Source organism: Haliotis asinina, chromosome 4 (assembly GCF_037392515.1).
Source record: "Haliotis asinina isolate JCU_RB_2024 chromosome 4, JCU_Hal_asi_v2, whole genome shotgun sequence".
Taxonomy (NCBI): domain Eukaryota; kingdom Metazoa; phylum Mollusca; class Gastropoda; order Lepetellida; family Haliotidae; genus Haliotis; species Haliotis asinina.
In genome coordinates, this window is record NC_090283.1 from 17920833 (window position 1) to 17985474 (window position 64642).

The 64642-nt window shown below is 40.7% G+C and overlaps 2 protein-coding genes across 4 annotated transcripts; one reads left to right on the top strand and one right to left on the bottom strand.

Annotated features, from left to right (window-relative positions):
* The first annotated feature begins 449 nt into the window (after window positions 1-449).
* On the top strand, window positions 450-22007 carry LOC137282304 (cell division cycle protein 20 homolog). Its single transcript, XM_067814045.1, has 11 exons — window positions 450-563; window positions 4061-4199; window positions 5806-5998; window positions 8275-8462; window positions 9470-9598; window positions 11282-11478; window positions 12123-12217; window positions 16563-16788; window positions 17890-18015; window positions 19570-19687; window positions 20147-22007. The coding sequence occupies exons 2-11, from the start codon at window positions 4067-4069 to the stop codon at window positions 20332-20334; spliced, it is 1593 nt and encodes a 530-aa protein (XP_067670146.1). The 5' UTR covers window positions 450-563; window positions 4061-4066; the 3' UTR covers window positions 20335-22007.
* A 13444-nt stretch (window positions 22008-35451) lies between these two features.
* LOC137281336 (metalloreductase STEAP4-like) lies at window positions 35452-64248 on the bottom strand. 3 transcript variants are annotated; one of them, XM_067812510.1, is made up of 2 exons: window positions 64207-64248; window positions 35452-37619 (listed from the first exon to the last, which is right to left on the bottom strand). In XM_067812510.1, exons 1-2 carry the CDS (start codon window positions 64231-64233, stop codon window positions 36081-36083), a joined length of 1566 nt encoding a protein of 521 aa, XP_067668611.1. In that variant the 5' UTR covers window positions 64234-64248; the 3' UTR covers window positions 35452-36080. The 3 variants fall into 3 exon arrangements, with proteins under 3 accessions (XP_067668611.1, XP_067668612.1, XP_067668613.1); XM_067812511.1 differs by lacking the exon at window positions 64207-64248 and adding an exon at window positions 63859-63932; XM_067812512.1 differs by lacking the exon at window positions 64207-64248 and adding an exon at window positions 41792-41928.
* Window positions 64249-64642: the final 394 nt, after the last annotated feature.

Genomic DNA, 64642 nt, shown 5'->3' on the forward strand with positions numbered 1-64642 from the left:
TTCCCTACAGTGTGATCACTCGCAGCTTTCCGCGAGTCAAATTGCGACATCTGCATAAGCATTGTGACGTCACAACTTTGAACCATTTTGACGTCATAGGTCAAGCGGTATTACACTAGTGCAATATTGCCGTAAAGATATATACACTGCAGTATCTTCAACGGGCGTGTAATTCTTGATTTTCTGTTAGATTTTGGAGGGTGAAAGAATATGTAAGAAGTAAAAATGTTATAACAACCTATAAAGAATATAACGAGACATTGTGCTCGTCATTTGGAGTCAAAACGTCTGAGGCGGTGGCTTTTTAAACATTTTGGCCTGGAGTATTCATAAATGGTCTGTTCGTTGCATCCATGTAGCGAGTGCTACGTTTTAATAAGTGCAAATGGAATAGTTAACGTTGTTTAGTGGTCCCCTATTAAAAAAACAAAACAATTGTGATAGTTACCGCCCTTGGCGGAAATGTTAATTGGCAATCACGTGAAGTTCACATAGAGTGGCAAATTTGAACAGAGGCTGTTGTTATTTTGTCTTCAAGTGGGAAAACGGAGTGATTGTCACTTGTAAGAACTGTTAGTTATGATACATTTTGCACATTGTTGCATTTGAAGAGTGCCTTTCGGAGACAATTATCAGACTTTTTGGAACGGAACACCAAAATGCATGGACACCTGTTTGTTTTCATGCATACAGTGGTTTGTATTGCACAAACCTCACGTCCTTGGTAGAGCACTCGTTCACTGATGAACATCTACATACATATGCATGTTAATATGTAGATTGTTGTAAACGAGTGTTGTACGTAGGACGAATTATTTTTAGCACGACAAGCCCCTGCGTTTTCATGCTGAAACTTGGCATACGTTAACAGACAGGGTGGGGAAACCTATCTATCTGCCTTTAATTGGCCGTACTGCTTATTTTGCTGGATGGAGTTTCGCCCGTATCCCACTCATTTTACATAATAAATTGCTCCTTCACATGTGTAATATTCCAACTCTGACCTAAGTTCATTGATTGTTCTTTATACCTGTTCTAGTTTATTGAATGTATACAATGTGAGAGTAAGATACTGTTGTCAGTTTGTGATTTTGGTTTTTGATTGGGGGTGTGGGATGCAGGCAGAGCTCTTAGAATTTTGCTCTTACCATTTTGCTATAGGCCAACTGGACTATAGTTGGACTTATCTGTAATTATGTCACTGTCAATTTCCGCAGAAAATGGTTTTATTGAATCACAGAGATAAAAAGTTAATGGACCTCCTCAGCTTGAAAAAACAATGTTTTTCAACAAAATTGAAATTTATATGATATTCAGGAAAAGAAATTTCAGTAAGATCTAAATTTTTCATAGATTTTCCTTCTGTCAACTAAAACTGAATACTTATTACTTGTTAATGAAAATTGTCACAAATATTATAGACTTATATGTAATTAGCAATTTCCGAACTCCTTTGTTATGTCTTTAAAATTCTCAAAAAGGGTTTCCATGAAATTTAGGACATCTAAATTTGAAGCATATTAATGTCCTCATGTGGAATATCATAATTAGAGGCTGATATGCCTGTAGCAAAATTGGCAGAACAGCCTATCATATCCCATTTGGCTTATTATAGGCCGGTTGGTAGGTTTCCTCAACCTGACAGTGTTCTGTGGTGCTTCCAACACGTATAGGGTGCAACTATTCAATAGTTTCCATGTTACAGAAATATAATTCTGAGAGTTCATCTCATTACCCCATCCCAAATAATACTTATGAATTCATATATACTTGAATTATTAACAAGACCTAAGACAACAACTGCTAGAGGACTCACAAATATAACGAAAAAAATCTCCAAATTAAGTAGTGAGTGAGTGAGTTTTCGCCGCACTCAGCAGTATTCCAGCTATATGGCATTGGTCTGTGAATAATCAAGTCTGGACCAGACAGTCCAGTGATCAACAACATGAGCATCGATCTGCGCAATTGGGGACCGATGACATGTGTTGACCAAGTCAACCAGCCTGACCACCCGATCCCGTTAGTCGCCTCTTACGACAAGCACAGTCGCCTTTTATGGCAAGCATGAGTTGCTGAAGGCCTATTCTACCCCGGGACCTTCACGGGTCTCCAAATTAAGTACAGTATATAGGGTTGAACCACTTGTTGTTACCTCTAATACTTTGCGGAAGAAAGAATATGGGGGAACAAAAGGAACTCTTCATATAATCAAAAACATAATGATGGGTTCATCTTTACTTTTATTTTCCCATGATTTCCCACTGTATATCAGTTTTTCAAGTTGTAGCCACTTGACTCATACATATTTATAACTATAAGTATGCTGTATACCGATCTATATAAGATATAAAAATGTATCATACTTACAAAATATGAGTTAAAATACTGATGTACATATGAAAGATCACACACGAAACAGATGTATATTGGGGTCTGCAGCCTGTTCACTCTTTGATCTCAACATGTAAATTGTTTGTATGTTGTTAATCAGAATGTATGACTGACGACTTTTTAAAGAAATTTCACAGATGTTTCAAATGTACAGGCATTTCAAGGTTTTGCACAATATCTGTTTTGCATCATGTCCATCCCTCTGACGCTTCATGTCAATACCATCAATACACCTGTCTCTTCCTATCTAGGTATTTATCTCTTATATTGATAGGTATATGATCATTCTTATAAAAATGTAAGAGTCAGGTGCCTGTGGTGTTTTCTGACACAAAATATACAATTTGTCAGATACATGTTAGTGTCGGGATACTGCCAAGTGATGAATGGATTATAATTTTATTGTACTGATTGATGCCCTGACCACCAAACACCAGCCTCCCACAGGGCAGAGGACGGTGGGGTAGCCTGGTGGTTAAAGCATTTGCTCACAACACTGAAGACCCAGGTTTCATTAGTACAATGTGTGAAGCCAACTTGCGGTGTCCTCCATTGTAATGTTGCTGGAATATTGTTAAAAGCAGTGTAAAACTAACCTCGCTCACTTACTCACTGTATAAAAGGCGACTGTGCTTGTCGTAAGAGGCGACTAACGGGATCGGGTGGTCAGGCTGGTTGACTTGGTCAACACACGTCATCGATCCCCAATTGCACAGGTCGATGCTCATGTTTTTGATCACTGGATTGTCTGGTCCAGACTCAATTATTTACAGACTGCCGTCATATGGCTGGAATATTGCTGAGTGCAGCATAAAACTAAATTCTACCATGACTTCAGTAAATACTGGATTGTGATTGGTTAATCAAAGCCATACAGAGGTATATAATCAGGTTATATACCTCTGATTTTCCAACACGTTAAGTATTTGTTTAAAATCTGAATAACACGGTAATGGTAGAATGGAGATAAACGTATTGTGTTGGAAAATCTACGGTGTATAACAAAATTATAATAGCTCTAAATTTTGTATTTAAAACCTCACGCTACGCGTTCGGTTTTAAATCAAATTTAGAGCTATTATAATTTCATTGTATACCTCTGATTTCCCAACACAGTACGTTTATCTTCTAACTCACTCACTCACTCACTTACTCACTCCATAGGGGTGGCTGAAGTGTTCGCTTGTCATCTCGATGACCATAATATGTGGTTAGGGTGTCCACCCAGAGACAGAAAGGCTGATGAATTGTTCCCTGTTAGTGTCATAACAAACCAATTCATGTCAAAATACATATCAGATGATCAGATATTTGTGGTCACTTCAGTGATGTTGCTTGAATGTTGTTGGAGGCTGTGTTAAACCATACATACTCCCCCAACCTTAGACACTTTACCAAATGGTTGGTACATGCTCATGATTTGGAAGGAGTTCCTTTTGTTCCCCAAAACTCTAAACCCAACTCTGTGCCTAACTGTAAACCTAACCATAGCTTAAATTTAGGACTTTTTCTCATTATTTGGAATTCTCAAGTGATGACTTTTTGTTCAGAATTTTAGTATATACTAATTTATAAATATTATTTATATATATATACACTCTCTTGCTCCTTCAAGCCTTATTCACAACTGTCAAAGTGACTTGTGAAATGTGTTATCCTCCTCCAGTTCCTGATGTCCCATTTCAACTTTGAGAGCGTGCTGTCTGAGGTGACCAAGATGGACGGCCCAATGCCCAATGCTCCCATGATGAGGTGGCAGCGGAAGGCCCTTGAGAGTGGGCTTCGTGTTAATGTTCCTGATCAAGGTATGTAAGGTAGATTTGCATGGATCAGAGCTGTGTTTAATGTCTTGTTGCTAGCTAAAACTGTTGATAATAGGGCGCACTGTCCTATGGGTTAATGATTATTGATAGGAAAATCACATAACAGGGCTCAATTTACTGATTTGTTACATACACTGGTGCAGCCCAGAATTACAAAGTGCAACCTGTTCTTTAGTCTAACAGGGTTTGTGAAAGAGAACAATGACAATGGGATTATAAACCATTTTCTGAATTTAGAATGGGCCACAGCCCTTGTATCAATAGTAAACTTCAAAATTTTAACCCCCCTGCCTTTCATAATCCCTGGTCTAACTTAAGTTAGCATCTGGTGCTTGCCAATTTATGAGACATACATCAACAATAAATCTAACATTATAAGCTTAAATATGTCCGCTCATGTTTCGTCTAATTTACCTCTACGCAAGCTAGAGCGTATGGCACCAAAACATTGCTATTCACAGACACATCTCCTCTATGACAGCTGTTGCTAACAGGGATCAGATGCATCCGTGTGTTGCCATATTTTCATGGGTGCAACACCACTGAAAATATCTCCATGTGCACAACGCCACTGAAATATCTTAATGTGCACTGAAACCTCTGACGTTTTAGCACACTACTTCGAAACAGGAATTTGGCTTGTGCAATTAGGTTTCTATCTTAGGTTTTCCCTGGCGCTAATTACTGCAAATCTTAACATCTCATAAATCGAGCCCTGCATAATAATATCATACTTCATAACCTGTTGTGATGAAATACAATGTTTTACTGTAACATAATCAAGAAGATCCGGGTTAGAATTGGTCTTCAGTAACCCATGCTTACATAAGAGGCAACTAATGTGATCGTGTGGCTGGGCTTGAGGTCTTGGCGGACACACATCGTCATATCCCACTTGCGTAGATTGATGCTCACGCTGTTGATCATTAGATTGTGTGGTCCAGATTCAATTATTTACTGACAGCAGCCAGCTAGCTGGAATATTAATGAGTGCAGCTTAAAACCAAACTCACTCTAAGGATTCTGTGTGACAAAGTGTCAAGACATGGTGAAATGTGCTGACATGACTTAAAATTCTTTAAACTTGCTCATTCGCTCACTAAAGTAGTAAACTCCCGAGACATTCTAGTGGAAATCAATCTTAAGGTCATCAAGACCTGTGATGATCCTGGTTAGAATAGGCCTTCAGCAAACCATGCTTGCCATAAAAGGCGACTATGCTTGTCATAAGAGGCAACTAACAGGATTTGGAGGTTAGCCTCACTGACTTGGTTGGCATTTGTTGTTGGTTCCCAATTGCGCAGATCGATGCTCATGATGTTGATCACTGGATTGTCTGGTCCAGACTTGATTATATACAAACGACCACCATATAGCTGGAGTATTGCTGATTGCAGCATAAAACTAAACTCCCTAAGGTCAATAATTCGAAAAAAGTATTGATGTATTTATCGTCTGACTAGGTCTCAAGATTATGAATACTGCAATATATCATCATAGCTTTAACTGAAATACTGTTTGTAGCAGTGTTCAGCCCATCTTCCTCAAAATCCTGCAATTTTAACCAATCAGAATCTCCATATTGTAGCTCTACTGTCACCATGGAAACAGAGACTGTCTAGAACTCCAGGGAAGACGCCCAAGACCCCAAGCAGTGGGAAAATGACCCCTTTCACAACCCTCACCCCTGGGAAGACACCTGGCAAATCCAGCACCACCCTCACATCAAAGACACCAAACAAGAAGACACCAAAGACGCCAAAACATGGAGTGCAAGACAGGTGAAGACAATACTGCCTTAGAATACAGTGATCAGAAAATGACAAGGCCTTTAGCTGGGGGTGAAACAGTATACCAAGGTATTAGTAGAACCGTGGTATTTTGCCTTCAGTTCTGCATACCATAAAGCAATCCAAAAACATGGTATTTTAGGTTTTCATGCCATCTTTTTATTAACATTTTATAACCTTTCCAAAAATGTCTAGAAGTCAAATCATTTTGTCAAAATTTATGCCTTTCTTTGCAAAAAAATTTTGGACAATCCAGTGATCAGCATCATGAGGATCAATATGCTGTCAAGATAAGATGACGTGTATCAGTCAAGTCTGCAAGTCTCACAACCCGATCCGGTCAATCGCCTCTTGCAACAAGCTTTAGGGGTAGGGTAGCACAGTGAATGAAGTATTCGCCTGTCATGCCATGGTAAGAGCGTAACAGGTTCCAAGCTCACAGGATTGTTTCTATGTTTGTCATCAGCATCTGAATTTCACGTCAGTCCTTAGATTCGAAGCCGACTGAAAACCACTCAGACTCAATGCTTTGGTTTTCTGCAGAGCCTTACGTCTGACAACTTATTCTTACCCAGTGACGATGTAATTTTCAGAAATTATCATTCAGTCATTTCTGGTTTTTAACCCCCCCGTCATGTAGTCTCAAAATGGAGGGGTGGGCTTCGTTCCCAGAGTACAACTCGAAAACCATTTCATATCTTTCAACAAATCGTGGCAGATATATCAGACACATCTTGAAATTGTGACTTTGCTGGTTACAGATATATGGCATTTATAATTTTCATGAATTCCATGGAAACAATTCAAACTTAGTCTAAATAAGCAATGAGTAACTCTCAGATTATTTGTCCTTTCAAACATGTGGGGGCCAGGGGGATATGTCATCTTCTGATGACTCTTGTTATCTCAGTCAGAAGCTGTTGTTTGTTTGCTGGTAAGTGCTAATATTGTAGCTAAAATATAGGGTTTACATTTGGACTGGGTCTTTTGGGTGTGTAGCTTTTCGGGATTAAGGGCACTTCCTCCAAGGGGTGGACAAGGCATTATCAGAACATTGTTCTAAGGGGTGATATGAACAGCAAACTTATCTTTACACTCAACTTTGAAAGATAAGCAGAGAAAGATATACAGTATGATCAGGATTACAGAATCTGATATTCCTATTGGCCTGACAATAAGGGATAACTGTTGAGCAATCTATAGGATAACTTCATTATCTCAGACATAGGATAACACCATTATCAAACAAGGATCACATCACTAGCCCAGCAACAGAGGTGTGACGATACAGAAAATTTACGATATGATACACATCACAATATTTGTGAATGATTCAATTCAATGCACTTCACCATATGTTGTTTTTAGTTATTTTCTTTAAAAACGTTTATTTTTATATCAAGTAACAGTGTAAATTTCCGCATAAACATCAATTTCTAGTGAAAATTAACAATTTCAAGGTCACCAATACAAAAAATGTATCACTATATTTATCATCTGATAAAGTATCACGATTATCAGTACTTTGATATGTCATCACAGCTCTACCCAGCAATTGGAGAATGTCTTTCACCTAGTATTAGGATAACGCCACACCACATACTTTTGCTGTGACTTATGAAAATGGGGGCCCCCATCTATAGATGGTATGGTTCCGTGATGGTAATATGAGGATAATGTAAAGTATTGACATGGTATAGTGTGCTGTACGTTTAGATAATTACTTCACACACTTCACAGCCTGGAATGAATCAGTGGTCGTGTGGACAGTGGTCATGACTGATGGGTGAAATTACAGACGTATATTACTTCTCTTTATGCACGATAGGTGTTTTTGTGCATCACTTTTGGCGCAGTAACTTGTGGTTTCTGCTTCTTTTTTGTGAGAGGCATAAAACTGTGACACCATTAGCCCAGTATTAGGATACCATTAGCCCAGTAATAGGATAACACCATTAGCCCAGCAGTTGGAAAGAACAGCTAGCCAAGTAATGGGATAACACCATTAGCCCAGCAATTGTGGAATGCCGTCAGCAGTCACATTGCACCATCATATGATGTGTCACATATGACTTCGTTACCATGTGCTCTTCAGGATGCTGGGGTACTCTAGAGGTTAAAGCATTCATTAATCACGCCGAAGACCTGGGTTCAATTCCCCACATGGGTACAATGTGTCAAGCCCATTTGTGGTGTCCCCCACAGTGATATTGCTGGAATATTGGAAGATGTGGCATAAAACTAAACTCACTCACTGTGCTCATCAGATTCATCCCCAACCGCTCCACCACCGACATGGACATGGGCCACTACGCTGTGATGAACAGCGAGAATGACGGCGACCCGACAGAGAACACCTACAAACAACAACTCAATGACACCCTGGCTGGAGGACGCAGACCAAAGGAGTGCAACATTCTCTCTTACACCAACAAGGCTCCTCAGGCCAAGGAAGGTAGGAAAACACAGAGTGCAACATGCTACTGCCTTTCATGTGATTCACACACTATGAGTTGTTCACAAAAACCCATGGGCCCTTAGGGACCAGTGAACAACGTATTTATCATACCGAACGCCTCAATGTTAATTATGAAGTGTAGCGGATCATAAATTTCAGCCAACCTGTGTGAATCAAACAATTGTAATGTTGCATCTTGCTGTTTATCCCGCACGTATTGCCTAAGTAAAGAGGCTGCAGTAATATTTACAAGGATCACATTTAAACGTTTTGTCAAAATTTATATATTGCAATGTGAGGTAAGATTTTGCTATCGCTAGATTTTGCAGATGACACAAGAAATCAGAGTTATCTCCCTTTGATTTGCATTCACAAAGCGTCAGTGATTTCTGTGCATCATGCATGCGTCAATGCTTTTCAAGATAAGAAGTACTGCCATGTGTCAACCAAGTCTGTAAGCCTCACCACCCAATTCGGTTGGTCGCCTCTTAGAAGCTATTGGGGGGTAGGGTAGCATAGTGGTTTAAGTATTCACCTGTCATGCCGAAGACCCGATACCTTACATGGCTAGAATGTGTGATGTCAATTTCTGGTTTCCCATACCGTGATATTGCTTGAACAAGTAAAAGCGAAACTTAATCATGTTTACTTGTATACTCACTCTTTCACACAAGAAAGTCCCTTGTTCTGTCCTTCTCCAAGTCGCCCAGACAAGGACAGCCTAGTGGTTAAAGTGTTTGCTTGTCACACAGAAAACTTGGGTTTGATTCCTCACGTGGGTACAATGCGTGAAGCCCATTTCTGGTGTCCACAGCTGTGATATTGCTGAAATATAGCTAAGAGCAGCAACATGCATGCACATCATAGTGTAAGGCCAAAAATATTTCAGTGTGTCATAGAATTGTTAAATAATTGTATAATAGTAATAATGAAACCCATCTTGCCTATCTTGACCATGCTCATCTTTGTGTGCTGTACTATACCACTGTCTCCTCTATTGCCAGGTCATATGAACAGTCTTTCTGTCCTGTACAGCACCAACAAGCGTCTACAAGCTCGATCCATGGCTACCAGATATATTGCTAAAGAACCCGAGCGAATCCTCGACGCTCCAGACATGATGGATGATTATTGTGAGTAGTCAGTGTGGTCAGTGATAATAATCATAATAAAAAACTATGACCCATGAGGGTCCGGGTTAGAATTGATGTTCAGCAACCCATGCTTGCCATGAAAGGCGACTATGCTTGTCATAAGAGGCAACAAACGGGATCGGGTGGTCTGGTCCGAACTCGATTACTTACAGACCGCCGCGATATAGCTGGAATATTGCTGAGTGTGTCGTAAAACTAAACTCGCTCATAAACTACTGGTCATCATATCTTGGACAGACCTGTGACCACATTTGACTGATTATTGTGATCATGCAGTGCATTTGATATAAGGGTGACAGAAATTTACAAAAAATATCAATCTGTATGATAAGGTGAATGAGTTGCACTAACCCATCCCAGATTCTCAGTTTCACCATGACACGTGAAGGTCTCGGGGTAGAATAGGCCTTCAGCAACACATGCTTGCCATAAAAGGCGACAATGCATGTCGTAAAAGGCAACTAACGGGATCAGGTGGTCAGACTTACTGACTTGGTTGACATATGTCATCGGTTCCCAAATGCGCAGATTGATGCTCATGTTGTTGATCACTGGATTGTCTGGTCCAGACTCGATTACTTACAGACCACTGCCATATAGCTGGAATATTGCTGAGTGTGGGGTAAAACTAAACTCACTCACTCTAGTGTTGGGACTCGCAAACCAGATCTATCTATTTTTCGGAGGACTTGTGGTGAATGGTTATCGATGGTATTCAAATTGATACAATTTTTAATGTAATCACCAATTTTACCAATTTCCCCAGTTTTTCTAAACAATGAAATTGGTTACAATTTAAATGTTTGACAGTATATCTATTAATCAACAGATATATTCAAAGTAGTTGTGTTTAAAAACAGGTTGAAGTAATATCTACCATAGTGATGAATACAAAACCATGGATACAATGTGCAGAGCTTTCCACTGTTGAACATGTGTTTGTTCACGAATATTCATCAAATTTAATCGTTAGTTTACTTCATACTAAAGCAGCAAAATTCCAGTTGGTCAGTAATGTTCTTAACCTTCAATAATTATTAATCCTCCTTTCCCAAGTACATAGCTCAAGATGTCAATCATTGGATTGTCTGACTCTGTTACTTACACTCTGCCACATTGCATGAATTTTGCTGAGTGCAGCATTAAACAACAAGGAGCTGACAATGAGAAATACTCTTCTCAGGAAAATATCCCGGGATTTTTGTCCAGAGATTTTAACGTCAAACTACGCCAATACGATTCCACTAGCAATCTGACGAACTTTTAATAAAATGTATTAAAATTTGGATATATAGACAAAAACACATATTTTCAATGATGAAATACATTTTCAGACTTCATGTATCTTCCATTCATCATATTTAATGGCATATTTGAACTGGAATGATTGCAAGGAACAAATGCAATTGTAGTGAAGCTGATTTCAGTACATTTGCAATTTGACACATTTAGTTCTGGCAGAAATAATTTAACCACGTGACCATAATATCATTCATTTTTTTTTCTCAGAATCCATCATGATTTTGTTTATTTAGTTGACTACTAATTTTGTGGTCAAACTACTAATTTTGAATGTTGGAACTACCATTTGCAACACTTTGGTGTTGGCATCTCTGTATTTTTAAACATCATCCCCCCCAAATTAATCGTTTTTGCTTTCAGACTTGAACTTACTGGACTGGTCTAACACCAACCTCCTGGCCGTGTGTCTTGGCAGCGCCCTCTACCTGTGGAATGCTACCAACAGTTCCATTGCTCACCTGTTCCGACTGTCCACGCCTGACCTGTACATCTCTAGCGTTGGCTGGATAAAGGAAGGCAATGTGCTGGCTGTCGGCATCAACAACGGCGCAGTGCAGGTACGTGGATGAAAAGGCAGTGATGGAAATGGTGCTTGATTTGCATGACGTGTTGTATCACCGCTCAAAATATACTTGTTTTGGCTGATATTTTTTTAGTTTTATATTCCATTTATATGTTGAAAGAGCATGGGTAAAATATTTCACAATGTCCATAGCAGTATATCTAAAGTAATTCAAACACACAAGTAGAGGAACAGTTTATGGATAGACACAGTTATAAATCATATGATTATCTACACCAAAGCATCATATCCAATAAAGAAGTTGTCTATAACCATAGCAGCTTCTAAATACTTCTTAAGGGAGAAATACACAAGAAGTGCTCACTATGGTTCTTGTCATGGAAAATGTGATATATTTGATCATATGAAATGATTCCAAATCTATTTTTTGCAAAGTTAAAAAAATAATATCCAACATGATTCGATATGACGTGCCAAACAAGTTGTGTTAGTCCCAACTGCATAGATCATTACTCATGTCAATCACTGGATTGGTTGGTGACTGACGCATGTAGCTGTAATATTGCTGGGTGTGGTGTTAAGCAAAGTAACGAAACACAAAATGTGGCCATCATATGTTGCTGCAGACAAATTCTAACCTGAACTGCCAGATCTGTGAAGTAAAGCTACCTGTTTCAGCTGTGGGACACCACCAAGGAGAAGCTGATAAGGACAATGGGTGGCCATGCAGCCAGAGTTGGTGCCCTCAGCTGGAACTCCTACATCCTCTCCAGGTCAGTGCCAAAACAGACATGTGTACAGTTAGCGGTGTCTGCTTGTTACTATTAAAAATTTGCTGTGACAAGAGGTATAAGAAATCCCATCAGAACCATTAAAATGTAACACAGAGAAGTCTAAAATATTTAGTAATGAGTATTGAGCAAAGACCAAGATACAATGATTCCCAATAGAGGTTTCTAGAACAATGCAGCCGAGTCAGTTCTAAAGTAATGGGTCTCAAATATGATACCAACTCATCAAAGTCTTGGTTTGAGAGTGAGAAACAGTTATGCTGAATCAGCGACCTTTCTTGAATGTAGGTTCAGCGTTGGCGAAGAGGCAGACAGATGTACGTAGGCCGAATGATGACACAACTCCAGTAAATCTTTGTGTGTGTATCGTCAACACAATAACCAGCCTTATATATACACAGTCACTGGTTTTTGAGCTTTCCAGCGAAGTATGGGACCTTCGCAATCGGCTTGTGTTTTCACACCAAAGGGAGGCAACTCTAAAGGTGTTGCTGAAACACGAAATACGAAATGTGACCCATAATAACTATCACTCAAACTGTAAACATTGTAACAATTTCTCACTTAAAGATCACATGCAACCAAAAAATCAAACATAATTAAAACACATTTATCACTTATTCATGACGTATAATATACACTGCTTCTTTTAAAAAAACAAATAAACAAAATTATAAGCGTACAATCGCGATTCAAAAGTGCAATATTTTGTACTTGGGCTTACTTTCCCCGAAACGAAGCCCACGGGAGACCGAACCCAGTCATAGCTTGTGGATGTGCACTCAAGTGTAACGACGGCCTCTGATTGGCTGTTTCATTTGCTGATATGCTGAGGGTTCATTGTGTGTACAGAAAGGTGATCTGTTTGATGGGCATTTTAGAAGTATGGTCAGTCACATGAAAGTAAGATTCTTTATGGATAACAACTTCTTTTCGTGTACTTGATGCGTCGTTTCAGTATGGATTCATATACTGTTGTCAAACAAAATCATACACACTATAAGAAGTTGTTATCCATGAAGAATGTATATAGAGATGCTGGATTTTGAAAATACATGTTCTCTGAATTTCCGCTCGATCCAATAAAAAATCATGTCAGTAAAGATGGTAAACTACTGCGTGGCTGGAATCTGTCATTCGTCCAAGTACAAAGGAGGACTTGAAACTGACAAGAGTTTGCACCAGTTTCCGTCAGATCCAGTTACATAATGTGGCAGAGACGGGGCTCGGGTGCACGAGTCGTAAATGAACTCATTTTCTTTATGTCGTATAGTCTGATAGGTGTTAAGCTCAAATTGCACGTGGTCAATGATTGAAGCTGTGTACTGCATGTTGTCATTAGCAGACAGGCAGGCAGACATATAGGTGTGAATAAACTAGACAATGAGCTTTCTCTGTGACAGAGACTGCTTACCACAATCAACAAGTTTTTTTTACGTAACGAGTAGATTATTTACTTGTTTGTGTACACAACCGAGATTAGACTACTGCTCACGACCTCAGATGCTGGGCATGCATACTGTTTCAAGCTCCGTGAACCTATTCACTGCGCATGCGTTATGGACGCAGCGCAGCACATCTGTTGAAACCAGTTTTCCCCCCAGCGCTGGGGGGAATTTAGTGAAACGTTTGAACTCCGATTTCGCGGGCTTTTTTTTCATCGCGTTTTTTTCAACTTTATAGGTTGAATTGGCATTTTATATTATTTGTTTCGGTAAGTGCATACCTAAAGGTACCAGAATCTGCAAAGTTGTATTTTACGTTGCATGTGACCTTTAAAGATCACATGTACTATAGTAGGGTACAAATACAAAATCACTTGCTGACATCGCTATAAATGAAACCCCGCCATTAAAACTACTTCTTTCGACCTTTAATTAACTTAACGTTTTTGTCAACAGTGCTCAATTCTCAGCCGCAAATGAAATTTCAACCAATCAGAGCGGCGTGTCTCCATGTTGTAATTGAAGGTATAGAAATGAGGGTCTGTGCAGTATTCATATTCATTTCAGGGGTTAAACTATTTTGTTTGCAGGTTTGTACAAACATGAAATCGCAAAAGCTGTTGAGAAAAATTAAAGCTATATGTTCTCACAATCTACTATCATTTAGTTTTGTCTCCTGCTTTGCCTAGTTTTTGAGTTACAACCCTTGTTTTCACAGACGATTCTGTCAAAATCACTTGGTGTCGCTAGGTTGTAATCTGTGTTAGGTGGTATAAATCTACACATTATTTGTCATCATTCACTTGATGCTCAGTTAATGAATTTATAACAGGTATAATTAGTGGTAACGCCACTTAGATTACCCGACAAAGACCCCCATTTGGCATTTCCTTTGGTGGAGGTCAATATAATATTGCTTGCAATATAAATGTCACTTCAACCCCCACCTTGCTTCCTTGGAAGAAGTTCCTATGTTAAAAGTTGTGTCATGCAAAATCCTTTTGCCCATGATTCAAATGCATATTTAACTACAAGTAAAAAGTAGTTTTGATTTCTAACTTAATGAGAACAAATCATAATCTCAAGACTTTAACCCGTGACTTCACGATTTTCCAAAATGGTGGCGCCCTGTCTGAAGATGAATGCTATTTAAGTTTGTTTTCACCGACTTACAAAATCAAAATTACTTTTCACTGGTAGTAAAATATGTATTTTATTGATGGACATTAGGATTTTACATGACATTGCTTATAACATAACAATTTCACTCTTGGAAGTGGTCAACATAAGGGGTCAATATAATATTACTTACGATAATATTGTCACTTCGACCACAACCTCATTTCCAAGGAAGAAAGCATTATATCCATGCAAAATCCTTTTGGTCAGCAATGTGTAGTAAGCAGTCTTGATTTTATAAACTTGATGAAACTTGAACTCCATTGTTTATCCTGGAAGCATGGTAGGGGGCGAACCATCCGATTTGGTATAGAACAGGCTTCCACAACGCTCACTTTGCACACACTAACAACCAATTTAAGCACAAACTACAGGGTCTGGTGGAAATCTGTGCATAGTGACACCATCACCCGATCCCAAGGAACAATTGACGGCAACACAACAATTCGGCATGTCTTTGGTGACGTCGATAAATCAGCAAAATAACGAGCTTCCTACACATTTTCTATACATTTAACTGAAAATCTTTCCTTCTATGACGTCACTGTAGGGCTCTGGCGACAAAGTTGTGTATCCTGTCTGTGGTTTCGTTTGCGGGCGAGAGAGAAGCAGACGGCTTTTTAGCAACTTTTGGGTGCTTGGCATTAATTGACCACAATTTTTTTTAAAAAAACAATGGTGTTCCGTTTATGACTAACCATAAGTCTTTCATATGCAGTGATAAAAAGAGTACCAAAAATTGAGTTTAGTTGTTCTTTAATCAATAACAATACAAATTACAGAAAATGCACCCTTGTAACATGCTAGACAATTTTTCTTGGACAGTTTCCACTTTTGCTGTCATATACTCCCATCAGTTGGATCAGTTTAAGAATCAATTGGGCCCAGGTTTTCTTCATCCATCTTGGGGGTCATCCTGGCTTGCAACCTGGCCAACATTTAAACTGATTTACATTTAGATGTGTTTTGTCACTACATGAACCAATTTTGGGCCATTTATTACATACAAAATTTATTACATGTTTTAGCCATTTTCTGCACTTGCTTACCACTAAGTGGATTCTGGGCCAGTATTAGTGCCATTCAGACAATACTTAATGTGCTAGGTTGAGTATCCTCTTCCTCATCCAGTCAGACAGTCGATCATCTGTGGGTAGGTCACTACTCATTCTGTGAATGAACTGTGATGGTCCAACTTAGAATTGTTCCAGTGTTTGTGTTAACACAGAAACCTGTGTTTTTCACACACAAAAAAGTAATAAAAATGTGTCCTGGACACAGATTCTATTTAATTTTAAAAAGTACCTTAAAACAGCAACATATAAAAAAATAATAAATTTTGAAGCAATTCAGGATTGTAATGAAAACTTCATGCACAAAAAAATTGGACTGCATATTTATGATTCAGTTACCGCATGCACTCATGCAAAACCTACTGCGAACACTGATTGGTATTTGACCATCCATGCATGTTGTGAGAGGTGAGTAGCATGGACTGACGTAGTGCATGTCAGTGGATCCCCAAAATCTATAGATGCTTATGATACTAATCAGTGGATTGTCTCTTTCAGACTCAATTATTTACGCACCATCATAAACCTAGACTATTGCTCAGTGTTGCATTAAACAGAAAGCAATCTTTCCACAATCATTCTATAAGCCTTCATGTATGTGCCAAAAATATTTGTATGCGCTGGTTGCAGCGGGAGCCGAACAGGTGCCATTCATCATCATGACGTCCGTGCGGCCGAACATATGGTGGGATCCCTAAACAACCATAGCCAGGAGGTGTGCGGACTCAAGTGGTCAAATGATGGTCGATATTTGGCCAGTGGCGGCAATGACAACCTCCTTAACATCTGGGACACAACCCTAGGCACTGATGTCAGTCCCCTTCATGTCCTTACAGACCACCAAGCTGCTGTCAAGGTGAGTCTTTATCTACCATCAAGCTGCTGTCAAAGTGAGTCTTTACAACCACCAAGCTGCTGTCAAGGTGAGTCTTTGCCCATCACCAAGCTGCTGTCAAGGTGAGTCTTTCCACACCAGCAAGCTGCTGTCAAGGTGGTTTTCTTCCTCAGTACCAAGCTGCTGTCAAGGTGAGTGTTTACCTACCACCAAACATTGTTTGCATATCAAGACGTTTGACTTTGACTGAAATTGGCGTTGCCGTTCTTCTCCTGGAGCAAAATTATAAATTTAAACTAGCTAACATATTCCTAAAGAGTATTTTGCTTTCTTGTTGATCACGACATCACACTCAAATTGCTTCAGGCCCGGCCCAGATTGCACATGTCATTATCTCAGATGCTCAAATATTTCTTTCAGATTGTGTGTTGTATGTTGAGGAGGTTGGATACAAGGTTTCAAAATGTCAAGAAATTGCTAAATTTGGTATCATTTTGTACATAAATGTGTTCTGGATCTAGTTATGTTAAAAAAATACCAAGTCATCACAGCATTTGTTGCACCACCTGTAAAAAGTAATGTGTCAATAAAAGTTCTCTTAAAAGTAAATTGTTATCATTCAATGTGTTTGGGGTTTTTTTTGTAAAGATATTTCAGTCTTGATATGAAATAAAGCAGGAAAATCAATTTTCAAGGCAATATGTAGGATTTGAGACAGTACTAAACTTGTAAAAAGCAGGAATTTGAAGAAAATATGGATTCATCAATGAAAAAGAATTACATAATAAACTACACAACAAGATTTTTTAAATAAAAGAATATTTATATAGTAAATTCACTCTAGATTCACATTCAAATATACCTGAGGGTATCAACATTATCGCCAATCAAACAGCATACCCAAATTAAAATTGATAGGGGGGGATAACTCTTGGTTGGGTTTACCTCGGTATAAATACTTGTGTGGCCAAAATATGAAGTAAGGTTAGAAGCAATATGAAGGGAAATAATTGTGTAACATAAAAACTAACAGATACACGCTTCTACTGTCACATCCCATGGCATACGGTATGCACACAAAGGTATCCAGCCTTTTTAACAGATCCCTTTTTCTATCCGCAGGCTCTGGCATGGTGTCCATGGCAACCTCATCTCCTGGCCAGTGGTGGAGGGACGGCTGACCGCCATATCAGATTCTGGAATGTGACAACAGGTGCTTGTCTGGCATCCACAGACACAAACTCTCAGGTCAGTCTACTCTGGCAAGTCTACTGCTGCGTCAAGGTGGTATACCAAGATTATCTGCAAAATTTTTAGTATCCAATCTCCCGCTTTCCTACCATTGCACTCTTGTGATAATAGGGGTCAGTGTGGCGTTTCCTCATCTGTATATTTCAACTGCAGTAGACAGACAGAAAGACATTTTATTCAGTATATCAGGCCATGCCCACTTTACAAAACAATCTTACATTTTGTCTGATGCTGGTAAACCAGCAGCAGTCATACATTACACTACAGTGGACCCATCAAGGTCCAGGGTTGAATAGGCCTTCAGCATCCCATGCTTGCCGTAAAAGATGATTATGCTTTTCGTAAGAAGCGACTAATGGGATCGGGTTGTCAGGCTGGCTGACTTAGTTGCCACATGTCATCGTTTCCCAATTGCACAGATGGGTGCTTGTTGGTCACTTGATTGTCTGGTCCAGACTTGATTATCTACAGACTGCTGCCATATAGCTGGAATATTGCTGAGTAAAACTAAACTCACTCACTCACTAACTTTATACTTCTTATCCAAACTGGAAGTTCTTATTCCCCTGCTTTTTTAAAAAGTATATTTGCTTAGAAAGCAAAAACTGCGCAGCTGCTCTAAACTATTCAATAAAATAAGTTGCACAGTTATTGGTGGTATTAAACATGCTGGACAGCATTGGTTCCGTGTGCAGTGCTGTTCCTGAGACCAGATAGAAATGTTGATTTAGCGCAAGCTAGGTAGAGATGCCAACCCATGTTATTTTCTCTAAAAGCATACAATTTTTTTTTTAAAATACATTAAATGAAATTATCAAATGGCATACATACCATACACAATAATTTCAACCACGTTTTGTTCAATATGAAGCTATATATGGATATATAAGACTGTTTTAGGGGAGTACTGTCTTAATAACAAGTCCTCATATATAATTTTTCCTTATCCTGACTCATGCTTTATTGCTTATCTCTCCTTCCTTCCGAACAGTCAGTGAAAACTTGAGTCCCTTCCAGTTCCCTAGATGCGAACATACAATCACTCTCCTTGCGCCACCATTTTCCTGCCCAAAGTGCCGACATGGCCATACACATGCTATACCTCACTCTTGGTAAGAGGCGACTAACAGGATCGGGTGATCAGGCTCGCTGGCTTGGTTGAAACATGTCATCAGTTCCCATTTTTGCAGATCGATGCTCATACTGTTGATCCCTGGATCGTCTGATCCAGGTTCGATTATTTCCCGACCGCCGCCATATAACTGGAATATTGCTGAATGCGACGTAAAAGTAAACTCACTCACTGTTGTCAGGGCAGTGAGGTAGCAGTATGGTTAAATGTCGTCACATTGCAGACCCGGATTCGATTCCCTGCATGGGTACAATGCATGAATCCCTTTTCTGGTGTGACCCACCTCGATATTGCTGGAATATTGCTAAAAGCAGCTTAGAATCATGCTTGCTCGCTTGCTCACTCACTCACTCATTCACTCACTCAATCCCTCGCTCACTGGCTCACTCATTCACTCGCTGACTCTCTTCTGTCATCAGGTGTGCTCCATGCTGTGGTCCAAGGAATACAAGGAACTGATCTCTGGTCACGGGTACTCACAGAACCAACTGTCCATTTGGAAGTATCCTAACATGGACAAACTGGTGGATCTCACAGGTACATTGACTTTACATGGAATGTTGCTGAAATATGAAGTAGGAAGAAAGAACGAATAAATATTTGAAAAAGGTGACAGATGATACAGATAAGACAGACCAATTTTATTTCTCGTATTAAGGATCTGCCAGTCATATTTTTCCAAGAATAAGAAAAAAAAATCAAAATTATTTCCCCATTCAAAAATTAAATCCAGGTATTGTATTGGCCAAAACTGTAAGCTATCACGAAATATTTAAAAAATTATATGTTTGCCCCTATACTCTTCCTAAATTGCCAAAAGTAAAATATTTAGTATTTAGAATGAATATTACTTTAGTTATATTCTTTTTCAAATAAATTCCCTACTGCCTTTAAGTTTTCTGAGGACAAAAGTCCAAACAAGAAATACAACTTATCTGGCCTAACAGAATATATAAATAGATGCAACGATCACCAACTTGAAGTTGTCGGTTTCAGGTCATTCTGCTCGTGTGTTGTGTTTGACGATGTCCCCAGACAGTCAAGTGGTGGCTAGTGCTGCTGCCGATGAAACAATCCGTATATGGAAGTGCTTCGCGTCTGACAAACAACGGAAAAGTTCTGTGTCAAAAGTTCCAACCAAAGACAGCTCGAGTCTGAGCATTTTGCGGTCAGGGATAAGGTGAATCGCTTCACGTGCCCAGTTGGATTCTTTTCATATGGTACTAGTAGAATCAACAAAAGGAAATTTGCTTTAAATCATCGATTCATGATTTTTATTTTTCAAAGATTCATAACAGGATGGTCGTCCATTGTCATGCTTTGGGATTACTTATTATTTGGTATAGCCTTGTAAAGGTGTTCGCTCTTCATGAAGACCCAATTTTATTCCTTTCTTCTGCTGACCTACCCCATGGCATGGCTGGATTTATGCTACCTGTGGCATCAAAACTCACTCACCAACTCATCTGCACAAATGAGGCCAAATTATAGAACTGGTTGTAAATATAGGAGCACAGATATTATACAAATAGTGCTCCACTAGTCTTCACCATTAAAATGACCTGTAATTTTGCATTTCAAACTTTAAAAGGCTTTACACTGGAATCAACCTTGAAATTCTTTATGTTTGATACAATGTCTTAAAATGACTTAAGTTTTCACAAGATGTCTTTATAGGCCTTATATTCGAACAGGCTTCTATAATTTAGGAAATTCAAACCTGCTTTAAAAAAACTTAATGTTGAATCAACCCCAAAAAGCCTTTGGTTTGATACCATGTCTTAAAATGACTTAAATTTGACAAGATGTCTTTTAGGGCCTTAAAGGTGAATGAGTTTCCATAATTTAGGAATAGTGTAATAGGTTTGAAAAGGACTTATATTTTAATCTACCTCAAAAAGACCAGTCCTGTATTTTGCAACCATAATGTACTTGCGTCTTGCATATATATTGCTCAAATGATGTTAAAGATCATCTTCTTTCATATCACTCGAGTCATGACACTACAAACAGTGATATTAAATGATTAGTTGGTCCTTAACGTCTTTTGAGTATTATTTCACAGTCAGTTTTGCTTTCTTTGTGTATTGATGTCGAGCTTGCTCGAAGCGCCCAGACAATCTGATTATAATTAACCTGGATAACCCAACCTGTCTGGAAAGCACTAGAAATGAATGGTTACGTATCCCATTGGGTACCCTTTTTTTGCTGGTTGAGCCGTATTGAAATAAAGATCAACTTTTGTGTTTGTGTAACTGCATATGCTAGCAAAATTTGCAAAGCTTGTCTTTTACAAGATATGTTTGATCTGTTTTGGGTCACAGGTTTTGAATTTCGAAAAAGTGCAATTTTCAAGTCTCATTTTATGGATCTGATTTTTACAGTTTGCCTCAACTAATGAAATGTTTAAACAGCTGTGATTCTGATGAAAATTCAAGTGGAGTGTGTATAGTCTTTACACTGAGCATATATTTCACTTGGAGTGACTGAAAATTCTACAAGTGCACCAGTCTAGTATACCAAAGATCGTCAAGTCATGTCCAAGTCATTTTATTCCCATTGATTTCATTAAATTTCATTTTCCTGTGATCTCATCTTCATGTCCAGTCCTTCCATTCATCATTTATACAAGTATCTTTTGTCCATGTTATATATTTATAGTTTCAATTTCAGCATGTGCTTCACATTTTTGCTCAATATTCATTATATTCATCTTGTCACATTTCAGGGGTTGTTCATTGCTGTGAGTGATTGTGATAAACAAGCTTTTATTTAACTTATGGTTTACAAATAACTGAATTATGTAACAAACAAATGACATATTTCAAACATACAATAAAAATGATACTTTTTAAAAGAGTTCCTGTCGTGCTCATTCATTACGCTGTCCACCATGTTTCTGAAGAAATTTGTAGGGTTGCAACGATTCACTCAGACCTCAATTCGATTTTCGATATTGTTGCAGCCTTAGAAATCTGTATTGCTGTTTGACAATTGTGTGCAGTTTTCAGGGTGAACAAGTTTCTTACTGACAATGGCACTACTCTGATCATATATTTTCCAAGTAAATTTTAGTTTATGGTTTGTCGGTCATTGGCGATTTACCAATAATTTTGCCTGGGATAGGATTTTGTAGTTAGTTATTAAAGTGACCATGATTCAGATTTGTGATATAGAAAGGAAGTGGTAGTTTTTGCACTTTGATATTATTTTAAATGAATGCCTGATGGTGTAAATAGAACAGTCAATGTTCCAATTCATGTAACTAAACTAATGAATTAGTGTAATCGTCTCAGCACTTTGCACATGTTCTACACAATTGTTGCTTTGCTAAAAAAAAAACATCTATTAAATATGCATCGGGATGACAAGCTATTTTAGGGGAGGGTGTTTGGTGGACACAGACAGCCTCCTTAGGTGGAGGAAATCACTGTTCAGGAGCATATCTCTTGAGCCAGGTTCCAGTTTTCTTCTGGTCTAATCTTGCTTTGCCATTGTCAAGTTTCTATGGGTCAGTTAGGTCACAGGCAAACTGTAGCGCAATTGGGGTTGCGCAATGTAGAGAATATGACCAGTCTTCTTATATAACTCGCTTCGCTCGCATATAAGACTGGTCATATTCTCTACTTTACACAACCCCAATTGCGTTACAGATTGCCTGTGGTTATGTAGCCTAGTGGTTTCAGTTTATCCAGGCACCAGAGCCATGGGATAGCCTAGTGGTTAAAGCGTTTGCTCATCACGCCAAAGGCTCAGGATCGATTTTCCCACATAGGTACAATATGTGAAGCCCATTTCTGGTGTCCCCTAATGTGATATTGCTGGAATATCGGTAATAGCGGCTTAAAACTGTATTCATTTATCCTCTCAGATTTCTGGGTGTGTCAGCACCATGATGGGTTTTACCCTGGTGGTAATCATCAGAGACCAGCATCACTTTGGTGTTTCCTTCAAAATTTATATGAGTCTTGTAACTTCAAGTAGCATTAAACACATTTATTTTCCATATAAGGGTTTATACAACAGTTCTCTGACATTAAAACGGAAGAATGATAAGGTCAGACCAATTTTGTTAATTGTTTTACTGATTTGTTTTCTGAGAAAAACTAAAGAAAAGGAGAGAATTTTGGGGGTAAAAATCACAAGGCAAAGCAATAATCCGTTTTAAATACTAAAAGTATTTTACTTATTGCAAACTTATTTATGTAGTGTATGTTGGGCAAAAAACAATCTAAAACATTTCATTTGCTGCCAATACAAAACATTGGGATTGTAATTTCTGAGCAGGGAAAATTCATTTTAATCTTTTTTCTTATGCTTGAAAAAATATGACCGGCGATCCATAAGACAAGAAATGATATTTGTCTGGCACAACGAAAATGATAGGATTTTACTGTTTTAGCGGAGGCAATTCATTATTATTACTTACAGGTTGAGATAGAAATGCAGCAGAGAGGGTTCGGGTGATCCTGGCACAGTCAGGCTGGTCAAGCTCATCATCAGCTCAGGGCCCTCGCCCCCTCTACACGCAGCCCAGACAGCGAATGGGACTTCTCCCAGGAAACACTGCCTAGTCGAACCCACCAAGAACTTTTCGGAGAATATGGAGGCTCCCCAACACTGCAGCCTTCTGCATTACCCAGATTGTCAGAAGGGCTGTGCTCCCGGTAGAGAACCCGGGCACTCTCCTCATCTGCGCCAAGAGATCAGGAGGTACCAAACCAAGGGCACCGAGAACAATGGGGAGCCTGACGACAGTGTACTTGGGATGCAAGCGAGACATTTCAAAGGCGAGGTCCGCATATTTATCATGCTTTTCCTGAATCTTGCCAATCACATTGCTGTCAAAAGGGACAGAAAATTCAATGATATAAATAATTTCATTGGTTTTATCAAAAAGGACAAGATCAGGTTTGTTGGCTGGAATTCGTCTCAGGCTGTATATTGGCCTATTCCAGAGAAGTTTAAAAGCATCATTTTCCAGGACGCCCTGGACATGTTCAGGGTCATACCATGGATGGACCTCGGAGTCAAAGCCACAGGCATGGCGGAGACGATAATAAAAGCAGCGAGCCATGCCATCATGTCTTTTAAGATATGCTGTTTGTGCCAAGGAAGGGCATCCACTGACAAGGTGTTGGACTGTCTCTGTAAATTGATTGCAAAGACGACATTTCATATTGATGTTTTCTTTAAGAATCACATTCTGGCGATTGCGAGTGGGAAGTGACTGGTCCTGAGCAGCAAAAAGGAAGCCCTCAGTTTCACATTTGAGACCAGCCGACTTCATCCAGGCGAAGGAGTCGGTTGGATTGCTGTTCTGTTCCACACACTGCATATACACACGATTGAGACTTCAGAATCCATTCGTGAGGGACAGAGTCGTATGCCTTTTTGTAGTCTATCCAGCACATGGAGAGGTTGCGGTGGTATGTCTTAGCCTCTTCCAAAATCATTTCCTGTACAAGAAGTTGATCCTTGCACTCCCAACATCCCTTTCTCGCCCCCTTCTGCTCTCTGTAAATTATCTCATTGGACGAGCAGTAAGATGACACGAGGTTTGTTAAACACCCTGTGAATAGTTTGCATTGAGTATTTAGACATGTGATAGGGCGGAAGTTTTTGGGATCAGTCAAGTCTCCTTTTTTGGGAAGGAGTATTGTGCGACCTTTGCAGAACCATGGAGGAACATCACCTGTGTCCACAAGAGAGTTAAAACAGTGAAGTAATGGTGTTTGGACACAAGGGAACAGTTTCCAGTACCGGTTTCGAATGCCATCAGGCCCTGGAGCTGTATTAGATTTGGACTTTGTAATGACACATTTCAGGCAATCTGGTGAGATGTAACAGACAAACGACCTAGTTACTTTCTCATGCATTGCATGGTCATAATCACTTACCCATGGTGCCTCCAGGTTACAGTTGCCGGGTACAGACCACAACTGTTTCCAGAACCTTTCATTGGCATCCATGGGAGGCCGTTTATCATGCCCACCGTCACCACTTGTTTTAAGTTGCCTATAGAATTGTTTTTCATTATTCTTAAACATTTTATTTTGCTTGATAAATTTGTTTCTCTTTTCCCATTTTTTCTTTCTTTCTGTCCAAACTTTTATTTTTGCCTTAAGGGAATCGACAATTTGGAGAAGTACCTTTTCTTTTGTTGTCTTGTATTGTAATTTTAATTTTCTCCAAATTGCCTTTTGTCGTTTAGACATGGGATTCCCTGATGATCGTAATTTCAGGCACAGCTCTATCCAGGAAATATATTTTCTAGTTTCTGTTAATTTCACTTGAAACCGGTTTTTCCTTGGTTTGTTGTTCTTAGTAGTAGAAGATTTTTCTTTGGAAACTGTGTGAAGTTCCTCCAAAGTTCGCGCGGCAGCATAGACGCAGGAATTTATTTCATGTAACGAACAGTCCGCAGAAAGTTTTAGAGAGATAATTTCATTTAGTAAATCAATTTCATTTTTGGGAAAAGACACGTTTAGTTGTTTAATTGGCCTCCGTTTCTCTAAAGGTAAATCACAAATTTCCTCATAAATAGAAGTAAACAAAATGTACACAGGATTTTCGGTAAGGTCTGCAACTGAAGAAGAGGAAGAGTGAGGGTCCAAAATTGCGGGGCCAATTGGCTCTTTCTCGGAAGAGTTTCCACCAGGAAGAGGAAAGAGGTTGACACGGACGTCCATAAGAAGTTTGGGGTCAGCTGCCACTTGAGCATTTTGCTCTTGCAAAGGTTCCTGACGGGCACCAGTTGTGGGTTGAACTGGCTCACGGGGCATGAGATGTTTTAGCCACCGGAGTTGATCTCGGAGATTTTGCTCCGTCAGGTAAGCATACATGGGCATGGCATTGCCCCAATGCAGCTTAAGCGACTTGCCATTGATGCGTGGATTATCAGGCCATCCTGTCGCTTTCGCACACTCTAGTAGTGTGGACTTTAGATGGTTTGACCAAGATATTCTTGGTCGGGTTCTGTGCCTTCCCCTGGGGCAAGTCCCATCTCCAGTATGGTTTGTGTTACTACCGGAGGAAGGCTGACTGGGCTGCGGAAATGAAAGATGGAGTTTTCCTTGTCTGTCTGTAACCCAGTAAAATACCAGCTTCGGGGGGTCAGCCCTAACTGGGGGATGTACGTTCAGTTCAGGGAATAAAATTCCCCTATCTAGGCCCACCACGAAGAGGCGTACATCATCAGGCCCTTATTATTATTTACAGATTGAGATAGAAATGCAGCAGAGAAGGTTTGGGTGATCCTGGCACAGTCAGGCTGGTCAAGCTCATCATCAGCTCAGGGCCCTCGCCCCCTCTACACGCAGCCCAGACAGCGAATGGGACTTCTCCCAGGAAACACTGCCTAGTCGAACCCACCAAGAACTTTCCGGAGAATATGGAGGCTCCCCAACACTGCAGCCTTCTGCATTACCCAGATTGTCAGAAGGGCTGTGCTCCCGGTGGAGAACCCGGGCACTCTCCTCATCTGTGCTAACAGATCAGGAGGTACCAAACCAAGGGCACCGAGAACAATGGGGAGCCTGACGACAGTGTACTTGGGATGCAAGCGAGACATTTCAAAGGCGAGGTCCGCATATTTATCATGCTTTTCCTGAATCTTGCCAATCACATTGCTGTCAAAAGGGACAGAAAATTCTATGATATAAATAATTTCATTGGCTTTATCAAAAAGGACAAGATCAGGTTTGTTGGCTGGAATTCGTCTCAGGCTGTATATTGGCCTATTCCAGAGAAGTTTGAAAGCATCATTTTCCAGGACGCCCTGGACATGTTCAGGGTCGTACCATGGATGGACCTCAGAGTCAAAGCCACAGGCATGGCGGAGACGATAATAAAAGCAGCGAGCCATGCCATCATGTCTTTTAAGATATGCTGTTTGTGCCAAGGAAGGGCATCCACTAACAAGGTGTTGGACAGTCTCTGTAAATTGATTGCAAAGACGACATTTCATATTGATATTTTCTTTAAGAATCACATTCTGGCGATTGCGAGTGGGAAGTGACTGGTCCTGAGCGGCAAAAAGGAAGCCCTCAGTTTCACATTTGAGACCAGCCGACTTCATCCAGGCAAAGGAGTCGGTTGGATTGCTGTTTTGTTCCACACACTGCATATACACACGATGCAATGGCTTCTCAGACAGCTTCTCCACAAAGGACCGACTCTGGGCAGACTTGGTGAAAGACTTCACCTGGTTTACTCCCATCACTGTACCGTCCAGCAGTACATCGCCATCAACAAAATCAACTTCAAATTTCAAATTGTGTCCAACAACCTTGGCACGCTTAAAGTAGCTGTGGAATTCCTTGCTTTCATCATGACTCTTGACGTGCTTCACCAGAGAATCATCTGACAAATAAATATGTGCAAAAGTACACAATAAAATTCTGTCATGAAGAGCTTCCACATTAATCAAACCCCGACCTCCCGAATTGATTGGCATATATAAACGATTAAGAGAGGAACGAGGGTGGTGTGCTCTGTTATCAGACATGATCCTTCTGGTTAGGCGGTCAAGATTCTGGATGTCTTGTTTTGTCCAATCAACTACTCCAAAGGAATAGGAGAGGACTGGCACAGCAAAGGTATTGGTGGCTTTGACTTTGTTTCGAGCATTTAGCTCTGAACTCCAGATTTTCTTTAAACGAGATTTATACTCGGCCCGAAGTTTATCTTGAATCTGGGCATTCTGGAGCTTGTCTCGAACTTGCATTCCAAGATAAGTGTAGGCCTGATCTTCCACAAGATGCTCAATAACTCCTCCCCCTTGTAACTTGACCGATCCATCATTAGTTACCTTGCCACGTTTCAGATGAAGAGTATTACATTTGTCGAGTCCAAATGTCATGCCAATATCATTAGAGAAGGACTCGACAAGGAGAACCTGTTCTTTCAAATTGGTCTCTCCTTTGGCAAGGAGCTCGATGTCATCCATATAGAGGAGATGAGTGAGAGGTGTTGGGGATCTGTGCTGAGGAGGACCGGGATGGTACCCTTCCTCCCCGTTGAGCAGGAAACTCAAAGGATTTAGAGACAGACTAAAAAGCAAAGGACTGAAGGAGTCCCCCTGAAATATTCCCCTTCTGATTGGAATAGATTCCGAAGTCTGCACCTCTCCTTGCGAGTAGATCTCAAGTTGAGTCGACCAGCAACTCATTAAAGACTTGAGTAAATGAAGTAGTCGCTCAGGGAGGTCAATACACTGAAGAGACTTCAGAATCCATTCGTGAGGGACAGAGTCGTATGCCTTTTTGTAGTCTATCCAGCACATGGAGAGGTTGCGGTGGTATGTCTTAGCCTCTTCCAAAATCATTTTCTGTACAAGAAGTTGATCCTTGCACCCCCAACATCCCTTTCTCGCCCCCTTCTGCTCTCTGTAAATTATCTCATTGGACGAGCAGTAAGATGACACGAGGTTTGTTAAACACCCTGTGAATAGTTTGTATTGAGTATTTAGACATGTGATAGGGCGGAAGTTTTTGGGATCAGTCAAGTCTCCTTTTTTGGGAAGGAGTATTGTGCGACCTTTGCAGAACCATGGAGGAACATCACCTGTGTCCACAAGAGAGTTAAAACAGTGAAGTAATGGTGTTTGGACACAAGGGAACAGTTTCCAGTACCGGTTTCGAATGCCATCAGGCCCTGGAGCTGTATTAGATTTGGACTTTGTAATGACACTTTTCAGGCAATCTGGTGAGATGTAACAGACAAACGACCTAGTTACTTTCTCATGCATTGCATGGTCATAATCACTTACCCATGGTGCCTCCAGGTTACAGTTGCCGGGTACAGACCACAACTGTTTCCAGAACCTTTCATTGGCATCCATGGGAGGCCGTTTATCATGCCCACCATCACCACTTGTTTTAAGTTGCCTATAGAATTGTTTTTCATTATTCTTAAACATTTTATTTTGCTTGATAAATTTGTTTCTCTTTTCCCATTTTTTCTTTCTTCCTGTCCAAACTTTTATTTTTGCCTTAAGGGAATCGACAATTTGGAGAAGTACCTTTTCTTTTGTTGTCTTGTATTGTAATTTTAATTTTCTCCAAATTACCTTTTGTCGTTTAGACATGGGATTCCCTGATGATCTTAATTTCAGGCACAGCTCTATCCAGGAAATATATTTCCTAGTTTCTGTTAATTTCACTTGAAACCGGTTTTTCCTTGGTTTGTTGTTCTTAGTAGTAGAAGATTTTTCTTTGGAAACTGTGTGAAGTTCCTCCAAAGTTCGCGCGGCAGCAAAGACGCAGGAATTTATTTCATGTAATGAACAGTCCGCAGAAAGTTTTAGAGAGATAATTTCATTTAGTAAATCAATTTCATTTTTGGGAAAAGACACGTTTAGTTGTGGGTTGAACTGGCTCACGGGGCATGAGATGTTTTAGCCACCGGAGTTGATCTCGGAGATTTTGCTCCGTCAGGTAAGCATACATGGGCATGGCATTGTCCCAATGCAGCTTAAGCGACTTGCCATTGATGCGTGGATTATCAGGCCATCCTGTCGCTTTCGCACACTCTAGTAGTGTGGATTTTAGATGGTTTGACCAAGATATTCTTGGTCGGGTTCTGTGCCTTCCCCTGGGGCAAGTCCCATCTCCAGTATGGTTTGTGTTACTACCGGAGGAAGGCTGACTGGGCTGCGGAAATGAAAGATAGAGTTTTCCTTGTCTGTCTGTAACCCAGTAAAATACCAGCTTCGGGGGGTCAGCCCTAACTGGGTGATGTACGTTCAGTTCAGGGAATAAAATCCCCCTATCTAGGCCCACCACGAAGAGGTGTACATCATCAGGCCCTTATTATTATTATTATTATTATGTTTTACAGATTAAAAATTGAAATGCAGCAGAGAGGGTTCGGGTGATCCTGGCACAGTCAGGCTGGTCAAGCTCATCATCAGCTCAGGGCCCTCGCCCCCTCTACACGCAGCCCAGACAGCGAATGGGACTTCTCCCAGGAAACACTGCCTAGTCGAACCCACCAAGAACTTTTCGGAGAATATGGAGGCTCCCCAACACTGCAGCCTTCTGCATTACCCAGATTGTCAGAAGGGTTATTATTATTATTATTATTATTATTATTATTTACAGATTAGAATGAAAATGCAGCAGAGAGGGTTCGGGTGATCCTTATTATTATTATTATTATTGTGCTTGAAAAAAATACAACCAGCAGATCAACAAAGCAAGAAATAAAATTGGTCTTGCCTAACCTGGAAGGCGCAATGTGTCTGCAGGAATCCCCCTCTTGCTAAGTGGCTACTCTGTATTTTTCATGCTTTAAGGTGTTGAATTTGGACGTTTAGGGATGTGCCTCCTGTCAGCACTGTTCATTACCCTTTCACAAAACAATCTTAGCACAACGACTTGCGTAACTCAATTAAAGAATGCTACTGGCGATTATTGTAACACAGCGATTGCTAAACGAAACAGGGTCCACGTAACCGAGTGTTTCAAGATATCTCGCAAATTACACACAAGAAAGTATTCCCACAACCCCACTAAACGTCCCTTACAACAACTATTTATTGGCCTAATAATAATTGACTATGTTCAAACAGACTATTAAAATCAGAGAAAGTCACAAAATTTTGGAAAATCAGAAAAAGTCACAAACATTTGGTACTCTGCTTTGTTGTGAGTAAGGACCACTGTAATGGTGAATCTGTGAGGTACGTAATATCAACTGTGTCTTCATTGGGAGAGCATATGTCGCTTTGATATAGTCGTCAGAAATGTGTCGATACCTCTGTTTTCTGGGTGATAAAATTTGTCATTTTAGGCAGTGTGATGTCCATTTTAATTCAGCATTTTTTTTCAACTCAACAATAAACTAAATGTGTTTGATTGAACTGGAACTTGGTTGATACGTTTATGCGATCGTATAGGATTTGGTATTTTGAACCCCTGAAACTGTTAATATTGTGCCGTGATATGAAACTGTTTTATTGTTTTCATGCATAATGTAATGTATGTTTACCCTGGTCTCAAATCTAATAAACTCACTTTGTCTTTCATTTAGCAATTGCCTGTTGTAAACTAAACATTTTCATTGTTGGAGGAATATTTGTTCGTTTTGCCACGTATTTTGAGTTGTCTCCCTTTGTATATTTAGTTATCTCCCTTTGTCAAGGCGATAAAAATCTTTCCATTCGTAACTAATCACACCATTTCGGAAAGCCGGATGTCGACTCGTACCCAATTCCTAACTCCATCCTTTTCCGGGACGGAAAGAGCCGAAAAGATACGAACGATTTTCATTCGTGATTCTGGGACAAGGTGAAACACTTCTTGCGAATTACGGAAAGGGGCGAGTGGTGACGAGTGGTAAATAGTGCCCCTTAAAGTAGACTGGTTCCCTATTCCACCTCACTTTGTGTTATTTCTCTAATGTTGCATAGCTGCTGATTACAAGTGTGAAGATCAGTTTTGATTTCAGTAAACCATGCGCGTGGTACGTTATCGAGTAGTCAAGCTCGCTGACTTGGTTCCATTTCATGGTATTGTGTTGACCAATGCTCAGATAAATATTTCTGGACCGACCACTCACTTGGATACTGTCTCTTCACAATGAGCGGAAAGTCTGTGGTTCGATCCTCGCTTGTGTCAAACCAAAATGCAGTAAAATATGGTACTTTGTGTTTGTAACCAACTGATCTCGTTCTGGAATATTGCCGAGTGCCGTGTAAACTCGCGCAAACTGAAAGACCTACAATGGCTTCCACTGAGTCAAGGAATAGTATTCAAACTACTCACGTTGTCCACAAGCCCCCCAAGGGAGACGTCCATGCATTCTTTGAAAAACAGCTTGGTGCGAACAAGCCGAACCGGACATCATTGAGATCTGCAGAGTCAAAAGGAACCCCAGGGAGACCAGAGATTCAGAGCTCATCAGTGCTCCGCCCCACAAACCAAACCGAAGAGCTAGGACTGTGGTAAGACTAGATTAAGGGAGTTGTGGTCAGCACAGCGCAATGATAGATTTAAAGAACGTGACAATTGTTTTGGGCATTTTGAGGATAAAAGACGATTATCTACTTTGATCAGGGCCCGACTTCTCGAAACAAACTTAAGTCTGGGTTTTGACTTAAGTGAGTTTCTACTCAAGTTAGGGAAATTGCATTTCCCAGAATGTCTCGAGAAATCGGGACCTGGAGCAGGATACCTTGCACCAGCGTGTAAACTGTTGCTATGTAAACGAATTGGGCTGTGGGGTGGCCAAGTGGTTAAAGCGTTCGCTCTACACGTCGAAGTCCCGAGTTTGATTCACCTCATGGGTACAGTGTATGAAGCCCATTTCAGGCGTCGCCCACCGTGATATTTCTGAAACATTGCTAAAAAGGGCGTAAAGTTAAACTATTACAAATTAAATAGATTAAACTTAACAATAATCCCAATAAAAGCACATCACCTCAAGACAGCAGATAGGTAAAATGAGTAAAAGTCTCGTGTCTTTCACCTGTGATACGATGGGCTGTTCGCTACAAGCGCTACAAGCTGCGTTTAACCACATTCACACTCAGGATATGCTTCACTTCCGTCGAGTCCCTTTGAGAGATTTTACGAGAGCTCTCTGCAGTGCCAGTTCGTACTGTTTTCAGTTTAGTACATGGAGACTTCTAACGGAAATATACAACTGGCATGAAGGTACTATTTGTCACTAACGGGGTTTTCGCATTACATAAAGCAGTAATCTGAACCTAAAATAAATAATATATAGAGGATACTGAACGACCTTCCGTGTTTTCCCATTTTTATTAAACGAGCTAATGATTTGGCATCAAACGAGTGAAAGCCAGAGGAAATAAGGTACAAATCTTACTGTGAGAAGAACTTGAGGGTAATGCTGACCTGCCATTTGAACCGGTGAATCTGGATAGCCATAAACCGCTTTGAAGTGTGTCTGTCTACACTCGCTCTACTGGAACGGGTTCTGTTTGCTATTTGTCTGTTGACGAGATCCACCCACAACCCAATATGACACTAAGTTTTTGTGTTTAACGACAAAAAAATACCAAAAGATTAATTTCTGTCCTAGCCTAGGTTCTCTCTCTCTCTCTCTCTCTGTCTCTCTCTCTCTCTCTCTGTCTGTGTGTGTGTGTGTGTGTGTGTGTGTGTGTGTGTGTGTGTGTGTGTTTGTTTTATGAATAATACGTTTGTGCTGTCGTCCTCGAGGGCAATGAAATAACGTTAAGTATATTCAAAACGTGGTAATTTGATTGCTCAGAGGTAGTTTATTTTGCCGGTTGTTACATGTAAGTCTTGAATCTGTTTATGGTCATCAGTATCACCGATTGCACTGTCATAAGCACCGGCGTCAAGCTCGTCCTCCAGGGCAATTTCTCGATGTCAGTAGCGATCCTCAATTTCCATCCACCAGTCTGACCATTCCTTCTGGTCAACAGATGACAATCGTTCTTTGCAAGTCCTCTGTACAGAGGTCATTTTGAAATCTAAATTCTGGGACCCCATCCATTTTTTTTCAAATTCGACCGAATTTATTCTATGGCACTGAGATCGGCGTGATAAGGAGGTAATCGGAGGACAGCATGTCCACTGGTTTTCAGAATTTCATCGACATGATATCTATCACGCACACGTGATTTCACACGTGCAAACAATTCAGCCTTCAACATTGTATGTGTAAAAGGTATATCATGTCTTTGTAGCCACGATTTGATTTCATCTTTCCGATTCACAGTTATTGGAGCTTTGCCTACAGCGGAAGCTGTCTTAACCGGCACTCTTCGGAACTGAAGATATAATCCAATCTAGACGTGCCGGATTGGAGAGCTGATGATAAATGTACAAGCCACAAACCGGTGTTGACAACTTACCGGAATGGACAGATGCCGGTTTTGTCAGCTTCCACTGTATTTTGTTCTTTGTGGTAAGGGACATTGTCCATTATAACTACTGAGTACGGAGGTTTCGGATTACGTCCCTTTGTAAGTGCTCTCTTTAGAAAAGGCGAAAAAGGGTCGGTAGGTCACTTGAAGGTAGGGCTGTTTCAAGGCCGTTGCTAATGTAAATATGCCGTCTCATCTCTCTTGTGTTGTACTACTGCACTACTGAATTTGGGGGCAGATTAGGAAGTTTTTTTTTCTTGCAACGACTTGTTGAAATTCATTTCGTCATGGTAGCCGCCGCTCTTGTAACCCCTAACATGTGCCAGCACAGACTATAATTTATCTCGGACCTATCCCTGATGGTGCCCGAATGACGCCAAGTTCCCTCTCTACCTCAGTTTGCCAACATGTTAATACCGTGTGATGGGCGTGTACCCATGTTTCGTCGATGTATATGACTAGACGGTTTTCTTTACGGCTACGCACTTTCCCTGGGCTTGTGAACTTACTGGTACCCATCGCGGGAACGCATTTACCATCGTCATTTATTTGGCGCAAGGCACTGGCAAATATACCAGTAACATCTCTGCTGTTTTAGTCCATTGTGTGAGCTGTCGGAAATAGTACATATGTACTGATTGACATTGTTGGCAACCTCACTTGTTTGTGAAGGAATGATTTGACTCCGTTTATTTAGAATGCGACATCATCAGTTTCAAATACCTGCCGAGTTTTATACTCTTTTCACTGTCCACTGTACAAGATACTAGTATACAAATGTTCGAGCAGAAACACGATGCTTCCGAATCAGTACGTAAAAAGTGATTACTTCAAGGAAAAAAAATCACGTGTGCAAAGTTTTCAAACCTGTCCCCCCTTTGAGTAGGTAGTGGATTGGTTCCTGGCACGCTGAAGAAACTGATTATTATTATCAGACTTGTCATTCCTTTCGACAGTTATATCAACAAACAGGTACTATGTTCTGTTTAGGTCGATGGCTGCATGGATGTATTTAGTATCTCAGTTGTTTTACTGCTACATCTGTGATCAGTGGCGGTGGGGTAGCACAGTGGTTTAAACATTTGCCTGTCACGCCGAATACACGGGTTTGATTCCCCAAATGGGTACAATCTGCAAAACCCATTTCTGGTGTCCTCCGCCATGATAATGCTCGAATATTGCTAAAAGCGGTGTAAAAATAAAGTCACTCCCTCTGGTGTCGGAACCGATATTGCTGGAATATTGCTAAAAGCGGCGTTAAACAAAAGTCACTCATTTGATGTTAGCTCGGCTGGCGTTTATGAAAAGGGGTGTAAAACCCACTGACTTACGAAAATAACAGGATCGATCGGCTTATGCATCGATGCTTATGATGTCAATCACTGGATAGTCTTGTCAAGACTGAAATAATGAAACAGCCATGATCAACAACGACGGGATGGAAATCTACAGTGTATTGTATCACAGAAATGGTTATCACATTACTTATATACATCTATATACATGTAGTAGATACACATTTGCTTGTTTGATCAAGCAGAATACATTTTCATGTAAATGATTCGTACACAGAATCCATAATGGAAAACAGCGATATTGAAAATTTTTGTGATATTTCATCGAAAATAGTATTTTATCAACACTGAGGCTTCAAGATCCAGATTCTTTACTAAGATGCTAAGACCATGGGTTTGTTGGCTATACCGCAGAGATAAGTATATACGATGTGTATCGCTTAATGCCTTCCTCCACAAGTGGAAGAGTTGCGGTTAACTGATAAGAATATTGTACGTGGCCGTGAAAAATCTGAATGCCTTAAACAAAAGTTCAAAGATAAGATACACAGTTCTAAATACATCTGTAAGTCACAGTAACGCCTACAAAAACAAAAACAAAAAACACACAGGCTTGCGCTGGTCGGTGTTCAAGGCATGAACCACAAAACAATCCTGTCCAAAATCAAATGTAAAAGATCGCCGGCATATTACACAGCTACGGTTGAAGAGATGAACAAATGTGGAAGCGTTGCTGGATTAACCAGGTCCGGATTATGAACATCCTACTTTATTACACACCACAGTCGCACGTGGGTGTGCGTAAATTTGTTGACATCGACCCCGCATTGCATCCGCATTCATTCCGTATTCCCCCTAGTTTTAACGCAACATATTCGTCGCCATAACACTTGCTGTCTTTGCAGCGCGAGTGGGGTAAGCACGGGTGGTTGTTTCGCTCCCATCCTTTTCGTATTTTGGACACATATTTGTTCACGCACGGAAACAAGAGGACCAGTTTCATTACAAACACAGTGACTGGCAGTATAAGACACAGAAATGTAATGGAACCAAACGTTTTAGGAAATCCGATCTTCATCCAACCAGGAACTCCCATTATCATCACGTGACAAATGGAAAGGAACAGTACAGTGAAGCCGAGCGTTGATTGGACGAAACGCCACTCGCGCCAGTTCATGGAATCCCCGACAGAGGGCAGAGTTGTGGTTGCTAGGAGACAAAGAAGGATGAAGGCAATGATGCCAACGAGACACGCGGCCTCTCCTTTCCATATCATCCATGTCTTCAGAGGAAGGTGAAGGTCGCTAGTTAAGTTGCCTGGTATGGTAATGGCAGTGGACTGAAACCATGAACTGTAGTAGGTCGGGCTTAGTAACAAAATGGATATCAGCACATGAGCGAAAACGAGAATAAAACAAATGATACCCAATTGTTTTCTTGATTTTAGCCAGTAATCTATCCACTTTGGAAAACGTTTGTGCTTCGTTCCATAAATTATCTGCAGAAAGCCAGCAATACACCCAGGCATGTAGGTCAAGGCCATTAACGTAACGGCTGTCATGCACAGTGGTTTGTTTAACACTTTCACAAAAATCTGATCCCATCTATACGCGGTCCTGTCTATGAAATAGATGTACGTAATGTACAAACACCACAAGTTGAATATTGCAAACGTGAAGAATATTGGTACCTTCCATCCTGGGAACAGTCGAAGAACAAACGCCTCAATTCTACGCGCCGACGCCAAACCGCCAAAGTCTACAGGCGCAAAACCCATGTCACGCGCAATATTGCTCACTACATCTCGAGCAGTGACGTCATTTCCGGCGACGAAAACCTTTCTACTTCCGCCGGCGATGTCGTTTTCCATGACGTAAGCGGAAATTATGTTGAAAGCTTTGACGATTTTGGCTTTTGGTAGAAAGGTCATCAAATATTCTGAGTTGGACACTTTGCCAGAGATGTTTTCCCTGTTGGAGACATCAATGACAATTTTATCAGCGAACAAGTCTCCCAGAGGTGAAAACGTATCGTTGAAATTCTCCACGTGGACAGATATGAAAACAACGTGGCACAGTCGCACACATTCTGTTATGGTTGTCAGCCGAACGTTACACAGGCACTCGTCATATTCCGACAGTTGTCGGTACTCAGGTCTTCGACTGCCGATGATGACGTCATAGCCTGAAAATATCAACCGTTTCGCAAGAGCTCTGCCGAAATTGCCAGTTCCAATGATTCCAACTCTTTTGGCATTTTCTTTATCTTCTCTCTCCATCACAACTTCTGGTGGATTGGGTCTGCCGATAATCTGAATCAGAAATAAGGTATATGAGAAAAACGGTCATTTGTTATGCATTAGTCTGTCATGCAGGAACTGAAATAATTAAACCAAATATTAACCATGCATGTCTATATTTTTTTGGGAAGACAAGATGAAGAAAAATGAAGAAAGTCCTTGGGTCCTTTTTGTTATATTTAGTAATATATTTAGGAACGGTTTTTTTTCCGTAACATATGTACATTTCAAGCTAATGTTTTGAACATTCGCATCGCCATGCAGGGGTTTCACCAAAGACCTCTGCGTCCAAAACCTAGTGTATTGTGCGTTTCTAATTTCCCCTACTGGTTTTACAAATCTCCAGTTTAGTTCGGGTTTTATAAATACCCTATTTACTTCGGGTTTCTGAAATCTCAAAACGGCGGATTTTGTAAACGTAAGATTTACTTCGGATTTTCTCATTTGTAAAACCCTTGTTATTTAAGGTTCTGTGGATGCCTCTACTAGGATTTCGGCAAAGAAAAAGTTCAAAAGGCAAGTTCAAAAGTCTAAAATCCGATTTACCTCTGGCAGTCATCTCGTTCCCGGTTGACGCAAGGTGTGTTTAATGAATCATTAAGCCAAAGCCACGGGTATATTTGGTATAAGTTAACCCACAAACGATGATATGTGCTAACCAAGCACAGGCAAACTGTAGTGCAAATGGGTTGCGCAGCATTGAGAAAATGACCAATTTTTGTACATGCGAGCGAAGCGAGCAAAGGTTGGCTAAGTTAACCCACTAACTCCAGTCGAGCTAACTTCAAATGAGTGACTTTTGTTTCACGCTAATTTTAGCAATATTCCAGCAATATCGCCGCGGACACCAGAGGGGGCGAAGTTAGTTTTACGCCGCGTTGAGCAATATCCCAGCAGTCTCGTGGCGAGGGACACTAGAAATAGGTTTCACATATTGTACCCATGTGTGGATTCGAACCCGGACTCACGGCGTGACGAGCTGACGCTTTAACTACTATCCTACCCCACCGCCCCAACATCTAATGAAAAACATCAGACATAATTGATGATATCCACACATCCGGGATGAACAATATTCCCAGAATAACGGATACTGGACCGGGACATTGAAAACATCCGGATTTCAAACTGAAATACATGTAACACCCCAAGCAAATCTTACACGCACCTTATACTTACATACAAAATGTAGAAAAGTACCTTCAAGTGTATTCATGATACCTAAAATTACTTTGTAATCATGAGATTGGTATTACATTACTTTCGAAATTTCTCTTCACTGCTCATGATACTGCAATGTAATATGTTTCCGACAATATTACACTAGTGTAATACACAGCTTGACGTATGACGTCAAAATGGTTCAAAGTTGTGACGTCACAATGCTAATGTCGCTGTCGCAATTATATATAGAGGGGATACTAAACGATCTTCCGTGTAATACCATTTTTATTAAACGAGTTGATACTAAATGTTTAACCAGTTTAATACAAATGATATTTCACGGAAGCGAGTATAGTATTCTGTTTATTACTCGCCAACATAAATTGACAGAAACTGCAGTGAAATTCCCTACAGTGTGATTACTCTCAGCCTTCCGCGAGTCATGCAGGGTCTAGTAAAACTGCGACATCGGCATTAGCATCGTGACGTCACAACTTTGAACCATTTTGACGTCATACGTCAAGCGGTATTACACTGGTGCAATATTGCCGTAAAATATTACACTGTAGTATCTTCAACGGCCGAGTAATAATAGACCTTACTTGACTTGAGGAAAGCAGAGAGTCCTCACACTGTAGGCAATTTCGCCGCAGTTTCTGTCAGTTTATGTTGGCGACTAATAAACAGATACCTAATCATAAACTCGTTTGATAAAAGTGGCATGACACGGGTCGTTTAGTATCCTCTGTATATAATGTACTAGTTTTGCTCGACATCCACGGGCGGTGGAGTAGCCCAGTAGTAAATGAGTTCGCTCCTCACGCTAAAGACCCGGGTTCGACGACCAACATGGTTACAGTGTGTGAAGCCCATTTCTGGTGTCCCCACCGAGAAGCTGGAACATTGTCAAAGTGAGTGAGTGAGTTTAGTTTTACGCCGCTTTTAGCAATATTCCAGCAATATTACGGCGGGGGACACCAGAAAATGGGCTTCACATATTGTACCCATGTGGGGAATCGAACCCGGGTCTTCGGCGTGACGATCGAACGCTTTAACCACTAGGCTACCCCAGAACATTGTCAAAGCTATAACTTCACTGTCTACTAGGAGTAAGGAAATGAATGGTTATCCTCACACCTCTAGTGAGTGAGTTAGTGAGTTTAGTTTTACGCCACACTCAGCAATATTCCAGCTAAATGGCAGCGGTCTGTAAATAATCGAGTCTGGACAAGACAATCCAGTGATCCACAACATGAGCATCGATCTACGCGGTTGGGGACCGATGACATGTGTTAACCAAGTCAGCGGGCCTGACCACCCAATCCCGTTAGTCGCCTCTTACGACAAGTTTAGTCACCTTTTATGGCAAGCATGGGTAGATGAAGGCCTATTCTACCCAAGGTAGACCTTCACGGGTCCCCACACCTCTAACGTGATATGGGTGAGAGAGCATATTTTTCGCCGAATACTCCTGGAAATAATCGAGTCTGGACCAGACACCAGTGGTCAACAGCATGAGCATCGATCTACGCAATTAGGAACCGATGACATGCGTTAACCAAGTCAGCGAGCCTGACCACCCGATCCCGTTAGTCGCCCCTCGAAAGGATAAGCGTAGTAACATGATAAGAAACAATATAACATGTCGTATAACCGATGTGAAGGACACAACACACGGACCCAAGTCACCCCTGTTAGGAGCATGTACATCTGAAGGAAAGTAATATAGTTCCACGTGTAATGTCGAATGTAAAGTAATAAAGGATTATGTTTTAAAGTATACTGCAATAATCCAGGAAAATAGCGCACTGCCACGTACGGTCATTAATCTAAAATGTCAACAGTTTTTATAATGCCTTTTCTGTCGTGTTGCGTGTTTTGTGAGTTTGTGTATATACTACACTTTGTTAAGTTTGACCTGATCAAGTGAATACTAATGCATTGCGTGACCGTGTCATAACTGGTTGGGTCTATTATTATGAAGGGGTGCACCTTTTTCAGTCAATTGTCAACATGTCCGAACAGTCGAGTCAACATTGACGCTTGGCATCTAACTGTCGAGAAGTCGTCAGCAATGTGTTAACTTTCTTTAAACAATTACCAACAGATGGTTTAATGTTTCCTATTCGGGCTTTTAGGCAGCGAGCTCCCCTATTTAGTGAAGTTAACTAGACCAGCCGTTTGTGCCATTTGACCTCCAGGGTCATGCATATGTAGAGTAGCTCAGGTCAAGCTGAAAAATCTGTACCCATCAAATGTACAGACTCGCGTAAAACATTCACTGTGTGTTATATACGGTTACATCGACGACCGATTTCTCCACTGACCTGGGGTACCAACTGCGAACGTTATGCAAATATCGTGCGTGTGTACAGCTGAGTTTTGGTGAAAAGTTTTGTTTTGTTTCACGGAGTTCCATCATTTTATTGGACTCACGATAATAATCATTTTAACGTTACGAGTTTATTTTACAAGACATCAATTCATAAGCAAACAGTTCTTTAAACAGTATGGAATATTTTGGCAAAAACTAGTATAGAACAGTGAGATGAATTAAGTGGCTACATTTACACTAGTGAGTTAAAACTTTCGATGGGTTGTGTATTACAACACCCTACACACGTCTGATACACGGGGCGTCAGAATACAAGATACAAGTTGTTGTATGAATAAATGACACGAGTTCCATCTAATATGGTGAATAATCATCTCACTACAACCGATTACAAATCGCTTCACGATACTCCGCGGCTCACCTGAACCGTTTCTAATCCAATGCAACTACAATGCTAGTCTGTCGCTTAGACCCGGAAACACGTATCCCTAATACAGCATATGCAAATCTAGAATACGTGGCACTTTCAGATTTCTGAAATTTAAACGTCTTTGGTTTCGTCTTTATTGTATTTTATAAATATAATTAAATAACTATTTCGGTAAAATCAGAGACTATATTATATTATTTGGTCTCTAGTAAAATATGCTCATTACAAAGACTAGATGATATTCACAATGCCTACCTTGCTGCAAAATACTCGTTCACTGTAAATCACGTTCACAGTGCAGTTACGCAGTGTCACTACTTCATATTGTCGCCTTGCGATAGGTAACGGAAAACACCGATGGGATCCGAAAGGTCCGAATGAAGAGGACAGTGGGTTTTATATCAGCGCAGAGGAAAACTGATAATTGTTCTGAGGTGGCTCAAACTGATATGATACTCCACTACAGCCGTCAGATCGTCGATAAGAAACAAGGAGAGTTCGTGACGAGTTGTGAGCGTGGCCTCATTTCCTGGTCTCCATCCTGTTTGTAGGAATATATGAGACGCCATTTCCACGTTACGAACAAGCCAATCCGTGATTCAATTCAAAACATACGCACGTCATTGTTGTATGCCTCAGGCATGTATTTCCGATTGGGTGCGACAAGGGAAAGTGCTTAGTCATTTAGTGATAGTGTTAACCGCGGAAGGTTCATAATTATTTTCCTTTGACATTCAACATGTACATATATTTGCATGCTTTGTTATTTGAACGTGGTAAGGAAATATAACATTTGTGTTTGGGTGGTGGTTTTTATTTTGTTGTTTAGTCGGGATATTCGATATGTTTTGTCTATATACCGCTATTTCAGTTACCGTATTCACTGTTCAACGAAAAGTAGACTAGCGCTAGTCCCCAAGAGATTATTTAGTTTGGATGCTCTATATTTTCTAATTAGGTCCAGTTTGTAGCAAATATGAAATATTGAGAACTGCATTGGGCTTCTAGGCTTCAAAGAAAGCTATAATCATTAAATATTTACGTACCCTCGGAAAAAATAATATATCTTGATTGTACGAAATAGTATCAACATGAATGTTTCACTCATCGATTTAGTATCTTTAACGATTTATGTCATCGTATCCCATTGACGTACACAGATGCTCATAAGAAATCGTGTAAATACAATATATTTATATTTATATATTATATTTATATTTATCATGGTTATTCGTACTTTCCACAAATACTAACGCATATGATTTATTCATGTCAGTGTTGACTCATGTATGATGTCTTTAACGTGCTACAGTCGAGATAAATATATATGATCTGCGCATGCCATGCTGAATAAGGTTATTTTTATTCATCTGTTTATTTGACGTGAGTGACTTTGGTTTTGCTCTGCAGTATTTCAGCTATAAGGCGGCGGTCGGTCTGCAAATAAGCGCGTTTGGACCAGACAACCCAGTGATCAACAGCATTAGCATCGATTTGCGCAATTGGGAGTCGATGGGTGTGTCAACCGCTAATCGTTTCAAACATGATTCAGTAAAGATCAATTGTAACCCGGATCGTAACTGTTATTTTTATCTGCTTATCTGAAGAGTTCATGTTATAATATATCTGACTTGTCATGGCGATCGTGCGATGCGGTTCACTCGCACTTAGCCACAGCCTAACTGAAAAAGTTTTGTTAAAACAACATAGCACTATGGCTAGGTGAGAGGCAGGAGCCAGATAATTAGCATTAGCCACTGAAGCGTGAGCCTTTTAATTAAATTTAATTAGTTATAGTCTATATCTACAATGCGACACGATTTAAGATGTATGCAAGTGTGTGCGTGTTGGTTTGTAATATCAATATTCAGTTTAAACATATTTTGTTTCTCATTTATTGTCCACAAACTGGATCGGCAAACAAGCAAAAAGCTTATATTAGCGCCTATCCAGACAAAATAACATTTAAGCGACTTGCATTCATAACATGGTTACAAAAATGCATAACGTCATAAATAACACGGAGGATACAATACACATGAATATAAACATCCAAACAGCAAACATACATTTAGTTCTGCAAAAGCCAGATGAAAACGAAACATTGATTACCTCTTCTTGAAGTGGTAATAAAGTTATGTAATGATTTAAAATGTTTCTTCCAGTTCCTAAGTTAGGACATACACAAAGACAATGACGGGGGTCCTCGAAGGCAGCTCCACAAGTACAAGTAGTTATTGGATATTATAATTTGATGTAATCTTATTCTTGAATTCATTTGGTGATCGTATAGGTTCATCGGGCAAAGAATTCCACAGTTCAATAGTACTGATAAAATGATCTTTCTTGATAATCAGTATTTGTAACTCCTTCAACAATTTATCTTTGGTGAAACTTTATCAAATACAGAAGTCACCCTTGCACCCCAATTTGTGTGTTTTTTTTAACCAAAGACCCAAATGTTTATGCGTGGAATAATAATTATTTTTGCACAAATAATCTTGTCACTGCAATTACTAATTGAGCATTTCCTGAAAGTGAGAGGACACCTGCGATGCATTTGATATGAGGGGCCATAAAACTACATGAAAACATGTATGACAATAAAGTGAATGAAATTGATCAAACAAAGAAACAAACTGGCCAGAAATATCGACAGGAAAATAATAAACGCAAATAGGCACCTGCAACATGACCGATCTGATGCTGCTCGGGCTGACTCGACGCTTTGCAAGATAACATTTTCACACATGACACGTGTGTGGTGCGTCATTGTTTACAGTGAGTGAGTGGGTGAGTGAGGCACAGTTACTTTAGTTTAGTTTAGTTTAGTTTAGTTTAGTTTAGTTTAGTTTAGGTTAGTTTAGCAATACGCCTTCACCGTGATCGACGTACACACAGACGTAACCGTATCATCACACCTGGTAATTAAGGCTGTATCTGATCATACGTGGGCTATCAACGTCACACATCAACCAGATAAATATCCGGTAAATAGGTAAATTGTCGCGTTATACAATGTTCTATAGATAAGCTTCGATCCATTCAATGTTGTCATGTCTATCTGCTGGAAAAATTATGTAATTCTTAGAAAGGCGGGTAGTGTGATCTAGTGGTTAATCTAACTACGCCGAGTCCCAATATGGGCACAGTGTGTGAAGCCAACGTCTCTCGCCATGCTGTTGATGACATATATATTGTTCAAAATGGATACGCATTATTTCAACCTACGTCGATAAATACGTGACTAAAGCTGTATTGGATAAGTACGTGAATAAAGCTTTATTTGATAAACACGTGAATAAAGCTTTATTGGATAAATACGTGACTAAAGCTATATTGGATAAGTACGTGAATAAAGCTTTATTGGATAAACACGTGAATAAAGCTTTATTGGATAAATACGTGAATAAAGCTATATTGGATAAGTACGTGAATAAAGCTTTATTGGATAAACACGTGAATAAAGCTTTATTGGATAAATACGTGAATAAAGCTATATTGGATAAGTACGTGAATAATGTTATACTGGATAAATACGTGAATAAAGTTATATTGGGTAAATGCGTGAATAAAGCCTTTTTGGATAAATACGTGAATAACGTTATATTGGGTAAATACTAAACATGACATATCTGTACGTGACATGTGCAAGTAACAGGAGTGGAAAGTTTGTAACCGATAAAACAGTAATCAGTGTAAAGAAAGGGAATCGAACCCTTATAACTATAACTTTCTAGTGTCGTCATTGATGACGCACGACATTAATTTATCTTTTCAACTTACTTGCGCACGTGTCAGTCCTCAAAATTACATCGGTTCACATTTGCAACCAGGCTCTGGGTAAAATATCAGCTGTTAAATATGTTCCCTGTCAAGTTGAAATTGACAAACATAATCCAAAGTCTGAAATCTGTATCCAGGAAATACAATGCTTTCTTAATGTTTATTGTAACATATGTCATTAAACTTAATGAGCAGTTGTACAAAGACCTCAAGCCTGGCTAGAGGCGATGTCTGCGTCACGGAGTGTGATTGATTAGTGTCCTGGTGAATCACACCCCTTGTGTTTGAAAAGGTGCTGCAAGGAAGGTGGTTGATGTCAACGTTCACGTTAATTAAAGTGATAAAGTGTGATTGACGCCACTAAAAGATGACGGTACTAAAAGCCGTCAAGATGTCTGGCGTTGTTAAAAGTCACACAGATAGTTGGCGTTATCAAAAGTCATCAAGATGTCTGGTGTTACTAAAAGTCACTAGGATGGCTGGCGTTATCAAACGTCACACAGATAGTTGCCGTTATCAAAAGTCACCAAGATGTCTCGAGTTATCAAAAGTCATCAGGATGTCTGGCGTTACTAAAATTCACCAGGATGGCTGGCGTTATCAAACGTCACACAGATAGTTGGCGTTATCAAAAGTCACTAAGGTGTCTCGAGTTATCAAAAGTCATCAAGATGTCTCGAGTTATCAAAAGTCATCAAGGTGTCTGGCGTTATCAAAAGTTATCAAGATGGTTGGCGTTATCAAACGTCGTCAAAACAGCTGGGTTGGCTAAAAGTCATAACGATTCTGGCGTTATTATTAAAGAGAGAGTGAATGAAATTAGGTAAGGCCAGACCCAGATATAAAATATGGGGGAATACAGAAACAATAATAAAGGTTGTTCATGAAACACATCAACACGGATATGGCGTTCATAAACCCGGAACCATAATCTGGCAGAAATGGGATTGGAACCGGGGATCATAAATTTCTGGATCACCTCTGCACATACAACTACTGTGCCTTAGACACGTGGCAAAAGGAATAAGTGAGATACCATATAAGCCAGTTTACAAAAGAGAATGAAACATGCGTACGCGTGGTGCTTGGAGCTGTTTTTCTAAACATACGGTAGAGATTTCGAAAAGTGTTTCCATGTTTGATCAAAACTCACAAACACTGAGTATTTTCTGCCAAACAACCAGGTGCATACTTTCTTCGGTACGTCAGTCTATGTGCATGCGCCTCTCATTGTTTAGAGAATAGCAATATGCATTGAGGGAAGGGATTTCGATCAGTCTCTTTGTCCCCAGCTGCACTACTGACGAATTCACGTTAAATACAAGCAAAACAAACTTCTTTCTTTTATCAAATATCACATCAAAATAAATTTTCATTTTCATTTTCCGACCCTGTCATAAACGCGTACGTTCCTTCTAACATCGCGTTTCCAAGGTTACGTACAATCATCCCACATGCTCGCTGTTTCATTTCCAACCAGCAACTATCTTAAACACACAGCAAAACCATTGTGATTAATTTTCTACATACAACATGACACTACTGACCTACATTCAACAGTAACGGTGAAGCGAAGCTAGGGTCAGTTCTCGATAGCAGACACGTTTGTATACTGGTGACGAGAAAAAATGGAACGTGTTGAAGGTTCAGAGTGTCTACATGTATTTGACTTGGCGAATTTAATGCAGTACGGCGAAGGCTCGATTTCTGTGAACATATATCTAAAATTTCACTTGGGTGGGTTATAAATAATTAATATTTTAATTTGCTATTCGCTTTTAGCAATATTGCTGCAATATCACGTACTGCAGAAACAAGGTTTACATATTACCCCCTTGCGGGTATTGTACGCGGAGCTTGCTGTGAACTATAGGCTACAGAACTACTAACCGGATCTATAATGGGCTTGAAATAGAACATAAAACTTCCACTAATGTAACTGAAGTACATGACAGCAGTTGTGTCATTAATTAATCGTGTGCGTGTGTGTGTGTGTGTGTGTGTGTGTGTGTGTGTGTGTGTGTGTGTGTGTGTGTGTGTGTACGTGAGTGCGTGTTTGTGTGTCTGTACAATAAAACTTACACATCTCACTCATATATCTATTCTCGATTGGAACATGCAGGTTAAAAAAACATACTTTTTTGTATTTTCCATTGTGACATGTCAACGATGAAATCAAATTGCCACTGATGGAATATCTACGATAAAAAACAAATATCCTGCTCTGTTATATATATTCCATAATGGTATATCAACGATAAAAACAAACATATTGCCACTAATCGAACATCTACGATAAAACAAATATCCTGCTCTGTTTTCTACATTCCATAATGGTATATCAATAAAAAAAACCCACTGCAGTCGTAAAATAATAGTCAGCTGAGATACTAATTACACCCATGCGGTTGCCCTAAAAGCCTAGGTAATAGAACAAACATATTTTGTGACAAGCTTAAATAGGACTCTGATACTCGCAACCGATGCGACTCAGCCCGGAAGTATAAGATACTGAATCAAGTGGCCAGTAAACGTCAGGCCTACCTTACCTGCAGTGAGCGTGTAAATGAATGGCAGTTTGACCCCACAGACATGCTGAAGTGCAAGCTGAACTGTCGACCTTTGCTTGTTATTGTTTGGTTGGAGTTGTGTAATTTCTGTTAAATGGGCTGCTGTCTGCCCGTAGGAAACGTCATGACGTATTTCACAGCATGTTGGGGGATAATGGGGCACTAAGCGTAAAATGTGCGAATTACGATCCGTTTAAATAAGGAGGTTAGAATAAATGGGGCGTTGGCTGTCAACACATCTGTCAAAGTCGGGATGACTTGTGGTGTAGAGCTGCACGGTGTTAAGCGTGTGGTTGTGGTTGAATCGTCGTCATCATCATCTAATCAACCATGCTATCGGTAGATATCATCATCATCATCATCATCATCATCATCATCATCTTTTGTTCGTATGTTATCATCAGCATCACCATCCTGAAGAACTATGTCCCAGTCGCCCCGTGTCCACCTCAGTACTTCATCGGCACCGTATATACCTCCAGAATTACTGGCGTCCTCATCGGAGTGAGTGAGTGAGTGAGTGAGTGAGTGAGTGAGTGAGTGAGTGAGTCAGTCAGTCAGTCAGTGAGTCCGTCAGTCAGTCAGTCAGTCAGTCAGTCAGTCAGTCAGTCAGTCAGTTTAGTTTTACGTCATACTCAGCAATATTCCAGCTTTTGGGCGGCGGTCTGGAAACAATCGAGCCTGGACCACACAATCCAGTGGTCAACAACATGAGCAATCGGGAACCGATGATATGTGTCAACCAAGTCAGCGAGCCTGACCACCCGATCCCGTTAGTCGTCTCTTACGACAAGCATAGTCGCCTTTTATGGCAAGCTGGGTTGCTGAGGATCTATTCTACCCCGGGTAGACCTTCACGGGTCTCCTCGTCATAAGTATCATAATCATTATCATCACAAACGTGCTCAACGTTCTCGTAATAAGCGTTTAAAACAGCACCAGTGAAAAACTGCACTAATGTTAGTATTAACACAAAGTTTTCCTAAACAAACTTGTGTTATTTATTTTCAAAAGTGGAGCTGCACTGCAGAAATTAATAACAGCGGCAAATGAATACAACTGATCTGTCAATCATCTGCGTCTCTAATTCTGACAATACCAGGATCAGGTAAACTAGCATCAGCTGGAGTTCACTTGCTGCATGTGTTACTGCATCAGCTGGAGTTCACTTGCTGCATGTGTTACTGCATCAGCTGGAGTTCACTTGCTGCATGTGTTACTGCGTCAGCTGGAGTTCACTTGCTGCATGTGTTACTGCATCAGCTGGAGTTCACTTGCTGCATGTGTTACTGCGTCAGCTGGAGTTCACTTGCTGCATGTGTTACTGCGTCAGCTGGAGTTCACTTGCTGCATGTGTTACTGCATCAGCTGGAGTTCACTTGCTGCATGTGTTACTGCATCAGCTGGAGTTCACTTGCTGCATGTGTTACTGCGTCAGCTGGAGTTCACTTGCTGCATGTGTTACTGCGTCAGCTGGAGTTCACTTGCTGCATGTGTTACTGCATCAGCTGGAGTTCACTTGCTGCATGTGTTACTGCGTCAGCTGGAGTTCACTTGCTGCATGTGTTACTGCGTCAGCTGGAGTTCACTTGCTGCATGTGTTACTGCGTCAGCTGGATTTCACTTGCTGCATGTGTTACTGCATCAGCTGGAGTTCACTTGCTGCATGTGTTACTGCATCAGCTGGAGTTCACTTGCTGCATGTGTTACTGCATCAGCTGGAGTTCACTTGCTGCATGTGTTACTGCATCAGCTGGAGTTCACTTGCTGCATGTGTTACTGCATCAGCTGGAGTTCACTTGCTGCATGTGTTACTGCGTCAGCTGGAGTTCACTTGCTGCATGTGTTACTGCATCAGCTGGAGTTCACTTGCTGCATGTGTTACTGCATCAGCTGGAGTTCACTTGCTGCATGTGTTACTGCATCAGCTGGAGTTCACTTGCTGCATGTGTTACTGCATCAGCTGGAGTTCACTTGCTGCATGTGTTACTGCGTCAGCTGGAGTTCACTTGCTGCATGTGTTACTGCGTCAGCTGGAGTTCACTTGCTGCATGTGTTACTGCATCAGCTGGAGTTCACTTGCTGCATGTGTTACTGCGTCAGCTGGAGTTCACTTGCTGCATGTGTTACTGCGTCAGCTGGAGTTCACTTGCTGCATGTGTTACTGCGTCAGCTGGAGTTCACTTGCTGCATGTGTTACTGCGTCAGCTGGAGTTCACTTGCTGCATGTGTTACTGCGTCAGCTGGAGTTCACTTGCTGCATGTGTTACTGCGTCAGCTGGAGTTCACTTGCTGCATGTGTTACTGCGTCAGCTGGAGTTCACTTGCTGCATGTGTTACTGCGTCAGCTGGAGTTCACTTGCTGCATGTGTTACTGCGTCAGCTGGAGTTCACTTGCTGCATGTGTTACTGCGTCAGCTGGAGTTCACTTGCTGCATGTGTTACTGCGTCAGCTGGAGTTCACTTGCTGCATGTGTTACTGCGTCAGCTGGAGTTCACTTGCTGCATGTGTTACTGCATCAGCTGGAGTTCACTTGCTGCATGTGTTACTGCATCAGCTGGAGTTCACTTGCTGCATGTGTTACTGCATCAGCTGGAGTTCACTTGCTGCATGTGTTACTGCATCAGCTGGAGTTCACTTGCTGCATGTGTTACTGCATCAGCTGGAGTTCACTTGCTGCATGTGTTACTGCGTCAGCTGGAGTTCACTTGCTGCATGTGTTACTGCATCAGCTGGAGTTCACTTGCTGCATGTGTTACTGCGTCAGCTGGAGTTCACTTGCTGCATGTGTTACTGCGTCAGCTGGAGTTCACTTGCTGCATGTGTTACTGCGTCAGCTGGAGTTCACTTGCTGCATGTGTTACTGCATCAGCTGGAGTTCACTTGCTGCATGTGTTACTGCGTCAGCTGGAGTTCACTTGCTGCATGTGTTACTGCGTCAGCTGGAGTTCACTTGCTGCATGTGTTACTGCATCAGCTGGAGTTCACTTGCTGCATGTGTTACTGCATCAGCTGGAGTTCACTTGCTGCATGTGTTACTGCGTCAGCTGGAGTTCACTTCCTGCATGTGTTACTGCATCAGCTGGAGTTCACTTGCTGCATGTGTTTACTGCATCAGCTGGAGTTCACTTGCTGCATGTGTTACTGCATCAGCTGGAGTTCACTTGCTGCATGTGTTACTGCGTCAGCTGGAGTTCACTTGCTGCATGTGTTACTGCATCAGCTGGAGTTCACTTGCTGCATGTGTTACTGCATCAGCTGGAGTTCACTTGCTGCATGTGTTACTGCATCAGCTGGAGTTCACTTGCTGCATGTGTTACTGCATCAGCTGGAGTTCACTTGCTGCATGTGTTTACTGCATCAGCTGGAGTTCACTTGCTGCATGTGTTACTGCGTCAGCTGGAGTTCACTTGCTGCATGTGTTACTGCGTCAGCTGGAGTTCACTTGCTGCATGTGTTACTGCATCAGCTGGAGTTCACTTGCTGCATGTGTTACTGCATCAGCTGGAGTTCACTTGCTGCATGTGTTACTGCATCAGCTGGAGTTCACTTGCTGCATGTGTTACTGCGTCAGCTGGAGTTCACTTGCTGCATATGTTGCTGCATCAGCTGGAGTTCACTTGCTGCATGTGTTACTGCGTCAGCTGGAGTTCACTTGCTGCATGTGTTACTGCGTCAGCTGGAGTTCACTTGCTGCATGTGTTACTGCGTCAGCTGGAGTTCACTTGCTGCATGTGTTACTGCATCAGCTGGAGTTCACTTGCTGCATGTGTTACTGCGTCAGCTGGAGTTCACTTGCTGCATGTGTTACTGCATCAGCTGGAGTTCACTTGCTGCATGTGTTACTGCATCAGCTGGAGTTCACTTGCTGCATGTGTTACTGCATCAGCTGGAGTTCACTTGCTGCATGTGTTTACTGCATCAGCTGGAGTTCACTTGCTGCATGTGTTACTGCATCAGCTGGAGTTCACTTGCTGCATGTGTTACTGCGTCAGCTGGAGTTCACTTGCTGCATGTGTTACTGCATCAGCTGGAGTTCACTTGCTGCATGTGTTACTGCATCAGCTGGAGTTCACTTGCTGCATGTGTTACTGCATCAGCTGGAGTTCACTTGCTGCATGTGTTACTGCATCAGCTGGAGTTCACTTGCTGCATGTGTTACTGCATCAGCTGGAGTTCACTTGCTGCATGTGTTACTGCATCAGCTGGAGTTCACTTGCTGCATGTGTTACTGCGTCAGCTGGAGTTCACTTGCTGCATGTGTTACTGCGTCAGCTGGAGTTCACTTGCTGCATGTGTTACTGCATCAGCTGGAGTTCACTTGCTGCATGTGTTACTGCATCAGCTGGAGTTCACTTGCTGCATGTGTTACTGCATCAGCTGGAGTTCACTTGCTGCATGTGTTACTGCGTCAGCTGGAGTTCACTTGCTGCATGTGTTACTGCATCAGCTGGAGTTCACTTGCTGCATGTGTTACTGCGTCAGCTGGAGTTCACTTGCTGCATGTGTTACTGCGTCAGCTGGAGTTCACTTGCTGCATGTGTTACTGCGTCAGCTGGAGTTCACTTGCTGCATGTGTTACTGCATCAGCTGGAGTTCACTTGCTGCATGTGTTACTGCGTCAGCTGGAGTTCACTTGCTGCATGTGTTACTCTAACTGCATCAGTAGCCCGTAGCCATAGTGACACCCCCCCCTGCCCCTCCCGTTGCCTGTGTCTACCTTTGTGGAGGAATGACACTTTGATCAATCACTCTGATTTATGAGATGCGCAGTTAACAATAAACACGGAGACAAGGTAAGCGCTCTACCCTGTAATTTCCTATAAATTATAAGCCTGTAATAACGGGCTTTTGAACAGCTTCACGGTACTGCTTATTTAGTTTTGTTCTCACGCCGGTTCGGCACAAAGTGAACCTGATATTACTTATGTAGATCGATGTTCATGACGTTGATCACTGAATTGTTTTGTCCAGATTCGATTACTTATAGACCGCAATCATATAGCTGGAACAAAGAACAATACGGTACGTAGATCTGATCTTTGTGGAATAGTCTGATTCATAAATTGGCTATATTTATTATCTGAATTATACTCATGCGCCTTGACAACATGCACGCAGATTATCTAGATACCAAAGATGCCTTTCCTTAAACCGAGGATTTAAATACGTTGCGCCGTTAAACTTGAAACTGCATATAACGAAACCCATTTAAATCGGCAGTACTGTTCGGTATGAAATCGTCCGAAATAAGGAATAATTATAATATGACGTGATGACCCGTCTTTCATGCCCCTGAAAGAAACGGTCAGTAATGAGGTGTACGGTTAAAAGAGGTTTGTACAAAATTTTAATGGTCTTCCGCTGAAGGATAGAGGAAATATCCGTAAGAGCCTGAAGTGGAAGATACTTTAAGAATGAATCAGTCATAACATCAGTCATCGATATTGACAATTATCTGGACAATTGTTTGTTTGTTTGTTTGTCGAACTCAGAATTCCAGCTATAATGCAGAGGTCTGTAAATAATGAGCGGACCAGACAACCCGGTGATTGACATTATGCATATCGTGCTACACCATTGCGATACTATGACATGTGTCAACCAAGTCAGCCTGACCGCCAGATCACGTTGGTTGCCTCTTACGACAAGCATGGTTTACTGAAGACAATTTGAAACAGGATGTTTAGGCGTACAACAAAAATGGATGCCAACACATGCATACAATCACAACATTACCTCCTTAAACGAGCCCGTTTATCCAGCCTCTTTCAATCCGAACAGAGGAAACTGTCTTGGATTAACGAGTTGTCTCGTTGAAACGCAAGAACAGCCCAGCTTCGTTTAGGTTTGAGAATAAAGAACATACACGCTATATCTTGAAGTGATGTGTGACCCCCTCAAGTTCGCTAGTACCGACAACACACCCTGTCATGTGAACAAATATTTGCACGTTTCGAAATACCCCGCCCGTGCTCATTACTCAGATCCGTGAATAGGAGGAACAAGGGAGGTAATCGAGTACATTCGATGACATAAAAACACGTACTGCACGTTCCGTTCTGAGAGGATTTTCCAGTTTAGTGTTTTTCGGGGAAAAACCGTCGATTTACAAGGAAAAATGATTTTTCAGGCCCCAAAACAATTATGAGGGTTGCACACAATAAAGACAGGGGTGGAGAGGGGAGCTGGGGAGAGGGCGGGAATGCACACATTTTATTTTTACGAGAGTTTTAAAGGTTACTTAATAAACAAGGCGTGTTAAGTGATTGGGGTTGGTTACCGGATCCGCCTGTCCTATCACATCCGTCACTATGTGTAGATGGCGTACTACAACTAGTTTCGTCGAATACAAAACTACTGTTATCACGACCTCAAGGGGTGAGAGGGGGGAAGGGGGGCATTATTTTAATTTGTTACAACCGTAATTTCTTATACGCACTTCAACAAAAAATATACACAACTGGCTGGAACACAACAAAACAACAGATGTCAGTTCGTCACCAATCTCTATATTTCAGAGGTCGCCATCTTTACGGTTTGACACACTGTAAGACACACTGTTAGGGCGGATATTCCAAGAATCATAATCGGAGAAATCTAGGATTCGAACTCAGAAAGGTTATACTGGACGAATTCCTGTCCCTTAAATGAAAGGGCCACCCGCGACTGTGTACCCAGGTGACAATCTCTTAATTCTAACAGACCAATATCCACAAATGCTAGCATCAGGCCTCTATTCAAATTCTCAATAAACCCTGTTAACAATATCATCGTAATTTCTCATTACACATTACATGGATATGCTATGATATAATATGCATTGTTATGATTTGAGAATACCCTGGACCTTCACGGTAGAATATGATACATGTTAAAGTATCAGCCTCGCTCACTACCTCACAGACCCGTCAAGGTCCCGGGGTAGAATAGGCCCTCAGCAACCCATGCTTGCCATAAAAGGCGACTATGCTTGTCGTAAGAGGCTACTAACGGGATCGGGTGGTCAGGCCCGCTGACTTGGTTGACACATGTCATCGGTTCCCAGTTGAGCAGATCGATGCTCATGTTGTTGATCACTGGATTGTCTGGTCCAGACTCGATTATTTACAGACCATTTCTACATAGCTGGAATATTGCTGGAGTGCGGCGTTAAACAACTACCAATCAACCACCTGAACAGACATCACAATCCGAGGTCGTTAAACTGGCCTCAAACTGATCTAAAAAATCAGCCAATGTGTGAACGACAGCACAACAATATACAACATTCGTGTACAACTGACGCCTGATAAACACGTTGATATAAACAACCGGATGATACTCACGTAGTTGAGCTGACAGTAAACGAGGTTACAGTATTGACACGAGGCACAGCTGTGATCCGTTCTGAAACTTAACCCTTACAGAACTCGAGCCGGTTTCGTCACCCAAGAGTTGATTTAGAACAGATTGTGCGTTCGGGCGAATGTTTCATGTACTACTAGTTTGTGAATATTCTTCGGTCGGATGCCTTAGTGTGTGACTTTACTTTTACAGCGTACTCAGCAATATGCCATCAATATGGCAGCAATCTGTAAATAATCGAGTCTGGACCAGACAATCTAGTGATCAATAGCATGAAAATCAATCTGCGCAATTTGGAACCGATGACATGTGTAATCGGCCATGTCAGCGAGCCTGACCACCCGATCCTGTTAGTCGCCTCTGTGGCAAGCATGGGTTGCTGAAGACCAATTCTAACCCGGACCTTCACAGGTCGGTTTCTTTCAATTTATCTAAGAGGAACGACATCTCGCATGTTGTTTCTTGTTCTGAGAACTGTGACAGGTTGCCTACACACCTGATCAATTAATTTAATAATATGTTATAATTTACTTAATTCATAATTGTGAGTAGAGTTCCATTCTGTGCACAGACAAACTGTTGCTAAAACAGAGTTAAAATAACGCTTACAATGGTGTATGAAATGTATTTTACGTGAGGGAGGGAGAAGGGGGAGGGGGTGTTACTCTGTTGTAATTTTCAGCACCTGCAGACAAAAGAATTTACTTCAGAATGTGCCACTTCTTATCTCTAGTCTACAGACGTAAACATTATCATTTATGTTTATCAATACAAACAACATCAAAGAACCTTCTATACAGGATATCCGTAGTAACAATGGCTTGTCTGTTTGTTGTCCAGTGTCGTGACGTCAGATTACAGTTGTGACACTACCCGGAAGGGATGAGAGGCATTGTTCCTTACTCAGAAATATTTGTGTATTCAAATAACATAGGTGTGACAGGTAAAACGTTACGCAACACAGCTGCTGAAATGACTTGACATGATATTTTATTTCTGTGTAGATTTCGTTATCTGATAATACTTTTTTTTTACTTTCTTTGTTATTAAAAGTAAAATAACCGAGTCTTAGTCTTAAGTACGATTGCATTTACACACTAGTTTCTACTCGGACCTTTACGTGTTATACACGTGCTTAAATGTGGTGTAACCTAGTGGTTAAAGTGTTCGCTCGTCACGCTGAAGATCCGGGTTCGACTCGCCACAAGGATAAATTATGCGAGGGCCGTTTCAGGTGTCCCTCCGCCGTGATATTACTGGTTTATTGCTACAGTAAGTGCGGCTAAAAACTAAATTCACTCACTCTCAGCAATCTGTCATTTTTTCAGTCCATTGTCCGATTTCAGTGTTTCGAAAGATGACAATACAAAACATAAGACATCTTTGCCTTACATTTTGATAACTTGCGATGGGGCATAATGTTCTTTAACGAAAGACGTGACGTTTGCATTTCAGGAACTTAGTACAATAAAGACTTCAGCACAAAGACTATTTATTTGTTGATTCTGCCCACACAAGCGGCATACAGGGTCACGTGTTCCAGCTTCACTTCAGACCGTTACTCTGCCCTTCACATTCTCACATACCGAAACATATGTCTCATTAACCTATTCAGCCCATGACCTACTTTTCAGCCGATCAGAAATTTCTCGTGTGAAAGTGAAAATAGACACCACAAACAACTTTGGTTAAATTGAATTTCAATGCCCTGTTTCATAAGAAAATGGTATTTACAAATGAACTTTAATTTTAAACTTTGATAACACCGTCTTTCTATACTTTATGTAGAGGTTCAAGCAGCATACCTTAACTATGGAATCGCAGACTGCCCCTGCCTGATGAGGTCGTAAAATGATTCACAATGCATCTGGCTCACTGGTTACTCCTGTTACGTTTCTTCTGCGATTATTCAGCGATGTTCTTTAACGGACAATGAGGTTGATGTAATATCAGTACCGTACCAGAATGCCACACTTTTCTAGCGGCAGAGCCTCGTTTTGAGATTTCCATGATTTCCAGGTTTCCGTTTATCAGAGCTTAATTGCTGTATATGACAGAACACGCTGCACGACGTGTTGCAATATACAAGTGCTTATAGATTTATCAAATCATTCTGATTAATAGTTATGCATCCAGTTAAATGACATAGTCTAAAAATTCTTGACCGGTTACAGAGCTAAGCTGCGCAATATGATGGAACACAGTCAACAGGATATTTAGACATGATTGATAACACAACGTTTTGGAGCGTGTGTTTGCTCCTTCTTCAGTAGGGAGTACCAAGGGGGATATATATAGAGAGGCGCTACAAACGAAATATGTTTAACAGTGTTGGTGACTGAAAATATAATACAGGCATGATACCAGTAATGCACTAAAACAACATGGTAATTGGCTTGATGGAATTCAACACAAATTACAAGAGGCCAGTGACATAACGTTGTGTTATCCACAATGAAGAACGTAGCATCCATAAATCTGACTTCTCTTATGCTTTCGACTTCTACATGCCCTTAAAAGATTTAATCGGACGTCCACTTAATGTTTGCACTTGAACAAAAAAAAAACAGTTTTAGCGCTAAGTCAATACCAATGTAGATGTGTGAGTGAGCTTAGTTTTATGTCGCTTTTAGCAATATTCCTGCAATATCAAGGCGGGGGACACCTGAAATGGGCTTCACACATTGTATCCATGTGGGGAATCGAACCCGTGTCGTGACTAGCGAACACTTTGACCACTAGGCTACTCTAATGTCACAACACAAGGGTATGCGAGTTACGGTCACCTGACACCAAGTTAATTTAATACAACGCTGAAATATGGTGAACGAAGAATGTTGTACATTGTTAATGTATTTAATTACGCTTATATACTTAATTATAGTTATAAGTCGCGATGAGAAGCGTTTCGTTTCGTTTCGTTTCGTTTCGTTTCCTTTCCTTTCCTTTCGTTTTGTTTTGTTTCGTGTTTTCACAGCAGTTTATCTTTGGTAAGTCTGAATGTCCAAGGAACATTGTTAAAAGGTTACTGTAAAGTAGGTATATGAAGAATGTCAGGCAGGGAACAACAAGTACCAGATTTTAAGGTCTCTTGATATGACATCTTTTGGTACGGGATCGAACGTTCCGCTCTCCGGTGGACGCTCTAACAACCACTACACAGCGGTGGTTCGGGTTGCAAAGAACTCAAAGGAACCTCTAATCTTAGTGCGTTAAAATCGTAGTTCGCTATACGCATTTCGTCTAAAACATACAGTGAGTAACCGAAACCAACAGTTCGGTTTATCAATCTGCTCGTTAAAAGCGACTTTCCTTTTAACTGCAGATTACTGTTTTGACCCACGAGGAGGTGAATATTAGATTATGTGGTTCCGGGGGTTCAGTCTCTGTCGGGTCAGACTCTCTGGAATCATTTACTTAGAGCGCCTCTGAAGCCTTTAAGGTTTGACGAGAAATCACCCAGAAATCATTTTTAAACTTTTTTTTACGAAAAAAACCCCGTTTAATCCGTTTTCTGTTTCGTTGCGCTAACGAAGGTTCGAATCGTGACATGTCAAGCAGACGAGTCAATATTTAGTACGTGACGGGTCAGTGCTGATGGTGTGATGAGTCAACATTAGATGTCCATGTCAGTCTCCTGCTCTAGAGCCTATTTTGAAAGGTATTGTTTCGTCGACACGTAAGTGTTCACCAGTACCATCATAAGATTCTTATTAGTTTTTTAAATCAAGAACCAATGTTACCAGGTCCCTTTTTTCACCCACCCCTGGTCACATCCTTTCAAAACACATTTTCACCCCACTCTCTATCCCCCTCCACCTCATATCATGCCTGTCATGTCCATATGGATGGCGGGGTGGCCTAGTCGTTAAAGTGTTCTCTCGTCACATAGAAAACCAAGGTTTGATTCCTTATTTGGGTACAATGTTCGGAATCAACCTCTGGTGTCCTCCACTTTAATTTACATGGGTATTGATTGACAGCTGGTATGAACCAATCACAAGAAAGCGTCCATTTCGTGCCGAACTGATATGAAATATTGAATGTTGCTAAAAGTGGAGTCAAACCGTACTCACTCAAAAATCTGGGTTTGTGTTGGTCTGCGACTGTATTGAATGGTGATCCAGTTATCAAACACTGGTCTATCTGGTCCAGACTCAGTTACGTACAGACATGTAAGTCACTGTCAAAATACTGTACAATATGTTTACGTAGACAGAGGAAGCTGTGAACTTTCTTTTGTAGGTCAGTACATAATCTCACGATTGTCCCTGCAGCGAACAAAAGTAAGTAACGATATTCCTATTCCTTGTACCATCATTATGCATGATGTGCATTAACTCTTGGACAGTAAATGTTACATTATTCATGCAAATGACTGTGTAAATATGTGATGAAGATGACACGTTGTCTTCATGCCTGGGGAACAGAGAGATTTACTCTTTGATGTGTGGAAAGAATGCACGTTAATATTTTCATTATAAATATAGAAATGTCTATTTTCGCAGCATGGCGCTGTTCTGGTCATTATGATTTTCAACGGAACCATGTCCTAAGCGTTCAAACATGGATAGGCTTCGCGGAAACAGTATTTTCTTATCGTGAAATATAATTGGGGTTGACTTGTGTTGGGCGTTTTTCGCTCGTGGTGAAAACTGTAAAATCATGCCGACGAGCCTTTTCAAGATTTTTATCACGCAGCTGCATTGTTAAGATTTTTATCACGCCACTACATTGTTAAGATTCTTATCATGACATTGCGTTATTCATTGCTAATGCGATCACAATTATCGATGTCATATCGTCAACATCAGCTTCACGGCTGTATCTGGTACAATCACAACACCATCACAACAGGTCGGCTGTACCCAACATTCACCGTCACTGATGTGTGCACTAAGGCACTTATTTTTGCACGTGTTCCGTTTATTTCCTAATTCTGTATTGACAAACTAATCCCCCGTGTGTGACGATGTCAACAGACAAGCGCTTCCCTGTCTTCAAGCGACAGATCCGTATACAAACATGTGCCTCTTTGAAGCATACATTGCACCCAAGACCGACATTCAGCCCTCGATATGTAATTGTTTTAATATGTGCCTACAAAAATATGATAAAATCCAACCGAAGCCTAAAACAAAAACGATGTCCAGACCCAAAAGAAATATTGGCTGAAGCCTCATATTGAAGCTATAAAGTGACTATCTAAACATGCTCAGTCATTTTAGATTTGAGTTAGGACTCCATTGTGAATACGTGTAATAGGCTATGAGTAAGTGAGTTTAGTTTTACGCATCCCTCAGCAATCGTCCAGCTATGTGGCTGCGGTCTGTAAATAATCGAGTCTGGACCAGACAATCCAGTGATCAACAGCGTAAGGGAGGTGGGGCGGGTCCCCTCAACCCTGTGCACCTGGTAAGTTTCGATAAAGAAATGAATCTCATAAAAATAAGCGTTCGTGTTTAAAAAGTCACAGTTGCGTTTCTATTGCTGTTCAGCATAGCAAGCAGTTTGCTTTACTTTTAATTCTTTCACATGTGCGGTGTCCCGTTTATGTTTAAATCTTATATTTTATACAACGTCTATATTTTATACAACGTCTATATTTTATACAACGTCTATTCACATATTATCCAGTGAGCCATGGGCCATGTGCCCTAGTGTTTGTATATTCGATGTGTTGGTTTTTTTTTAACCGTTGCCATTTTAATCAATATGTACAGTTTGTCAAGCTTCACCTGAGCTACTCTATATACACATGGCTCGGGGGGTCAAATGGCACAAACGGCAGGTCGAGTTCATTAATAGGGGAGCAGAGATTGTAATTAATGTTGCGTTCGTGCGAAAAATGCATGCATCGGACACATCAAACCACCTGTAGCTTCGTATTTTTGGTAAAGAAAGTTAGGACACTGCTGACGATTTCTGGACACTGAGATGTCAAAATGTGGCCTTGTCCCGTCTGTTTAGGCATGTTGATAAACAACTGTATACTTCGCAATAATAGCTCTAACCAGTTGTGGCCCGGTCACGCAATGCATTAGTAATCAATTGATCACTTCCACCTGTACACTCACGTGGCACAAAAATAAACTAGCCTGTCTGCCTGCCTGTCTGTCTGTCTGTCCATTTATTACAATACGAGCTGCATTAAAGTTTGTGATCAATACCATCCGTCCAAAATGTTATATACTACAAACAAAAAGTATGAGAAGACCCTCAAATTTGATAGTCCAGCATAAACTTAAATGAGGTGTGGCCATTAATACCCTAAGGCAGATGCATTTTTTGTGTGCTTAATGGGCACTTTAAACTACATGGTAGAACATGGAGTGAAGCTGATTCAATATTTGTTCAATTTGAATTAAATAAAACATTATCAAAAAGAGGGAAAACATGGGTAGCAGTTGTGAATCGGCTTCTAAGGGCTTGGAGCACAACATATCGGCCATCTGTCCTTGATTTTCCAGGTCTTCCTGAGCAAAACCTGTCCTGTGCTCTTCCAATAAACTGGAACCTATCCCTCAGTCTGTAAAGGACAGGGGTAGACACTTAGAGACGATGGGCAACATTTGTTGTGGATTCGCCATCTTGTAACCATGCAGTGACTCTGCGTCTGTCGAGAGCGCTTAACGATCTGAGCTGTGGCATGAAGAAGACACTGAGGGGTTTCGGTACTGTCTGTAGCTGTCACAAGCTGCATGTGAAGTCTGTCTTCCACATGCACTAAGCTGTTGCCTCTGTGCCTTGGATTCAACCATGATGCTGGTGTGTCTCAGTACCTTCTTTTCCCCTGTTTTGCCAATATTTCATTTCCCTCGAACTAAAGAAACACTGTTCTGTGTTCTAACATGCAGTTTAAAGTGCCCTTTAAGCACCGAAAAAGTTGCACCTACATTAGAATATAAAAGACCTAACCATTTTTAATTTATGTATGACTATCAATAATAACAATATTATTATTATTTATAGGGTGTTTCCATACGTTTTGGCTAATAGCATATAATAATATATTTATATATCAACATCTCTGTCGACATCAGGCCTAGGGCGTGTACAAGGATGTCTTCTTAATGGATACCATTTAAATATATTTATTTAATATCAAGCTGCGATCTGCATCATAATTATATCTCAGGATGTTGGCTATGGTTTACATATAACAACACATGTGCCAATCAGTACCTTGGCATTTTCCAAAATAGGAACAATTAACATTAATATATAATAAATACCGCTTTTAAATATCACCACCGCAGAAAATAATACGGGCTTTGTGTAATATGTCATATGTTACGTGGCATTTTGTTACACTGCATACATGCGTGTGTTGCCGAAAGCGAAACTGTTGATCAATACAAGCACAGATGATTAGAATGAGTGAGTTTAATTTTACGCCGCTGTTACGGAAATGGATTTTGTACCCTTCTGGGGAATGGACCACATGTTTTAGATGCGACTGTCAACCGCACGCGATCTGACACTAGTAAAATGTTTTGTTTTTCTCCGTTTGATGCACTCAGCAACATTCCAGATATATTGCGGTAGTCTGTAAATAATCGAATCGGGGTCAAGCAGCAAGAACACCGATCTACGCAATGGGATACGATGATATGTGTCAGCAAGGACAGCTATCCTGACCACCAGATCCCGTTAGTCGCCCTTACAAGCATGGGTTGCTGAGGTCAGTTTTTAACCTGGATTTTCACGTGTAAGATGGCATGGGTATTTTTACGCGATCCAAAACACAACAAATAGGCTTTTGAGTCTTTGTTTGTTTTGTGTTTTCAAGGAAAAAGACGCCATCCATCATCACGATGTGTAATGTCCCACGCCACTGACAACAATGTACTGCTTTATTGACTAGTGTTCTCTGTCAATTGTGTTAAAATGACACGTTCAATATCTCCTGTTTGAATAAGCGGGCAAATGAGGATAAAACAGAGTATTCTAGTCATGTGATATACGTTAGCAGTATTCTTCAGAGAATATGTGTCACCGCACTGTTGACTAATTTTACATAGTCAGCAATCATATTGTGTTGGGTTTTTTTACATTTAGGTAATCAATCATGTTTTGAATCATACCCCATTTGAAAAATAACGCATATTACAAAATGTATTCTTTGGACATGTGTTTTAAAGGGACAGACAATTCATTCATTTTCCTATAGTGTGAATCAAATGTAAATAAATTTCAGCAAGATAGGGGTTGAATATGGACATTCTGCAATCCCTTTAACTTGACATGACCGATCTCTTATGCTATATATGTTATTGTATATGGGATGTATATATGTATATTGTATATACATTTGTATGTTATTGTATATGGGATGAATACTTTAGCTTCCTTACACACATAATCAAATCAAATACTATTTAATAACAAAGTTGACTATCCTATAACGTCAAGTGTTTAAGATATGGGTTAAGAAAAATAAAAAATAATAAAACGTTCATGTATGTTCATGTAGTTTAGAGGCTGCTGATAATTACATGATGAAAAGACGCAATATTTACATTAATAAAAGCATCTACAGATACAGAAATATGTTCAAATATTCAGATGCCGAAACCGTGTTAATTTCATGTAATTTGCCACAGTAATTCACTCACCTGCTGACAGCACGCCATTGTAGTCCAATCTTCAAGTGCGGCTCGTGCGCTCGATACCGACGGCTGTCGCAAGACTAATCAACTCCAGGTGACAACAGGTTGTCTATTTCAACCCGTCACGCCCAGCCGACAGTCAGTTAGCCAATCATACACAGGGTAGGTTTAACAGACAATCTACATGTTTTCATTTATCAACACCAAGAGATCTTTGCATTGCGTCCTGCGTGTTTCACGTGCACAGACGTGGCAGATGTACGATACATCAACGCGTAACTATGTATGGTCATAACAATAGACAAGGGTGAATTGTGGAGTAATTAGGAGTAATTTACATATTTTGGTACCTACCTTGTTAATTTGATCAGTAGGTAGCATCTATCAAGAGGGGTGTAAACCCGTAAACGCCCGTGTCGTGAATGAATATTGTTTTACGCCTCAACAGTTTTCATCGTCATTATTCATCATCGTCGTCATCAGCAGCAGCAGCGGCAGCAGCAGCATCAGCAGCATCACACTGGACGACGGTGTAGTCTAGTGGTTACAACGTTCGCTTATCACACCGAAGACCCGGGTTCGATGCCCGATATGTGTACAATGTGTGGAGCCCATTACAGTGTCCCCGCCGCAATACTGCTAAAATAGTGCTAAAAGCGGCATAAAACAAAACTCACTCATCATCTTATTGCTACCATTCTTGTTATTCTTTCAAATCCAATCAATTCAACCTACATTTTACTTGTACTTATAATACCTGGACTATGGTTGGCTGTGTTGCAAGGACATA

Excerpts from the sequence above, each read along its gene's own strand:
- LOC137282304 (XM_067814045.1), top strand. The coding sequence starts at position 4,067 with ATGTCCCATTTCAACTTTGAGAGCGTGCTGTCTGAGGTGACCAAGATG. Across the intron at positions 8,463-9,469 it reads GGCTCCTCAGGCCAAGGAAG|GTCATATGAACAGTCTTTCT; the intron begins GTAGGAAAACAC and ends CTCTATTGCCAG. Across the intron at positions 9,599-11,281 it reads AGACATGATGGATGATTATT|ACTTGAACTTACTGGACTGG; the intron begins GTGAGTAGTCAG and ends TTTTGCTTTCAG.
- LOC137281336 (XM_067812510.1), bottom strand. The coding sequence starts at position 64,233 with ATGCTACCTACTGATCAAATTAACAAG. Across the intron at positions 37,620-64,206 it reads CTACTGATCAAATTAACAAG|ATTATCGGCAGACCCAATCC; the intron begins GTAGGTACCAAA and ends TTTCTGATTCAG.